The sequence below is a fragment of the Mytilus galloprovincialis genome, chromosome 8 (assembly GCF_965363235.1).
Source record: "Mytilus galloprovincialis chromosome 8, xbMytGall1.hap1.1, whole genome shotgun sequence".
Classification (NCBI taxonomy): Eukaryota; Metazoa; Mollusca; class Bivalvia; order Mytilida; family Mytilidae; genus Mytilus; species Mytilus galloprovincialis.
Window position 1 is genome coordinate 35285595 of NC_134845.1, and position 72089 is coordinate 35357683.

The window sequence follows — 72089 nt, forward strand, 5'->3', positions numbered from 1 at the left end:
ACTTGGGTGACCTAATATGCTCTAGTAGGTAAGTATATCCTGTCCCCAATTTATCATCCGTCTTTGCAGTGTATTGGTATTTTTAATATAAGCGCATTAAGCATTTGACATTCTGAAAACATTTTGACTGTATCTATTTTTTCACCTCATTATCAGGTTGGGGAATAATGGCTGCAACATATTTGTCTCTATAGTTCTTTTCAACATTTGCTTATGAAGTTTGAAATTTTACTATATAACTGAGTGTTTTTTAGATCAGGTGAACAGCGTTTTATCATAGAAAAACATGGATTAAACATATCTACAAAGAGGAACTATTAACATCTCGTTTGCGCAAATCCTCAACTATAGTGATCGAATTTTATTGAATCTTTATCTTTGAGTGCATTTCTTTCTAACACAAACGATTCAAACGGCTAAGCGGGCACATGTTTTGATCATTTCTTTCTAGCACAAACGATTCAAACTGCTAAGCGGGCACATGTTTTGATCATTTGTTTCTAACATACACTTGCAAAGTTTACATAAACTTTGACTTGTAAACTATATATATGCACTCGCTAAAAATGCGTCGTTCATCGTTTGTTAGTACAAACTCTACATTTGTTTCTAACTTCAACCTGATTAAACGATATAATTGTTTCACCGTTTGTAAAAAGTCTGTTTACCACCAACATGAACATGTATGCATTATTGAAAGTTCAAACAGGGTCAGTAAACACTGATTAAACGATGTATTTGTTTCTATTTTTGTAGCGTTTAGAAAACATCAACAAACGCCACACAACGTTTACAAAATTTTGTTTAGAAAGAAATGTACTCTTTATTTAGACCTTTTGAATCTTCTGTATTCGAGAGTTACTGTTGAGTCTTTTATTTTTCGTTGTAAATAAATCCCATTAAATATTATGTCTTTTACCGGTAATATAATCATAATGCTAACACTTAAATTATTCCTTCTTTAGGTAGCACCTACATAATAGTGCAATGTCCAGTAAATACTTATTGTATAAAGACTGTGATAATAAAACAACTATACTATTATCAGCCGTGTGTAAGTGTCGTTGTCCTCTGAAAAAGTTACCAAATACAATTATACATAATAATACTTTTATTCAGAAGCAATACAGCTTATAGAATATACAATTTTACAATATTTTGTATCAGTGAAATATAAATACAATAATTATACACAATACATGTATGGCGGAGAATGAAAATAAATTCATATGATAAATAATTAATACAACTATAAATTCCCACACTAAGATTATACCCTTTCCATCATTCTATGAAATTTTCTTATGAATAGTCTTTAATTAACATAAAGAAAATTCAATTTTCTTTCAGAACATAGGTAAATATAATTATTATAGTAAAAATGTCAATATATATTTTGAGTGACATCATAAGTGCTAATGACTAATTTTTCTAGTGTGTCATATTTAATTTTATTATCAATAAGTGATTAAATAATAAATAAGTTGTTCCTCCCAGTGGCACGGCATAATTAATCAATGTAGATACAGGTTTTTTAGACACTGTATGGATCTTAAACTGGTTGTAATTACAGTTTTTCTTGTTCGGTTTTATGTCATGTCAATCGTATATACCTGAACAGGTAATATTGATAAACATCTAGTATACGTCTTCTCCAGATTGTGTCTCATTTGTAACTTGAACAATCAAGACGTGGATTAAATACTTTCGTGGATGACTCTATCTTTTAATGCCCAAAAGAATGCAGTGTTTATGTAAAGGTTTACTATATACTAATCAGGATTTATAAGTTTATAAGCTTAATTGTTCGATCTAAGACAGACGTATTGACTAACAAATTGTGACCGTCTTCGATCAATACTCCGTCTAGCAGAATAATCTTCTTGTTGTGACATGTTGCTTTATTTTCATCCTAATCAAATGTAACTTTGATATCGCCGTTTGCTCAAAGTTATTGACACAAAAAGTGTCGTTAGATGTTCGTTAGAGCGTAGGAAATTCAAACCATTTAAATACCGTAGATTTTAGTGTATTTGTTCCGACCGTGACTCAGTTAACCACCGTAGTTTTTTCATTCATACGACGGTTGATCAGACATCTTTAAGTTTGTAGTACACCGTGTGACAAGGATATCTACACAAATATGTACGACTCTTACCTGTGACATAAACATTCTTTTAATATTACCTGTATGTGCAATAAAAGAATAAACGAGGGAGGAGAGAGTATGGCAATAATAAAGACTTTTTTGTGTTTTTCAAATACAAGAGTTGGAACATTAATCTGTGGATGTTATACTCTGGTACGTATATTTTTACTACAAAATCTGAGATTTTTTTATTACTTTCATCTTCTTTACACCAGAGTGTTTGTTGTCCAAAAGTTGTTAAACTGAAACTTTTCGTAAAATATTTTTAATTTAATGAAGGGAATTGCATGGCTTGTCCGAAAATATAAACAGACATGCAGATGAATATATATACCACATTTAGTTTCAGTGACAGGACCAGGGGTTAGGTTCCCCAATTACTATGACCAAAACCTTTTTATAAGCGTATTGTTTTTTACTTTTTTAGACTAATTTTCGGGGAGGGTTTACGCCACCCCTTTTTGACAAGCTATTTACCCCACACATATCATGACAACATCGGCTTTATTCCGTGTGTTCTACATTTTGAATGTATCTTATTAGTATTCATACAGACATAGATCTTTGCTTTGTTTTTAACTACGGTAACCTACATTTGTCTGTTATTTATCATTTGTACCACTGTGTAATTTCAATTGACCTATAATTATGATTGGACCTCGACAACTTCTTTTTTTTTCTGACTGAAAACCTTCATGATGGAAAACACAAACACTCAGAACACAGAGAAAAAAATGAATGTAAAAGTTTCATCATGTGAGAGTGTGCAAGGTGTAGAAGAATAATGACATAAATTGTGTAGATTTTCAAAATGAATTATTATAAACAACGAGCCTGTAATTCAGTGGTTGTCGTTTGTTGATATGTTACATATTTGTTTTTCGTTTATTTTCTGTTCATACATTATGGCTGTAAGTTTTCTCGTTTGAATTGTTTTACATTTGTCATTTTGGGGCCTTTTATAGCCAACTTTGTGATATGGGCTTTGCTCATTGTTGAAGGCCTTACGGTGGTCTATAGTTGTTAATTTCTGTGTCATCTGGTCTCTTGTGGAGAGTTATCTCATTGGCAATCATACCAAATCTTCCTCTTTATTTTTATATATATAAACAAAGAGTTCATTGGTTATTTTTCTGATGACAGGGAAATGTTCATTATATAAAACTGCATGAATCTATATAGTGCCTTTCACCATTCAAAAAGAAATACAAATATACCATATCTTTATAAAAAAAAGAGGATTGTGAGTTTATTAGCCATATTTAGACTTTTGGTAATAGTTATTATCGACTTCCTAAGTCCCTACAATAAACAACAGAGTAAACAACTTGTGTATCACTTCATTCAAAGCAAACATTTTCATGTATTTAATTTGATCAATGACACTTTTCAATTTGGTAACAATTAATTTTGACAAAAGAATGGTGTGGTCAAATAGTTTCAACCTTAAGGGTATCGGTGTGAAGCCGTCTTGTGACAATGGTCGAGTTATCTGGACATCATTCAACCTCTGGTCAAACAATAATGTCAGAATAGAGAAAATTGAATTTGATCCTATTAACATGAGAAAGATAAATAAAATCCATTTGGAAAGCAATCTTTATCTTTAGCTAAACATGAAAAGATGAAAATTCTTCCTTTCTTAAGATTCTTTTCGAGGCAGGGTTCGAATATAAGTTTGCTGTCGGGATATTTCAGAGACAGAGAACACACGGTGAAGTGAGAGTGGCGCAATTAATAGCTTTCCTAAACTGCAATTGGCACAAATTGATTCTGCCCGAAGAAACGTTAAAGAATTGGTGAAAGTGACTTAAGCCTAGATGCAAAATTCTCGAAATGCATCACTGTAGTTGAATATATTAATTTAAAAGAAAACAAACAAACTTCCAGATGACCTTTTATCTCCCATTTTATCTTGACCAAATAAAAAGGGTCTAAATATATAAAGAGTTGGTTACATTTTAGATAAACCTTGGAAATGTATTTTGTCAATATATTGTGTCCCAGGATAAACTGTTAATGTTTAACCTGATAATTTCATTTCCTTAATAATAAAAAAGGCCTAATCATCATAGAAATGTTGTTTCCCGGTAAATAATGAGAAATTAATTAATTCTACAAAAAGATATATCTTGTCAAGGTACATAGTAAAACATGATATATCTGTTATAAAAAAATGACAACCGTAATTTTCATATTTGGTAATTAATATTTTCCCGTGTAACTTAAATGCAAAAATCTGATGTTAACAACGTGTTACAAAACATTTTATTATCACAAATATCTTATTAACAAAACTATTTTATAACCTTTATCGGCAAATGATATATTGAATGATTTAATAGCAACATATTAAATTTCATAATAATTATACCTCTAATCAACAAATCATTAATATTTCTATTCAAATCAGGTCCGGACGTCAATCGTTAGTTGTAATTTACAAGATCTCAGGTGTTTTAATATCGATCCCCGCATACCTAACATTCCAGAGAAATTGACTTTGCATGCAATTTGTAAAATTAGTCATTCGGATTATCGATTTGTATTAATAACGGGTAAATACACAGATGTACTTCAAAGAAACCGTGGTTAGAACAATTTGAAAGTATGGTTGGATTTTAATTGCTTCGTCTTTGAAATGGTATATATAAAAACCAAACCTTAATTGCTCTCCAACAACACAACATACTCAAAGTAATGAAATTCACGAAATTTAATCAGAATAAAATCTGATTTTCTTAGTGCAGGAAACACAAACACCAAGGGGACTAACACATAATATACCAAAGGTGGCACTATTGCATTACATTTAAAGTCAAAACATAAGAAAAAGTTCACACTGTGTCAGTGATAACACAAAACCGAATTGAACTAAAAATATAGACTTGCAATAACAGAATGACATTTAAGGATTTTTGTATGTATATACAACAGAAGAACGCGTGACATGCGTGGTTTATAAATTTTATGTCTATATTTGTTTCAACTGCTACATATTTTACAATTACTCAAACAGCTCATATTACAAGTTTCGTTACTTCATACAACGAAATTACAAAGATGCTAATTCAAATGAGAAAATCTCATTAAAACTTTTGATCTGAGTACTAACCCAGACAGTCGTCAAATATATTCAATCCGAATATATACTGTAAGTCAAAGCAGAATCGATAAATGCATTGAAATCGTCTGGAATCTGATGAAAACATGCACTTTTGCTAAATTATCGGTCATGGACGGTTATCATTTTCGTGTTAAAAGTACAATGTTTGAGGCCTGTAATGTCATTGGTAAAACATTATTTAACGTGTTATTATTTCTGATGTCAAAACAAGGCTTACAAATAAAAACTGACTTAATGAAATCAAATTATATTTTCCGTTTATAGAGCTTAGCTTGTCAAAATATGTATAGCATGCAGACATATTGCATCCAGATGATCGATACCAGCAATGTAAGCTGTTGCGCAATGTAGTAGGGGATAGTATTTATAAAGATTACATTTAATCATTTTTTAAGCTGGTTAATTTCGGAGTAAAGTTGACTTTTAGACTGACGACCTTCATTTCAAAAGTTATTCAGGAGGTGTTTTTTTTTCGAGAAAACCTCACCCCAATTTGGCAAAACTCAAACAATTCAGAATTATAACATCCGATGAATTTTAAAAAAAGGACGTTATTTTTATACCAGAGTTAGCTTAGAGTTAGATCCGACATTAAGAAAGACTGATAAGTTAAAGGAATCTATTTCAAAGTGATTAGATAGCCCAAACATGTATCAACTTATTAGTCTCACACCTTCTGTTTCAGTGTTAATAAACCGTCTGGAGATAGTCCGTTTGATCTAGTGAAATCTCAACAAATAGATTAGGTTTTGTCACTCTGTGTACGTTGATAACATACTTTTATGACACAAGGCGACATTATCCCTTGGTACTGTTTGTTTTTTTAAATAGCCAGTAATTGACCATAAGAAGATTCACATATTTTATTAAAACACCACTAGGTTTGACCAGAACTGGAGGGCTATTACTCATTGAATCAATAAAGTTGTTATATTTCCTAAATTAATATTTATGTAATTACATGATTATAAAGCCAGTATCTACCCGAGGACATGTGTGCTTAATATGTGTCCATAGTTGATAGACTTGTTAAAAGGGCAATAAATACAATAACACTAGAATAAATGTCTCCTTTTCTCTTTGATTTTAAAATTGACAAATTTTGACAAGGTACTTGTTTGTTCTTATCACCTCTGGGGTGTTAATGATATTCTGAATGTAGATAATTGTATGTTTACAAGTTTTAAGTTTAAGTCAGCACACAATTTGTTCACCATGTGAAACACTTCATTCACCTCATTTAAAAAGTTCAATCACACACGAGATATCATACATACATTTGTAGATTCCATCACTAGTACCAAAACACTGATAGTCAGACATTCAGAAAAGCACTCAGTAATATTATATGGAAAATGTATTCATAAAAGGAGATGCAGGATGAACGTAAATAAAACAGACACTCATCAAATCATATTCAATATGCCATTTTGTAACATTAGTATTATTGCTACTATTAGGTCGACACCTCTGCTGGTGGGTTGTGGGTAATTCATTACCCGGCTTTGGCTCTCGCTTTGGCTAGCCTATACTTTTTGTTCTTTTTTTTTATATTAATTTATGAGCTCTTCATTGTTTATAAGTTTTGAAATTAAAATATTAAGAAGGCCTCGAGCATTACTAGTACTGAAGAGATCTTTATTGTTAAAATGTCCATCTGGTGTAGAAAAATGGTACCGTTCATGTTATTACTGGTCTTACATGTCTTTAAAGTATAGCCGATCTTGAAGTTGTCTGTCTGACAAAAGGGTTATCAATAAATTAAGGAGCTGTCTATAGCACCAACTTTCTTTACATATCATTAAGAAATGGGACGAGACAACCACTGACGTCTGAGACGGCACATATTTATGTGGAGTGGCTAATCTACTTACTTATAAACCAGTTGTAAACCTAAATCCGTCTACCTCAAACTTTTAAAATTTTGAATTGATAAAAAAGAAAAAACGAAGAAAGCGACCAGTATCATCATCACCCACCTGATATACGGTGCATGACAGTTCAAATATTTTGTATAATTTAGTTTGCATTACAATATAAGAAGTATATATGCTTTTAAAACAAATTCACACCAAAATTGACGATAACTTGAAATTGAAACGAAACAGTTAAAATTTGTATAATCGTTTTGTATGCCTTATTAGACTTGATATTCCCATGATATTTAAAGTAGAGTTTAATGAAAAGATGGCTAAAATGTTCCTTGTGAATTTTATTAGGTGCCTGTATAATGTGAGAATTTATTTTTTTATTTAAACCATATATTAATTCTCCAAAAGACCTATAGTCATTAAATTGTCCCATCCAAAATGAAGGTACTTAACTTTTAAGTATTAAAACTCAAAGGGTAAATGGTATTCATGTATTTTAGTTTTCAATGGTTTAAATGTATTGTCACTGAATATAAAGAAGGAATTTTATATCGCATGTCTTAATTTGAGTGCCATTGAAACTTTTTTGAAAAGGTTAGTTTCGATGTCCTTGTTTTTTTTTTTCCATTGAGAAGATATTTAGATTATGAATAGAGACATGTCAATTTAAGTTGCATTGCTGCACCCTTAAAATAATCTGTTTCAAATCATAAATAAATCTAAATGTTTTGAAAAGCCTAAAGATTTTTACTCACTGACATGACATTTCTTAGGAAATTTTAAAGTTAAAATACCTACTAAACTAAAATGAAAGAATCAATTTTTAAGTTAAATAATGCATTTATTGGCGTGGTTGGGGTATGTACACATCAGTTCTAATAAAAAGGGAGATGTCAGTATTTGTTTGATTTTGTTTTTGTTTTATTTGTTGTATATTTATTTTTTTTGCGGGTAGGGGAGTAGGAGGGGGTCATGGCCTAGTCTTGATCCCGATTGGGGTGAATATTTCAATCCATGTTACTGCAGTGTTAAACCCAACTTTATGACTTGATATGTATATAGGAAGAGACGCGATTTCATTTGTAAATGCTCGTATACATTCTTGTAAACGTTATTTAGAAATGAAGCTTATAGAAGAAAGTCATTTTATTTTTAGTGAAATACTATTTTAAATACAAAAATGACAGCAGTTTTCTTTTAAAAAACAAAAGATGAAACTTGTTTTTTATCACTTTGCGTGTTCTATAAGATTTTAAGAATCGTTGTGTTGCTCGTTGACTAAGTTAACCAAGCTTCTTTTTATTCACACTCATTTGCTTCTGAAAATATTATTGTACATCGAAATTTTCATATCTCTATCTTATATTTAGATATATATATAAATTCATTAAAACCAAAACTCAGTACGGGCAAAATCATCACACTTAATATGAACGAACATATGTTTAGCATTAAAATTGACAATATAGTTTCTTTTCGACAATAGAAAATAAAAATATTGAAATAAGGAATACAGTATAAATGTTTGTAAGTAAAAAAGAATATTTTCAACTGAATATAAACTTAAATAAAGTATCGAAAAGCCTCATTTTACACGAACACAAAAGATAAAATGATATGATCCTTGGTAACTGTAGGCTGATGCGATAATATTTATACTGATACGAGGACTGATATAAAAGTGCCTTATAGAAACGATCTACATAATCACTATCTTACCACAAAGTATGAAAAGAAACTTTTAAAGATCTTTTGTCTCTTTGTACTTTTAACATTTGACGTCTGCGAATTGTTAACTGGCAACCTTTACTGTACTTTTGGAGATCGTACTCTCTTCGTCCTTCTAACATTTGCCGTCTGTGAATTGTTAACTGGCAACCTTTACTGTACTTTTGGAGATCGTTGTCTCTTTATCCTTCTAACATTTGCCGCGTCTATGAATTATCAACACGCTAAATTTTATGTACTTTTGAAGATCGTTGTACATTTGCCGTCTGTGGGTTGTCAACTGGCAACCTCAACAGTAATTTCTAAGATCGTTGTCTCTGTACTTTTAACATTTGCCATTTTGGAATTATCAACTGGCAACATTTATAGTACTTTTAAAGGTCTTTGCATGTCGCATTGTAGTTATATAACATTTGCCGGCAGTGAATTGTCAACTGGCAACATTTACAGTCGGTTTTTCGTTCGTTGAGGGTTGTTTATTGGCATAACTTTCTTTGTTATAAAATTTAAAGGATTTAATATCATAATTTAAAATGTTTCACAATCCTATTTTACAGATTGTCTCCCTTGTGTGTCTTGTATTTTACCTTTTCCGGTACGTTGGCTACCAGTTAATACAGGATTCCCCAGGTAAGATACGATGTTATATTTTAAGTGCTGATGCATAAAAGTAAAAAGGAAAATGAATTATCATTCTACAAAACCCCAAAAATGAATATAAACAGGGTTCCAGTTCTTTTGACCGAGCACCTTTTTTTTTTTATATCATTAAATATGCAAATTGACCAATTAGTTAAATTATAATAAAATATGTAATGCAAGTTTAAAGGCACACATTTCAAAAGAACATAAAAAGCATTTCTCCACGGAACAAAACAGTCCCCCAAAACACAAATAAAATAAAAAAGATTTCAAAATGAAAGTGAACAGATCTACAATGTTCACCAAACGACCAATTGTAGAATTTATGAATTGAATCAAATTGACTTAAACTCCACACTTCTGTGATCTTATGTGGTAGTCGACTATATTTCTTGAACCTTATATGATTAAAAGGAGATGTGGGGTTCTCGTCAATGAGGCAGTATCGCAACGACACACACAAGAGACACCTATAGGCAAATATACAACCTTCAACAATAACAGAAAAACAGGTTGTGCCTATAGAAAATGTCAAGCTCTTCATTTAAATTTACAATTTATATTTCTACAATTTGTGTTAAATATGATACAATATACAAATTAAAATTACGAGAGCATTAGAAAATTGATTGTAGTATTTTAAATACGAGAATTATGAAAATAATTTTATGTTTACAGAATATAAAGGGATAGTATATGCTGGTTTTGTGTTGTATGGTTTAATGATAACCACTTCTCTAGTCCTTATACCCGGTGTTCAGTTGGTAAGTTAATTTTTAATAAAAAAAAATGGTTTATAATTGGAAGATTTTTTTTATTCAATGAACATATATACACATTTCTTCATATTCTATGGACTAGTTTTTGGAAAATCCTTTTTTTTAATGTACAAGACAATTCTCGGACACTTTGTTCACGATTTTATTTACTACTGTAGGGGTTTAACGACATTGACTATTAATGAGGGTCTCGCAGAGTCGGTGATACTACGTTTGTTTTTCAAGTTTTACAACAAAAAAGAGATGTTAACATAAGCTGCAAATATGTTTTAATAATTATCGATCGCAAAATATATATTCAATACATTTGAAGTCTATCTATAATATGTCATGTGTTTCTCTATTTTCAGGACAAACGATATTTATTGTTGCCATGGATATATATGTTGATTTTAAATGTTTTATATGAAACTGGTTCTGTAGCTTTACTGACTACAGTACACATGGAGAGAGAAAAGGTAAAATTTTATCCCATACAGTAAAATATTAGCTAGTTAGCATTCAATTTACTTATAACTGTAACAGTATATATACAAACCTCGTAATGTAAAACATTGATATTTCATGCTTCTCAAGTGGTTGGTAGTTCCTGGGATCATACTTGTCAATTATAAATACGCAAGATTTATGAGCGCTTAAAACGTATGTCTTGAAAATCCTCAGGTTCACTCAAGATAACGTAAAGAATATAACAACCAGGTATAAACACGAGACCAAAAATTATATAAAATGCAAACAAATATTTCTTTATCATGCAGCCGAATTATTGTAACTAAAAATGGTATTATGAGTGAACTAAAATATATCTTTGAATGGTAGTTCTTGTGCTTTATAATGCCGGTTAGTCATTTAATTTAATGTTACTTGTCTGCAAATCAAGATTCAAGAATCTGGAGTCTAACTTAAAGGGAACATTCAAAAACCGAGATGAACTGACAGCGCCACGACAGAAAAAAATAAAGAAGTTAACAAAACACTACATTGAAAACGAAAGACTGAGCTACACGAAACCCAAATGTAGGAAGTTACAATCTAGTTCTACACACCATGATATTAAAACTCAATTTTCTAATGAAATATATGTATCCAGATGTCATACGTGTACTTGTATTATTTCTTCATCGTGCAACAGATGTTTATGCAAAGCTCTCCTTAATAGGAATTAATATGATATAAGAATTAAGATAAAATTGTTATTTTGTTTGCTGATTTGCATTATTTATTTATAAGTACGTTTTTTCACTTTCAGACACTCCATGCGTGGGAAATTATATGGGTTTTCTTTTACTGTTTTAAACTCATAGCAAACGTAAGTGTACAACTTTAAGCACTCCTCTGGAATGAATTAGTGACAATGGTAGCAGATTGAAATACATTTAAAAAAAAAAGGTGACCTATTCAGTTGTGTCAAATCTTACGAAAAATATGAAATTATTAACGAATGAAACAGGTTAAGTTACCATCTTTATGAGTTAACTTTGCATAAGGTTGATACCAGAAACAAATTATAATGTCTTAGTTTACCCTCACTTTGTTAATTAAAAACGTATGCGATATTCTACAAATGGTATAAATATAAAGATACTCAAATATACAATAAATAACGTTTTCGAACGTTTACTTGCTCACATTAATAATCTATCAATTGTATCTTTAAAAATGATAGAACTACTGATATATATCTGACTATTTTCATTTAATTTTCAGTGTTATTGTTTTGCCTGTGTCGTCTCACAATACCAGGAGCTTTCAGAAGGAAGGGGAACATATGAATACCTATACAAACCAGTAAGTTTTACCAGTTTATTCCTTTTAAAGCTCATGGTAGTATATTAGGATAAACAAGACTCAGTGTACTGCATAAATGTTCTCTAATGAGAAATGCTATGTAATTGATGAGTAGGCAACACTATGTCAAACACATAAACAAAATAAATTAAAAAAACACATTTTCTACTAGATAAATTGAAACATAGATAGCGGAAGATTAGGCAACTCAAATCATACTTAGAATACCAGTAAGATACACTGATGTACACCCAGTAAGGTTTAGCAGTTTTATAAATGCGGTTAAGTTGTGTGGAAGCATACCGAACCAAAATATTGCTTTTGTATAAGATGGACCTATCAAAGACAAAATAAAACATATGTGTATTTTCTTCTCTGACGGTTGTTCTGATAATTCATTCTCAATATCTTCCGACCTGACATCTGATACTCTTCCGAACAGATTCATATCTTGTTTTGTAATATTTACCTGTATATCATTAAATTTATGAATTCTTTAAACAATTTGGTTCCATTAGTTTAAATTTGATTTTGATTTTGCAGAGAACACATCGGTCTCACAGATGTCGACAAGATTTTTCAGTTGAAACAGTTGAACTTCCATTCGGATATCATTTGCCTCCTTATACTGAAAGTGATCCGAATAAAGAATTGAATCCACCAAATTATGAACAAATATATCCTCAACCCAAAGAGGAACCTATATCAAATCATTCACATACATTTAATGTGCAATCAAGCAATAACAATTGTTATCAAGTAACGGTGGATATTGTGTGGATATGAATATATTGTATGGATATAATGTGGATATAACTTGAATCTAGTCCAAGTGGATCTTTGGATAAAATGAAGTTTGTGCTGTTCGGAAGAAGTTTGCAGTAATCATGGAAGATAGACGCAAATTAGAAGAAGAGTGCTACATGTACTACGTACATACAATGTAGCTGCATTGTGATAACGGGAGGTGTACCATCTGCAAATGGTACTCATTTTTAGCCTGGTGGTACATGTATACAGAACATGACTGCGGTCATTGGAAGGGGTATACTACCGAACTGTTACGAATGGTTGGCTTCTATTACACCAATGCCTCTTATTGCCTGTTCCGAAAAATATGATACAACCCAAGAGAAATAGAGTAAATGAGTTATATATAATTTATTAACAAGATGTGATCGGAGTGAGTGACAAAACCTGTTCATATATGACTGTTTCTAGTCAAAATTATTTGTTAAAAATGTTGTTTTTTTATAATTTAAGTGATGAATAATGCTGCATACTTGAACTGGCTAAACATTGTTCAGAAATATTTTCTGAAAGTGCTTTAATAAAGACTCAGGGAATAAGTTGTATACTCTAAAGATTGTTTTTCTAACACGGATTTGTAATGGTTGCAAACAATTTGTGTACCAAGAACATAAATAACTGTTTTCACAAACAGTAATGCATTACCAAAAGCATAATTGATGTGAAAGAAGATTTTGTTCCATTTTGTACAATTGAAGAAAACCTGACGAAACAATAATTGCCAGTTAAAGGATAATAATGGTGCCAAACTCAATAGTTCATTTTACAATGAATTTATACTTGATGAAATAATAAAAAGAATCAAATACTTTTTGTTTGTCAATTTTATAAACCAAAATGTATCCTAAAATGGTTGAGGTTGTCGACACAAATTAAGTATAATTTATATATTGATTATAAAAGTACGAAGGGCGAGAAATTATGATACTACGTTAAATAGAGGTAGTGATTAAGCCTGAAAACAAACCAAGACAACTCCACCTTCGCTAGCCAAGTGTTACGACCCACTTCCCTTCTCTAAAGAGTTGATCGTTACCCTGGGATAACGAAGATGCTTCAAACCTTACATAGAATTATTAAATTATGGAATCGTTTCAAAACTTGCAGAGTGTGTAGCAGCACTTTCCTTACATATGGTAAGATGAGAATAGGGTAAGGATAACAGTGAACAGATATGAAAACTTAGTAGAACACATACACGTAGATACAGTGAACGATGCAATCGTAAAACATCAAGAGCATGGTCAGGATGCAAACTCACCAAAGACACAAGACTTCAGATATAGAACGCCACACGTGCGTTCTATCTACATATGACAAGTCATCGGCGCACAAACCAAGAATGATAGAAGTCTAAATCAATCACGAAGCTGAATATAGCATTAAAAACTTACAGCACAAAAACAGTTGTACATAATCTGACTTAGGTTACCTTTCCCTTGGGGATACTGTTTCGAATATTTAACTTTTAAAGAACTGTAAATATGCAGAAAATGATCGCATCAATGATATTTTATGTTAGAATAGATTCTAATATAAAAAAGAAGATGTGGTATGATTGCCGATGAGACAAAAGCCCATACCGCATAGTCAGTTATAAAAGGCCCCGATATGACAATGTTAAACAATTCAAACGAGAAAACCAACAGCCTTATTTATATATATATATATAAAAAAATGAACGAAAAACAAATATGTTACACATAAACAAACGACAACCACTGAATTACAGGCTCCTGACTTGGGACAGGCACATACATAAATAATGTGGCAGAGTTAAACATTTTAGCGGGATCCCAATCCTCCCCTAACCTGGGACAGAGGTATAACAGTACAACATAAGAACAAACTATAAAAATCAGTTGAAAAAGGCTGAACTCATCAGATGGACAAATATACAAGTGGACGTGGACGGGTACTTGTACATCCCGACAACACAAAGACAATAGGAACAGATCTGAGCTGAGCAGGTACTAACATCGGAGGCGAAGCGTCTACCGGCAGTTGTATCGACCAAATGGAAGCCAAAACTCATCATTGATAATACTCTTCTGTCCTATAACATGAACTCATCATAAATAACAGGTTTCAAATTTTGTACGTCAGACGCGCGTTTCGTTCCCCCAAGACTCACCAAAGGGCAATGACGCTCGAGGCAAAAAGTTAGAAAAGGCCAAATACTGAAAAAGAGAAGGACGCTGAAGAGCATTAAGAACCCAACATTTCATAAGGTTTTACCAAATATTGATAAGGTTATTTACTCAAGGGGTATGAAGATTCTTAGATTTTTTTTTTTTTTTTTTTACAGTTTTGCAAGTGGTTAATTTATTATTACGACCATGTTAATGATACTTCATGTCAACGTATGCTGACTACTGTTCTGATGATAGACAGGACGCACGTTTTGTCTACAAAATACTAATTGTGACACTCGAATCAAATCAGTCGGAACGATATTAAAGACCATTAAAACCAACCGTTCCTAAACGTTGTGACAAATCTGACAAAAATTATCTTTGACTTCGCGTTTCAAATGATTTGATATTTTATTAACTGTGTGTTCTAATAGCGACACGCTTGAGCATCATATTGGTATTGATACATTAATTAAACACTCACGATGTACGTACCTTAAAAGAATTAGCAAATTAAGGTTACAGTAGTTTACCGATGTTCAGATATCGTAAATCGATAAGGAAAAGACAATTTAAGGTAACAAACAGAAACTAGGGAAAATGCATGAACTCCAAAAGGAGCAAGATCGGATACTTTGACAAGGTGAGCGCCTCCTGCTATGCATTTCCCGCCATACTCAGTGAGAATTTCATAGTCGTTCTGTCTAATGAATCTAGTATAGAATACTGTAAAGTATGAAATTGCTTCAGCGCAACATATTAACTGAGATACATTTTGTATGTTACAGCAACGCAGCGCGTATTTTATTTAGAGTTATACATTAACGTCAGCACTGATGTAGTAAAGATACTGTCCAGTATTTTGTACAATTTTTAGTGAACCTGATATCTAAAACAATGTCTGAGGGTTAAAATGTTATAATGGTGCTAAACTTAGTCATTCATGTTCCAATTAACTCACGATTCAAACCCAAGATTCATACGTGATAAAATAATAATAAAAAAGGAATCTAGTACAATATTTGTTTATTATAGCATTTTATAAACACCAATTCATATATATAGCGATTGCACCGGACATTTCATAGTAATCGAACGTCATGAAAGCATCAAATGTTTACTCTTGATTGATGAAGCAAAACATATGTATATCATATCGGCTTGTCCGGCTGTAGGTTCATGCTGAAATTTAAGAATGTCTGCTACAGATGGCAACTCTTATGTGACTTATTCTAGTCTTCATAATAGGTATGATTCGATTTACCTTCATCTTATAAAGTCTAGATAAGAAAGCGGATTGCATCTGGATAAATCCTACACCAAAAAAGACAAAATTTAATGTATCTATGGTATCTTGTATTGTGACTTATATATGCATTCAACATCGTCAGAAAACATGTAACTGCAATGTATAAAATGCAGTCATTTGCTGAAGAAAAAAAACCCAAAACACGTTTATTACTATTCAACAGATCAAAGTCACATAAATAAAGGAAGCAGTAGTATACCGCTGTTAATAAGTCATACATCGACTGAGAGAAAACAAATCCGGGTTACAAACTGAAACCAAGTGAAACACATCAACTATAAGAAGGAAACAACAGAAACACTAAAGTGCAACAAAAACAAACCGACAATGTAACACACACATAAACAAACAATAAGATAACAACTGCAATTTTCTGACTTCGTACAGAACATTTTAAGGAAAAATGGTGGATTGAACCTGATTTTTTGGCTAGCCAAACCTCGCCCTTTTATGGCAATGTTAAATATAACAAACACTTAAAGGACAACCTTACATGACAGGACTACAGTACAAATAAATGCAAGAACATTCAGGACAGAGAAATACACAAATCAAAATGTAATAATACATTTCGACATCAATAGTAATCAAAGGTACCAGGCTTATAATTTAATACGCCAGACGAGCGTTTCATTTACATAAGACTCATCCGTGTCGCTCAGATCAAAATAGTCAAAAAGCCAAACAAGCATAAAGAGCATTGATGACCCAAAATTCCAAACAGTTGTGTTCCAAATACGACTAAGGTTAGCTATGCATGGGATAAGAAAATCCTAAGTATTAAAAATAATTCATACTTATGCAAACAGTAAATTTATAACAAAAAATTGACATCTACCCCTTGAGACGCAAAATCTGACACCCCGAGCAACACAATATATTTTGATGAATAAATTGGGTATAAGAAGCTGGCATTTGGTTAAATTTCATGACAGGAATTCGTTGCTATATAAATCATAAATCATTTTAAGGAAATTTAATAAATTTCACAGCGAAAATAAAACGAGAATGCAAAGAGAGACAACTGTGTTGTATAAACATGTCAAATGAGAATGAATCTTTTTGCTCCCACTACAAACCAGTAAAAGTCTGAAATGGCCTATATCTGTACTCGACTGTACTGATTTTTACTCGACCAGTCTGAATTGGTCTGAAATTTACTTGAAAATACTCGACTGTAGTCTGAACCATACTTAATAATAGTCTGAACTTACTATATTTTACATTTTTAAACGCGTCTGAACCATGCTTGACCAAGTCTGACCGATACCCGCCCGACCTAGTCTGAACCAGACTTGACCTATTTTTTGTATCTATACGTTGTATTTTATCAATTTAAAAACTGGGAATTTGAATAACAATTTCAAATTATAAATGTTTTCATTATAATGCATTTAAACCAAAATTTCACAATAAACATAATATTACTTCAACACCATATTTATCAACATAAACTGATCAAATTATCTTAAAATGAATTGTGACTAACTTTTTCAATGTTATTCAAAATTTTTGAATCTTTCAGATATATTTTATGGTTACTGGACACTTTTAATCATTTCAACCTAAGCCTAGTATAGAGTAAGGATGTCAGTTGAGTAAAGTAAATAATGCAGTGATTTTTTGTTTTATTTATCAAAATACCTATACATGTAGAATAGTATATAAAGCAACTTAAACAATTTAAAAAATGACACCTTTGTTTAGTAAAACCATGAATTTATATAATCATTATAATTTAACTTCCATAGCAATCATTGATAACCTTTTAAAAAAGGAAGTGTGTTCCAAAGTTGCAGTAATGTAAAAACAATTTATTTATTTCATTCAAATTAAATATTTTTTTGTCAAAATTAAAGACAGGGCATACAAGAAGCACTAAATAAGATTTAATTGCATCAGTTAAGGGTGTATTTTACAGGTAAAAACAAAGCCCTATTTGCGTAAACTCATGTATTACTTATCTAGTGAATTTAAAAGGCGTTTTTCAGGTATTTCATAGGTTCGGACCGCTTTTGGAATTACCAAAAGCTTCTTGTATGTGAGATGGTCGTTACAATTTTTTAATAGACATGATTCTGCACGAGAAACAGAATATTGCCATAGAAGTGATGCATCATAACTATCAATATGCTTTTTAATCCCACCGTGTAAAGTCTTAGCTACTAGACCATACCCATTACCATTCCGAATTGTTTCCACTGTTTCAAAAGCAGGCCATTGCTCATTCTTTTTATCTTTATTTTCTAACCATGATGCTAAGCGTGTTGGAGGTATTCCTTCACAATCAATTTCAAGAACAAGATCACATTTTGTGTTTCCAAACGCACAGTTAGCTGGTCCAAATGATCCAGAGATAGCTAATGCAACTGAGCAACCATCACCAATCTCTATTTGATTTGCTGGATCAGTAATACCTGAATATCCCGACTTGTATTCGTCATTGACCAAGCGTGTCGCCTTATCGACTATTTTCTTGAACATGGTCGAAACCTTCCGTGGTTCTAAATAGCCTTCTTCATTTATACACTCTTTCCAAACAGCCTGAACCGACGAATCGACTTTTAGCTTAACAAATTCATGTAACCTGTCTATGTTTTCTACCTTTCCTTTAATGTCTATCAGTAGAAGGCGGTCCATCTCTTGAGCTCTAATCGCAGAAACATCCGATGCCGAGCTCCCTACAAGTACCAACTCTTTTGGTTTGAATTGGGGTGCTATTTCTCCCACTTTTTTCACAACTTCAGTAACGTAGTTGAATAACTTTGTGTAACTAACTGGATCACGCTGTGGTGTAGCATTTTTGCTGTAGAATTTGTCCAACGTTTGATTAAGTCCCAACATATCCGACATTTTAATTCACAAAAAGCCTCGCTTAAAAACACAATAAATTTAGCTAAAATGTCTTCACCTTTATGTAACAATTACCCTTTGTTATTATACACTTATAAACGGCAGAACTTGGTCGTTATCCAATCTCTATATTTGTTATTTTGCAATCTCTTAAATACTGGCTATATTTGTATAAAGACCCTCTTTTGAATTTTTCAAAATTAGCATATAAGTCAATCGAAGAAGTTGATTGTACCTTTCCATTTACCTTCAATAAACACATTTTTAAGTTTCTAAAATTAATTAATTTTGACCATGTTTGGAATAATAAAGGAACTATGTCAGAAGGAAAACTCATATCTGCAGTGAAAAAGATATTACAAGAAAGATATGGAAATTATTTTTTCTCATGTTTGTCAGGTGAAAAGCAAAACAAACTACGCACATATTACAAGTTAAAAGAGGAATATAAACCTGAGACTTATACAAAGTTAAATATCCCAAAAACAATATGTTAGACAATTATGTAAATTAAGAATTTCTAACCACAATTTACACATTGAAAAAGGCAGATATAATAAAACGCCTTTGGATCAAAGAATATGTACACATTGTATTGATAACAAAATTGAAGATGAATTAATGAACTGTTCGGAGACTGATGTTCTCACCAGATTTCTTATATATATAGACAAATGTATTTTGATTAGACATTCATCAGTGGGAATAATTGCATAATATTGAAATGTGAGTTTTGTCTCTTGCTTGTTATAAGTGTCAAAATTGTTGTCTGTTATGTTTATTTTTGTTTTGTATATGTTTTTTTATATGTGTTTTTGTGTTTCAGCGATGATCCTTTTGTACTGGATTTTATACTGAATAAAATTAGTTAGTTAGTTAGTTTACACAACGCATATATCCGGTTATCACGTTACATTTTTTTTTAGTATTCCAAGAATTTGTTAGGTTTTTTTTGTGGCTAGAATTCGATTGAGATAAAATTTATTTGATTTCAGTTTCATTTATCAAATATATAAATTTTATTGTAATAATAGTTGGTATGAACTTAAATGCACTTAAATGACATATAAATGACATAACGTTTAAATACCTGTGCAATTTCGTTACATGTACGAGTAAATGTTCAGACTAGGTTTTCAAATAAGCTGTAACAATTAATGTTTGTGTATACATGTTCCAGATCATATGAATTACAATACATGAGTGGCTGATTTTTTTCTTTAAAGGGGTACTAGCTTCCAAATTCATGTTCACCGATTTGAATCAAATTCTCATATTTTATTTATAACAATGTAAATCATTTTTCCAAACGATCAAAAGTATAAAATAAACAATTTACAGGACATGGTCTCAAAAAGATGTAGCTTTGTTTCTTGTGAATTTTATCCAAGACGTCATCTAATTAACAATCGATTTGACCTTCTATGACCATATAAGCGATGTAAACATAAACATAATATAATAAGATTAAGCAACACGTGCAATTGGATTTTTATAAGTCTGTTAAATTTTGTATTACAGACTCAAAATGTAAGTTTACCGTCGTTTTTACCTTTATAAAAATGACTTTTTGTGGATCGAATCAGTTGATCAGATTATTTACCTTTGTTTCACTTTCAATGTTGACATTCTTTTCCTTTAAATAACCGTACACGGACAATGCATGCATTATTCTATCTCTTTTACAGGGTTAAATTGGAGTTCACATGAATACGGGTTTAATAAGGTCGAATTATTCACTTGCAAGTGAATAACTCATTATCAATGTTTATTAGCTTAATTTGACAAAATTGAACCATTTTAGCTGATAAAAGCAAATTATCATTTCACTATTTCACTTTCATTAATGATTGAACAAAAAAAAAATCATACTTTTGATTTTTTATGTATCTCGTAGCTAGTGCCCCTTTAAAAAAAAAACATTTAGTTGATTATATATCACTGCTTTAAACTTTTTGGGTTTGGACGTTCCTGATGAAGGCAAAACTTACATATATTTAATGAATGCATTTTATACACTTTCTGTCCTAGAAGATCTTATGCTGACCTCATGGTCCCTGTTTTGTGTTGTTGTGTTGCAGTCTCATTGGCATAAACCACCCACCCCTCTTTTATTCATTAGTTGATCATGTAAACCCGCTTATATTTATGTCAACTTTCAAAATTTATGAGTCTATGTGGCACCCTGATTATATTACCTCTAGACAATTGGGAATACTAGTATGTCAAAGAGACAACAACCCGACCATATAGCAGACAACAACCGAAGGCCACAAATGCGCATTCAACACAGCGAGAAAATCACGCATCCGCAGGTGGTCCTCAGCTTGGCTCCTCTATAAAACTGTGTACTAGTTCAGTGAAATTGGACGTCACACTAAACTCCAAAACATATAAATGAACAAATTAAAATTAAAAATTATACAAGACTAACAATGGGCAGAGGCTCCTGACTTGGGACAGGCACAAAAATGCTGCAGGGTTAAACATAATTAGTGAGATCTCACCCCATCCCCCTAATACCTCTAGCCAATGTAGAACAAAGGAACACATAGCAATACGCACAGTAAAACTCAATTTGATAGAAGTTCGAGTCCGATATCTGAACAGATAACAAAAGAAACTAAGCAAAATGACAATCATTATGATACATACATGAACAAAGGACTACTAGCAATTGCTGACATGCCAGTTTCAGACCTCAATTTAACTGATTGAAAGATTATGCCTACATCATATGAAAATCAAGTACAATGCGAATTTAAAGACCATATAAATGAATTAATATTAATACCAAAAACATGTAATCCTTACTGACTTGACAACAGTATCGTAACTATATCCTTTCCGCATAAGTCTGTTTTAAAGTTTGGTAGATTTTGAGGTGAATGCCGACATTTTTGTGCTTTGTAAAGAATATTACAATAACATATATGTTCATTGTTAGTATTGGCTTTATCTAAAGTCAGTTCAGCAGGATAATCTCTAAAGTGTATATATTACATATATATAAACAAGTCTAAATTGAAAACTACGTTCAAACCTATGATTGCGTTGGATAAAAACAGCAATTTTTATACGTGTGCATGTAAAACAAATTTCGTTGTAGTCGTCATAATGGAGAGCCAATATATCATCTAAATATCTACAAGTGTTATTAAATTTTTGAATCAGATATTGTTTTGATGGGTCTTTACTGAATTTAGTCATCGATTTTAACTCATAACAATACGGAAATTTAACAGTCGGGACCATAAGCAAATTCCTTGGCCTATGAAACAAGAAAATGTGACGTTTCTCTGTCTGTATCTGTATAACATATGAGGTTGATGTTGGTTGTTGTCTGTCATATTTGTTTTTCGTGTATTGTTTTGTCACACATCAGTCCTTATTTTTATTGTTTGAATTGTTTCACATTTTGTCATGTCGGAGTCTTTGAATGGTCTGTTTATTGCTAAATGTGTATTAATGAGCCAATAATTGGAAAATTGTCTAACTGGCAGTCGTACCAGACCTTCTTATTTTAAAATCGAGAAAAAGAGGACGGAATTGCTGCTCAGACAATTGCTACATATCCGTTGTCATTATAGAAACAGATATTTCATAACGGTCAACCCATCATAATTTTTTAGTTATATCAGGCAGCGGCATAAGAAAATGTAAAGTACATAAAAAAATAATAATTTCAAAATGTCTACAGTATCTAAAAGTAACCAAAATTAATTGAAAGTATAAATCAGACACTTTTGAACAAATTTGATGCAAAATGTAATAGAAATTTCAGAAATGTATTTACTAAGCTATCTATTTTGATTAACACAAATTTCTATGTAGTCAGCGATAAAATGATGCATAAAGAAAAGTTATCTGGTGTGTCAAAGGAATTTAAATTGAAAAGATGATTACAAACTTAATCCTCAAATGAGTTAATTTAAACAGATCTTTATAATCAGGTCTAATATATGTGCATGTATGATTTCTTCGCTTTCAAGTAAACTATCCATGGTCACAAAGACATCATGTTTCATACTGCTTAAAAGTGTATTGGAAATATTATACAGATGAAAAGATTTGCATAAATTTGAATGAATAACATCTTTTTCTGGTGACTGCGTTCTTTGAAGGGCAGATGTTTTCTACACATTGTCATGCCAATCAAAACGTGTGGAATTTCATTAAGATATTTCGTATCTTTTACGCACTGTTTGAGATTATAGGATAAAAACTTAAAATTTATTCATTTTGTGAAGAAATTTCAGGAGCGAAAGTTTTGCAATCAGTGATATAAACAGTGGAACTTCGTTTATTTGAGTTCTAAAGTTACCATGACTACAACAAAACATCCGCACGTGCAATGAAAATGCAGGACTATATTGTTCCTGTTAAATTATTGCTTTGAAGTGCAACGAACAAAGAAATCAGGTATGTTTATTTTCACAACTTCTTTTATCTTAGCTACAAAATATATATAGTAGATAGTTTTAGGTATAAGATGTGAGGCATATTGATCATAAAGACATACATTTTTATTGAAACGAAATATTGTTGTTAAGATTTTTTTCTAATCAAATATAATTGCACTTCATTACACTTCGTTGTTCTGTGGTGTAAGTAATTAATGTTATTTACGTGTAATCCATCTGTTGTCCATTGGCGTATTAACATAAGGTAAGAGTGTTTTTTCACTTCATTACGTTTGTAGTCTCAGGTTTATATATTTTTTTTCAAATCATCAGACCGTGAAAATGTAAACACTTTATAATTAAGTAAACAATTAGAGAAAACAAATAATCTAGATTTCATTGTTTTTAATGTCAATTCATCTGTGCACACCATTGTTTTAATAGAAGAACCCGTATTATTCAGTTAACATGAGCCACTGGTATGAAAGCTTCATATCAAACCTTCCGCGGATTTTGTTAGCTTTAATGAATGTACATAAATCTGTTTTAATGAAAAAAAAAAGTAACAAACAAAAATACTGAAGTCTCGGGTCATTTTAAAAAGGAAGGAAATCATAAAAACTGACATGAATTTTATACTTAATTATTCAACAACGTAACGAATTGAACACAACTGTCATATTCTTGACGTGGTACCTGTACATGCATTTTTCAAAGAAATGTTTGGTTAAACCTGTTTTAAAGCTATTTGAACTTCCAATTGTATAACAGCTGTTTATAGTTCCGTTACTTGGGTGAGCCAACCGAAAACGAAATAATCACTTATATATTGTGACAATTTTTTGGAACCAGCAGTCATATTAACTGCAAACGTATTTCATAACTGATTAAAAAAAAAATCAAAATATACATACAAATAAATCTAACAAAGACGAAAACAAATAATATTTTAATAGTTAATAGTAAATTTGACAAAGACGAAAATGAAAAAAAGTTTTTGAGTTTGAAGTTGATACATACATAATTCAACTGATGTATAGAAATGTGGTCACCCGGACTTCACACGTATGTAGAAGTAGAACCAAGACTAAAGCAGAGATTTCTTTCTCTGTTCAGGATGTATAAATACACATCCACGTCCGATTGAAATGGCTAGGTTATATTTGAAACCACCTGTAAGGAAGGTGTGATGCTCTCATCGCATTAAAGAAAGCTTAACAACTCACTTAGTAGTATGTAGGATATGCATATTGCGAGGTTATTTAAACTGTACGCGCAAATGCGACAGACACGTCTTTTTCTGTGGTAGCCTTTTTTTCAAAATCTTAATTCTGGTCATGCCCCGGGGCATATCCCATTTATTGGTGATTTGTTTCCATCCTTAATATGATACAAATACTTGCCACTGGACGTAAAGCAAACAAATTTCAATTTATCAATCAAAATATCTTTCTTTTTTAATATACCCTTTCTTTACCAATTTGTCATCCAGCTATACACTTTCTTCACCAATTTGTCATCCAGCTATACCCTTTCTTTACCAATTTGTCATCCAGCTATACCCTTTCTTTACCAATTTGTCATTCAGCTATACCCTTTCTTAACCAATTTGTCATCCAGCTATACCCTTTCTTTACCAATTTGTCATCCAGCTATACCCTTTCTTTACCAATTTGTCATTCAGCTATACCCTTTCTTAACCAATTTGTCATCCAGCTATACCCTTTCTTTACCAATTTGTCATCCAGCTATACCCTTTATTAACCATTTTGTCATCCAGCTATACCCTTTCTTAACCAATTTGTCATCCAGCTATACCCTTTCTTTACCAATTTGTCATCCAGCTATACCCTTTCTTTACCAAAGCCATCCATAAAAGAATGTCTATGTATAATAGTCAACAAAAGAAACGATACCAGGCAATGTGTTTTCCATTTATAATGAAATTGGATACACTATTCCAAGAATAATAATAGCCCAAGTTGTCCAATTTTTACAGTGTTATTTTCTTATCAAAATAGAGAAAAGAAGATGTGGTACAAGTGTCAGTGAGACAGTTTTCTATCCCAGTCACAATTTGTAAAGGCAAACCATTACAGGTCAAAGTACGGTCTTGAACACGGAGCCTTTATTAAAGTTGGTTCACACCGAACAGCAAGCAAAAAAAAAATGATTTATTAAAAATACCCGATTTTTTTATTGGGTGGGTATTATAACTTAAAACATAAAACCTTAGCTAGTTAACTTGGTCTGCTTAAAAATTTGAATGCCTTAGCAGATATTTGAATCTCCGAAATAAAATGCCGACTTTTGTCATCATTTTCCGCAAAATAAATTTGACTATTTATTATATTGTATAATCAATTTCAGTTCAAACTAGTGTAACGTTTCTTTTGTTTACTAGTATATAAGTAAATGTACTTTTAAGTAGACTGAACTGTAATAACTTCGTAAATGTATATAAAACCGAAACTTATACAATGTCATTTATAGATAAAGACTTAACGAAAAGAGGCTGATAACTAACTTTAATATCAAAAGTTTCAACCTAATTTTATTTACGCTTGTGTTCAGGCAGATTTTCGATTTAAATCTTTTCTATTTCACATAATTATACATAAAACATTTTAATAATTATACATAAAACATTTTAATAATTATACATAAAACATTTTAATAATTTTTTAACGTTTCTTTAAATTAAGATTATAGCATATCTAAATGATTCACACTAGCATTTTTACTGAAATCAATATGATAGAACATTTTTCATATTTATGACTCATTCAAGTCAAAGATTTATCTAATTATACTTTTCCCTGTCAGAAACAAATGCTTTTTTGAATTACAATATCTCATATAATGTATTACTTTAGAGGATATGGTTTCACTTTGGGGAAAATACAAGCAAATTAATTAAATTGTAAGTAATTTTCTCTATTTAATTGGTAAGATACTTTTCGGTGTCATTTTAGCTATCAGTTCGATTAAATATTTAAAATCTAAGTAAACTATCAAAGCTTTGTTGGTTTGGATGTAAGTTGTGGAAAGTCGACCCATCATTGGTCATATGATATTCATAGATGTGTTAAAATAATATTAGGTGCAGGTGCTTGCTGAAGCTTTTATTGAACATATTCATTGAAACACCAACGTATCAAAAGAGATAAACTATCAAATCAAACACGAAAAAGCTGATAAAAGTGAAATTTTATACTACAGAGTGTTTTGTTAATGTCTTTCAAAATACATTGAGAATTTTGATATCATCTAACAGTAATAAGATGATTCTTTGTGATAATGTAATAACTCTGAAAGTATCAAAAATCCGCCATCTGCTAGCTGTACTTTTAATAGTACAATAATGGCTTTGTCGATTTTTTCAAATGTTATCATGACAAACATCGCATATCTTAAAAAAAAAAAAAAAAAAAAAAAGAACAGAAAAACAGGAAAAACACATGCACGTGTACGGAAACTATAAATCGTGCAATAGACTGTGTTTTGTTTTATTTTGTATGTTAATTAACATAATCACATCCATCCATTTTTTTATATCATTATCTTAATAAAAGCATCTTTTCTGGTAAATTCTCATAGCTCACTCGTATGGACAAACAGCAAATTGCAAAAGAGAGGACTAGGCCAAATTCATAATCCTTCCGCGGTAGTTTTTTTTGAAGGTTTGATTGCCAATGAGACTACTACAGAATGACCCACCAAAGTCAAAATGACATGGATGTAAATACAAAAAAAGAAGATGTGGTATGGCTGCCAATGAGAAAACTCTTTACAAGAGACCAAATGACACAGAAATTAATAACTATAATAGGTCTCCGTAAGGCCGTCAACAATAATTTAAGCCCATAATGCATAGTCAGCTATAAAAGGCACTAAAACTTAATATAAACATTTAATTTGCAAAAGTATCAAAAGGGATTGCATCGTGACAAGTTATATCATTCCATAGATGTGTCACAGTGAGCAGTTATAGATTGATCTTCTTTTGAAACGGCCAAGTTGTTATCTTAAAGGGAAACTCGTTAAGTATATTTATATTTTAATGCAAAACTGTTACTCTAACTTCCTTAATAATATATACTTATTTAAGAATCATTCAATGTGTTTTCATTGCGCTTCTATTTTCATAAATCTCAAATTATTTTTGCAGTGAAAAAGGGATTCTGATAAAGTCTCCCTATCGTCATAAGCTGTGCAAAATACTATCATCATAGTAAAATCTATGGTTTTGAAGTCTGACAAACCATTTAAAAATGTCAAGTCTGGCCTAAAAATATAAAAAGTAGCCACTACACATATAGATCCTTCACCCATAACATCTATATAACTTCCACATGTCACATGGGTAAAACAAATGAAAAACAGATTTAAAATTATTTCTAACATCAAATGCAATTGATTTGATTTTATTCGACTAAGCTGTGTCTTGCACAATGCAGCTAACATGGTCAAAAGCTTCGACTCAAAGACACACAGCTGTCATTACTAGTATCTGTGAGGATTAATCAACACGAGGCGCGCGCTCGAGACATTAACATGTTTAAGATGTTGCTTTTGATTGCTATTTAATGGCTTAATGGCATTCTCTAAATTCACTTTTATGAATGATGGCTATCAGATTTGCCATGAAAAGAGAAAATATGTTATTTGGAAATTGTATAAAAAATAAACAATATGATTTGTTTTGACGATTTTTATATTCTTTTTTGATCTGTTCCATGTTTGTTATAGCTAAACAGCGATCATCTGCTTGCAAGATGTGTAAATGCATGTAAACGTTTATAAAGTGTTGCACAATCACACATCATATTGCCAAAAAGGATTACAGATGGCATATCCATGAAATTTTATGTAAACATGAAAGATGATGAAAGTGATGTCGATCTGCCAAAATAAAATTTTGTTCTAAACTTAGGACGAGTTGCTATTTAATTTAAAAAATAAAATATGACTTTTTCCAAAATTGTACTAGGTACGTGCAACAACAAATTTCTATTCTCTCTATCTTTTATTTGGTAAAATAATTAGATGTTTGTCTATATATTTAACCAATCAAGATTAATACAACTGATCAAACATTTCTGATATTCGATTACTGCTAGAAGCGAACATTCTAATCTAAAAATATTTGTAGATAATATGATTCGTAGGATTGAACGTCCAATATTATATTTTGCGCTTTAGGGGAAATAGAACCGTCAATCTCTTTCTCAGTTATTGCTTTTTACAAAAATCGAATGATAGTTTCAAAACATTAAGTAAAACAGTTTAAATTACTTTGTCCTACATCTATATAATAATAAAAGAATACAAGGAATTATACATCTATCGATTAATGTTCTTTAAATCTAAAAGTTCTGTTGACACCTGAACTGTTATATACAAGAAAAAAGTAAAAAATAGTTTTTGAAGTAGCTTTGGCTCTCAAAATATCATTAAGCAGTATGTTTCTTCTATTATCACGTTCACTAGAACTAATTTATTCTCTCTAACGTCTTTTGCCTTCTATCTCTCAACAGTAGGCTTTTAATTACGTTACCATGCGATTTCACGCGCATTTTAAATTGCAACAATTACTTTTGCACGTGCTTTGCGGGAAACTGTAGATTTTCTTTCAAAATATTTATAATCGAAATCTCATTGTTCATTTTGCGAGATAATAAACAAAGTGACAGAAATAGCCTATTACCAATTGATAATGCACTTCAGAAGTCAGTTCTCCTGAAATTAAAGACCCGTTACTGTCTTGCAGTAGCAACATTAACTTTCCAAGGAATTAACTAACTTCAAAGTAGCTTGTGATATGTTAAGCAATTGTTCTAGACAAAGAATTAATTAATAGTAAACATACATCTTTTATCACTCTTTACCGATGTGTCTTTATCTCATATATGCCAATACTCATGAAGTACTTGCTACTGTGCAACATTTTAACAAACAATAATCGATAATTGATAATGCATTAATTTTGTAAATATTTTTCAACCATATTGCACCATTTCAAGTTTATTAATATTTGAATATAAATGAGTATACACCAAATACGTTGTATTTTTTTTCAATTATTATCTTTACGCACGGAGACAAACAATAATCGATAATTGATAATGCATTAATTTTGTAAATATTTTTCAACCATATTGCACCATTTCAAGTTTATTAATATTTGAATATAAATGAGTATACACCAAATACGTTGTATTTTTTTTCAATTATTATCTTTACGCACGGAGAGATTTGAACCGAGTATTATCTAGATCGATCTCAATGAATAAACTTGCCAAAAAAAATCAAAAAAAAAATCCTTGAATCATTAATTTGAATAGAATACTGTTTCTATAAAATACACGAGGTTTTCTTTTTCCTATTTTTCCTATTGAACTTGATCTAAGACTCGGAATTTATTTCACGGTGTTTTACCATTGAGGTTGTGGTTTAGCGAATACTGTGACAGTCTTGATTAACGAGAATTAAAACCTATTAGTGATGGAACTCGAGACACATGGTTATTACAGTGACAATCATTAGTACTTTAAGTTAATTCAATCATGCAAAATTATCATGGTTGGTCTGACATATAAATAAAAACAAGAGGGTTTCCCTAGTACACGGATGCCCTATCCGCACTATCATTTTCTATGTTCAGTGGATCGTGAAAATGGGGTAAAAATCTTATTTGGCATTAACATTAGAAAGAACATATCATTGGGAACATGTGTATAAGTTTCAAGTTGAGTGGAATTCAACTTCATCAAAACCTATACCTCGACAAAAAACTTCAACCTTAAGCAGGACAGACGGACGGACGAACGAACGAACAGACGAACAGACCAGAAAACATAATGTCCATAAATGTGGCATAACAATAGGGTTTTCAGAATTTCGAAAAGCAAGGAGACGAAATGTCTGAGATCCCATACAGTAAGCAAGCGGTTTCTTATTTTTCTATTCACATCAAACGACAAAGTAGCATACATGTACATACGTTTTTTATTTGATGGGGGGGGGGGGGGAGATATTTTTTTTTATAAAATACTCGTTGTGTCTCGAATTATTCATTAGAACTTAAATTAAGAGTATTGCATACAATTTTAAGAAAAGCAGTATATAAATGATATTTGATATAAGTAGCTGAATCTTCGAATGCAAGTGGATATGACGTTAAATTGTTCTTTCATATTTTTTTCTCGTTATTTATTTCTTGATATCGGGATTGACTGGAAGGACGGACATTGGGGGAGGGAGTATACGAAAAATGAATAACAAGTGAGAAGGAGTTGTATGACGGAGATAAGGGGAGTGAGTTTAAAGATAAATGAATTAGAGGTAGATTAGGCTGGTGGTACTGATACTAGTAGATAAAGTATAATGGAAATGAATTAGAAGTGAGACGGGCTTGCATAATGGATATTAATAGGATATGAAGTTTAAAATAAGTAAATTAGACGTGGGTTAAACTGGTGGGACTGATATTGAGAGAGGTAGTAAAAGAGAAGTGAATAAGAGATGGGTATACTAATTAGGAAAAGGACGGAGATTAGAAGAGGGAGTATAAAATAAAGAAAATTAGGGGTGGATTATATAAGCTAGTAGGACGGAGATTTGAATTAAGACTGAGGGAGACAGAATAAAATAAGTGAACCAGGGATGGGTTAAGCTAGTGGAACGGATATTTGGATAAGTGAATTTGAGGTGGACTGGCCTGGAAGAATGGAGATTTGGAGAGGAGCACAACATAAGAGAATTTGAGGTGGACTTAGCTGGGAGGACGAAGATTTGAAGCGAGAGTATGAGATAATTGAACATCGACCACAACTTAGTATACGAATTATGTTTCGGGTTCTAAATAGCAGATATGTGCCATAAACATGATAAAGTGACAAAAAATATTCCAAAAAATACACAATTTTAAAAAAGAAAATGTGTTGCAGTGAAAGAATCATTCAGATAAAACATTTTCGTAGGAATTCGATATCTATGTCTATCTCCGAAACATGCTGTATCGACTAACGTAAGTTGATTAGCTGTCTGTATGGCAGTTAAATAAGATTACTTTAACAAAACTCTATCTCCAAAATATTTATCTAATTTCCTTGTTGCACATCGTAGCTGCACACTTAATGCATTGTTTATATCCAACGAGACGAGCTTTTTACTTTGATGATTATTTACACAAGGGAACGTTGACAACCATAAAGACTACTTCATCAAAACAATACATGTTAATAGATGAAATGATTGCATTACAAGGGCGAAAAAAGAAAAAAAATGATTGATGAACGGAGATTATAAGTTGGATAATTTGAACATTTGTCATTTGTTTTAAAAAATAAGAATCAAGAAACGTGTTGTTATTTATATTTTATGTGAACTTCGAGCAAGGTAAGGCGTATTTTTCTGTTTATTAAAAGGATAAATTAAGATAATTTGGATAAGACATAATATGTAAATAAGATGACATACTGAGCATGGTTTATTTTTACCCCTTTATCACTACTCTTTATTTTCTTACCATCCAGAAAAAGTTGCCATCAATTTAAAAAAAGAAATAATAATTTTGTTTAAACCTAAATTTATAACTGATTTTGGCCAATTCTTAATAAGTTTTCAAGATGACTGAATTTAGATACACGTAAACATATTTATGTCAACGTATATTTGTTCCGCCTAACTGATTTCAAGTTCCCCTGGAAACTTTGTTATAAACATTTAAATAATATCTGTTTCTGTTGGAACACATATTATACTATGATTATACTATTTATTCCAAATAAAGAAATATTCGTTCCAGTGAAAAAGAGTATTTTAGAATAGTTCTTCTACTTAAAACTTATATTATGAAGGCGCTGTCATTATATAATGACTTTATTCAAAGTCTAATATGGTCGCCATAGACAATCGTAGTTTTGACATTCCTTTTACAACAGGTTTAAATATACTATTACATAACTATATATGAATCAATCTAAGTATTTTTACATTTTGTTTATTATTGGATTTTGTACGTTAGAAACAAAAAAGGACGTTCTTTTACCAAGAAAATATACAAAACATTGGTGTTACACTACATATATAGAGGCAAAACAAAAAATAATAATCATAACAATTATGTTGTACAAAAATAAAACACAGTTTAGATTCAACAGTGATGAATAAAAAGTTTAAAGAGTACAAAGCTCTATCACATGTATGAGTTATAAGTAACAGTTCTTTTTGTTGTTTTTTTGTTTTTTTTTTAATTATTTTGCTTGTTTCCTTTCCATGCAAACATTTTGGCTAAGTATACACGTACGATATCGCATACATATATTGTCCATAATTTCGTGATTGCATTTGGCAAATCCTTGTTTTTCAAATCTGTTTATATTTTTTTATGATAAACAGAAATGTTTACTTCCATTGTATTTTAGTCTACGAGAATAAAGATATAATTATATTTCTTTGACTGTACTTTGGAACACTGCTTTTATAGTGCATTAAATTATCGTTCTTCTCTTCTTTTTTTTACCAGATGATTTTCCGAGTCGAGAAAACATGCCGATAAAAATGTATTACTTTTCAGCACTACATACATAATGTAGCAGAAAAAAATGTATCTGGAAAAATGATATATACTGACTAATTTATCTTCATCATAGAAAACGATAAACCTTGTGTCATTAATCAAAATATGATTCCTTTAAGGATGTAAAAGTACATTGTATATTAACAAATGTTCTTCGTTTCTTTTTCAGGGAATTCGTTATATTTACAATGGATGTATTTGAAGTGCTTACTTTCTTCGTATTCTTCTGCGTGGTTTTGTCGGAATTTCAATGCCCAAAACAGTTGCAGACGACGGGTTGCATGTGCAAGCAATTAATATGGTGGAATAATGAAAACAAAACAATAGTCAATTGCAGCATGGCAAATTTACAAACAGTCCCTGATTTTAAAGTTTTAAATACGTATGAAATTTCGCATCTTATTCTAAGCCATAATAACATATCGGAAATTACATCTGGGGATTTTACTGACTTGATGATAAAGGAAATGGACATAAGTGCAAATCCTATCGTTTCTTTTGAAACAGTTTCTTCCATATTACCAAGACATCTAAATACACTAATAGCAAAGAAAAGTAAAATCTCTTTGGATGCAGATCTCGCGTTTTTCAGAGGATTAGAAAACCTAACTGAACTCATCCTCGACAGTAATGTTTTGGAGAATAATAACCAAACACTACCAGGAAATATCTTCAAGGATTTAAATCTAAAGTCATTAAGGAAACTAAGTCTTCAAAGCTGTGAAATTGGCGGAATACATTCAAAAGCTTTCACTGGATTAGGACAACTCGAAGAGCTAGACTTGAGTTATAATTACTTGGAGGAAGTTCCGGAAGCAATTCAAAGTCTTTATCATTTAAAGAAGTTAATTTTGTTGGGAAATAACGTTATGCATTTAAAAGATAATACATTTCATGGATTACAATACCTACACGATTTGAATCTTAATGTGAACGAAATCTCTAAAATTGACGTCCATGCTTTTTCTGGACTAGAACATTCCTTAAAAGATATAAGACTTCATTATAACAATTTGAATACTATTCCATATGAAGCATTGCGAAAATTGAAAAACTTGTCCTTCCTAGTTCTTTCTAGAAATAACATCACATTGATTCCAAAAGATGCCTTCGTTGGAGTGACAAATTTAAGAATATTGGAATTGGATAGTAATACACTTACATATTACGATGAAATGTTTAATGGATTGGAAAATTCTCTGGAAACTCTGACATTGCGCGAAACAGGACTTCGGGTTCTTCCGGTACGATCGTTATTGTTCTTAAAACGCTTGACCGACCTGGATGTGTCACATAACAGGATTATTAGCTTGTCATATGGGGATATTGGCAAACTGAAGTTGAAAACCGTTGATATTAGTCACAATCATTTGACTATAATCCAACCTGATACATTTATTGGTATAAGTAGAACAATCGGACTTGATTTAGATAATAATAAGCTCACAAATTTATCGTTCGTATTGCATGTCACTCCGTGTGCTTTTAGTTACATTGATGTCAGCGGAAATGACGTCATATGTGATTGTGACACAGAGAAAATAATAAATAGTGGAATTGTGTTAGGTGTTGGACCAACTGGTAATTGTAAAATAGAAGATGATCCTTCGAATCATAAATACAAATTAGGAACAACAGCGTTATCTAGAGAACTCGAAGATCGTTGTAATAGAACCGAGCGCGTATTTGATTGTCAAACCATGGAGCTCCAAGCAAGCACTGCATCTTTAATTACAAAATCTTTAAATTTTGTTTTTACATGTACACTATTGTGTTATTTCGTTTCCATGTACAGGTGAAGTTCTTACGAGCACAATTGTGAATTGATATCTTCCCTACCATCAGTCGACAGGACATTATTATGTTGATAAGGTGACTGAACAGGATCCAGACAGTCCTAACCGTAAACAAACATTCCTTACAGTCTACTTTACCTGGATTTGAACTCTAAGTCTTCCAGTGTGCATAAAACTATATGGGAATTGCAAAAAGTGCATACTTTCTTTTAAACATGAGGAAAACATGAAAGAAAAATGTTCTTTAAGAACACGATGTTCAGACTGAACTCTAAGCAGACTTTTACATTATAGAGTTGTTGAGATCTTAAATGTGTTTGGATCAGTCCTTATGACGTAACGATTCAGCACAGAACAGAAAGATTATTAAAATAGGCTTAAATACTCATTTTTTTCATCAAGATTAACGTAGCGTGATGATTTTTAATTGAAAAATAGTAAATGTTTGTAAGTTGTTGTCCAAAAATAAAAGTTGTAGTGTTTTTGATAAATCAGATTATACATACAACTTTAAGTATCTAAACTGAGGTATGGTGCTAAATTTTCATTGGTCTGACAGTTGCTTTTATGCACTTTTTTTCAAATGAAAGATGGAAATTTAAAACCAATTTACTGCCCCAATTACCGGATAAGGCAAAGGTATATCTTCTAAATTCGTTTTTTAAGGTTCCCTCCTCCTCATAAGTAGTGCATAGAAAATAATTGAACACAATGGATATTTCATAAAACAATACGGTTCTAGGTTATATCTAGTTATATCCAAAATAAATATGATATGAAATTCATTACTATAACAAAGCACGTGATTCCAGTATTCATTTGGTTATTTCATAAATGGATTCATATCTCTTGTATTGGATTAATGAATTTTGTACATCAGTAAACTTCTAATATACAGAATTCCTGGGGCTTTTCATCGCGATGACCGTGAGGTCATTCCGATGTATTGCTGCCGACGAGATTTCCATTTACGTAACTTTCGTGTTTGACTGGTAACCGATCTATAAACAGATTTATCACATAGTTGTTATGAATACCTTAGATTTTGCACATGCAATAACCTCAAAATTGCCCGGGGCAAAAAAGAGTATATTGATATTGTGCCCTCCAAATGACGTAACGTCATTGCGTCCTTAACGACAATGGCGAACAATGACGGTTCAAAATTCCCGCGTTTGTGTATTGCCATATTCCAAAATTCTCGCGTTTGTGTTTTCTAAAATAAGTGGAAATGTGACAATAAATTTCTATGAAGTAAATGATAAAAACTAAAATGAAAATGTGATAAAACCTTTGTGAATTTTTTTAAGACGTTTTGTTTCATTAAATTGTTATATTTGAACATTTTTTCCCTCTCTCCTGCAAAACTTAAATATGTGATAAATAGACTATAACATGTCTTTTCCATATTGGCCCTGGTATCATCCCTAAGCCGTTTGTTATAAATTCCTTGCTTCAATGTATACTGATAAAAATATTTGTGTTTGGATCATAAATTAATAATATGAAAATGTTATTGTCGTTAGAAATACATATATTATATATAGGTAAAAATCATTGATAATATCTATGCACACGTACCGAAACGTTGTGTTAACGCATGCGGAAGAATATCTTAGATTGCTGGACTCAAATCCAATTTATTAGAAAAAAACAATTTTTAACAGCGTTATCTAGAGAACTCGAAGATCGTTGTAATAGAACCGAGCGCGTATTTGATTGTCAAACCATGGAGCTCCAAGCAAGCACTGCATCTTTAATTACAAAATCTTTAAATTTTGTTTTTACATGTACACTATTGTGTTATTTCGTTTCCATGTACAGGTGAAGTTCTTACGAGCACAATTGTGAATTGATATCTTCCCTACCATCAGTCGACAGGAACTCGAAGATCGTTGTAATAGATCGTTGTTTGATTGTCAAACCATGGAGCTCCAAGCAAGCACTGCATCTTTAATTACAAAATCTTTAAATTTTGTTTTTACATGTACACTATTGTGTTATTTCGTTTCCATGTACAGGTGAAGTTCTTACGAGCACAATTGTGAATTGATATCTTCCCTACCATCAGTCGACAGGACATTATTATGTTGAATTCTGTATATTAGAAGTTTACTGATGTACAAAATTCATTAATCCAATACAAGAGATATGAATCCATTTATGAAATAACCAAATGAATACTGGAATCACGTGCTTTGTTATAGTAATGAATTTCATATCATCTCTAACGTTGTGTTAACGCATGCGGAAGAATATCTTAGATTGCTGGACTCAAATCCAATTTATTAGAAAAAAACAATTTTTACAGAAGAGTGCCCATCATTTGTTTGTTTAGTATTCTGTTATTAAACTATTATGTTAGACAGGAACATAAAAGTTGACACACTAGCTAGGCGGTTGGTGTTGGCAAAAGATCTTTAGAAGACACTAATATATGTATTCATTACTGTCCCGACTCAAACCAATTGACCAATTACTGAGACCGTTGGTTAATGCTTGGTACCTTGTGTTAATTTTTTTTATATGTCATTTGAGTTCTATCTCTTTGTATATTCAATACTGTGTTTTCTTTACTGACTGCAATCATTTTATCGGCTAGATATAAAGTGTATAATAAAATTGAGAATGAAAATAAGGGAATGTGTCAAAGAGACAACAACCCGACCATAGAACAGACAACAGCAGAAGGTCACCAACAGGTCTTCAATACAGCGAGAAATTTACGCACCCGGAGGCGTCCTTCAGCTGCCCCTGTGCACACATTCTGTTATATCGTATACACAGACATTACATTGTGGACGTAATGAAAACTTCTCACTTATAAAAGACATTTTGAAGAGAACTCCTCTCTAACCCTCGGTAGGGACCATCTTGAACTTGCAGTGAGCTCATACTTAGCAAAACGTCACCAGTGTCTGAGCAGAAAGTAAACGAACCAGGGGTATGTCGAAGAACGTATCGTCCTTTCTGTAAAAAAAATCTTTGAAAGGTACCAAGAACTTGTTGATAAATATTAACGTAACGTGTTATAGTATTGATTGATATCCATTTGTCGTGGCTCGCTACTGATACATCCATCATTGTGCAAGGTAAATTTTTGTATTCTTATGTTTAATTGTTACTTATGTGCTTGTCTATATGCCCTTTTATGTTTCTTTGTTATTCCTTAGTTTATATGTAAAGTGATTATGATTATAACACAAAGTTGACTGTTGTACACCTATTTTTGCATTTTTACCTTTTGAGTCTGTTTGTTTAGCGGTCACATTGTTGTCAATTTAATATATTTGTTGCGACTGTCATACAAATGAGAGATTTAACTAGCTATAAAATCAGGTTAAATCCATCATTTTCTACTAACTGCATGTGACATTTGTTATCAATTCGTTTGATGTGTTTGGGCTTTAGGTTGTGCTATTTGATAAGGGACTTGCCGTTTTGAATTTTCCGGAGTTCGGTATTTTTGTGATTTTAATTTCGAGATATTATGTCCTTATTATCTACTAAGTTTCATTAAATTCTGTTGTATTGTTTCAGAGGAGTTGCGTTGAAAAACGGCTGCAGAAATATATTTAGATCAAAATTTTATGTTCAAATAAGCATAACGCCTTGAAACAAAATTGATTCTTACATTTTGTCTATATGCACATCTAAATATTATGTCCTATTTAGTTACAAAGTGTCATGAAATTCTGTTGTGTGGTTTGAGAAGAGTGTGATGACAATAACAGGACTGACGGACGGACTGACTGACCGACGGACGCGTCAAAAATGATATCATACGGAAATTTGTTCCGTGTGGTATAACAATCCCAGAACTGATTTCTTTGTGATTTAATAAAGATATTGTTTGTAAACAAATCAATCTAGCTTGAAAGCAATCTAAGTAATATTTCTATTATTACTGCAAAAACTAACCAATAAAGATAACAGATTACAGCAATCATTCTACGTTCTAATTTTATTTGTTTATATACACACACATCCAGGTATTATAGTTTATCTTTCAATATCTTTTTTAATGTCTTAGATTATATTTTGAAAATGAAAGCACCACCCTTGTTATTCACATGACAAGTAACCAGCATGGTTCCTAATTCTTTGTTGATGTCAATGGCATACGGTTCCATCATTCCGTCCTCCTCACACAAAACTGTTCTACTTGTTTTACCATCGGACGACAGGACCACGATTCTATTTTTCCCACGAGAAGTTATATAAACAAACCCGTTCATATCTACTGCTATTCCCTCTGGTTGATATATATTTTCGTGAGTAAATGTCCATAGATGTTCACCAGTTATTCTGTAGCAGTCAACTCTGTCTTCATAATAATAAGTGCCATAAATTTTCCCATTAAACAGTGAAATACGATGGGCACGAATTTCTTCTAAAACTTTTTGGGTCAAATCTTTTAGGTTCAATATTATAATTTTACTATCCCCTTTATGGCTGATTACGACAACTTCACCATCACTAGAAACTCCGTAACAGTTATAAGCAAGTTTAATGGTTTTTAAAAGTTGAATCTCCTCTACATCAACCAGCAGCAATTTTGTAGTTCGATAAAAAGTGACAGCTACTGTATTATCCTTAACAAAGCATACATCATATGGTTGTTCTTCGAATGTCATCAGCTCTTCCATAAAGGTGCCATCACTATCGTACTGTACCATGCTTTTCTTTCTGTCATGAAAAAGTAATAATGTACCATCCGGTAATATTCGACTGGTTATTATTTGAAGGATTTCACCTTTAGGAACTCTTAAACTGTTCAAAAGAGTAGGCTGTATTTGCTCTATGCCATGAACCGTTGGAACTAAATGTTGGGCTTGATCTTTTCTCCCAGTCTTGGTTTGGAATATTTTCCTTGATGATTTGACAGATATATTTCCAAAGGATTTGACATCTTGTAAAATGGACTTTACAGTAGTAGAAACGGATATCTCCACATCATTGAACTGGCTGCTACTCTCTAACTCATCCAAGTATTTTGCTGCTTGTGATGTAGTTTTTTCGATTTCACGTAGGCCGATATATGTTTGCACTTCAGTTGCATGCTTAGTCATAGTAGAAAAGTCTTCCTGTAGTTTATCAATCAGTTCAGCGCGGTTTTCCGTTTGTTGAACCAGTGCCTCCATGTCTGTTGCCAATTTTGAATGTTGTGATTCTAAGTCGGTAAGGATTTCCTTCTCTAATTTGTCGAAGTAATCATTTAGTAATTTGCGCGTTGTCCTTACTTCTTGAATGCCATTTGTTTTTTGATTATGGATTGTTTTGATTTGGTCTTTTAAGTGTTTCAATACTATTTCGAAACTTTCTCTCAAATCTTGTAAATCTTTTTTAAGTAACGGAACAGCAGCAGATAATTTGAAATCTTTCAAAATATCATCTAGGGGTTTCAGGTCTTGACACTTTTGGTGTTTATTGGCGATACAATGAATGCAGCAAGGACATGAATGGAAAGCACAATAAAGTTCGTACTTTTTGTCATGGTCTTGGCACCGGTTGCTTGTTTCCAGCATAAATTGCGGTAATTTGTGATAATCAACAGTACACATCGTACTATGTTCTTTAGATGCCTTCGATTTTTTGTGATGTTTTTCGCAGTCTGTACAAAGAAAGACTTCACATTCTGTACACCAAGTGATTGCAGTACTGGACATACCATCCTCCTTGCAGAGTGTGCAGATATCTGCACCCGATGATGCCATTTTCTTTTTATATCTGAAATGTATTTGTGAAAGTAGTATTGTAGGTGCAGTTTCGATATGCTAATTTGTCACAATTAGAATTGTAATATGTACTAATATGTTAATTCAGAATGAAAATCTAAGCTGAGTGTAGAATTTAGTTACTTTTGATAACTAACTAATGAAAAGGAGAGTAACAGTCACGATTACTTATTTTATGTATCGTGTAAACAAAACTCGGCCCGTTTATCAATCACTTAATTCGAATTTGATAATTTTGATAATAACAATTTACGGATATTGCCAATTTATTGTCCCTATATACACGCGTCGAATTACTTTGGTTTTTCGTCGTTTTGAAGATGGAAATAAGGTAATATTTAATTTGTTTATTTGTAAAATCATATAACACATTATACTTAGAAATGGTATTATATACGGTTATTTATATTTTAGCATTGCACATGATCGAACATGGTCATGCATACCTCAAACTGTGTGTGGCGTTTTTACACTAAATCCATTGCATGTATACTGATTAATACTTTAATCAGTGAGAAAACGATTATTTTTTTTTCGTTGGCTGTGAGTTTGCCTTCAAGAACTTTTTTATCGGTGCTTATTGGTTTTTGTTTGTGCGAGTCATTTACGCGAAGAACGCAGCAGTAGTATTATCATCTAACATTGTCTTAATCTGAGTTAAATTGATATGTTTGATTATAGTGATCCTGCAAAGGTGTTACACTTGTTCTGCTTGAATATATTTTTTTTATAGCTTGACGTATCTTATACAATTAAGCAGAACTCTCTTCTTTCGTTTTATTCATTGTTTTTACCGCCGCTGTTTAGACGTTGAAATGTTCAAACACAAAAAAGTTAAACTAGAAATTATTTCGGGATCAATCTTATCGTTGTAAATTCTAGCACAGAGTTAATTTGCAAATTTTGTGATTTCTTTTATTATAGTTTTTACAGCAAATTCGACACCGTAAATCCATTTAGAATAACATTTTACACTTAAATGTTCGCAATCAAACCTTAGAACAGAAGATATTGTCTCAAAGGCTAGGCAAAAGATACAAAAGGAGCATAAGTCAAAAACAAAACGACAACGTCATTGCCAAAAAAAACAAAAAAAAAAAAACACCAGCTAAACCCCGGGTTAATATCAAGTGGTCCGGTAGTGTAAGCAGATCATGTTTCATATGCGACCTGTTGTTATAAAAATAATTTTGGATTTGTCATCGAAATTTGGAATTCCTAAATGACCTAAATGAAACACGTTGTTGAAATCCTACCACACCCATAAACAGACTTCTGTTAATTTTTTGAAAAATAAATTTTAACCACATCATACGCAACGCTTTATAATTACTTCTACACTAAAATGTGATGCCTAATCATATACAGTATAATGTAAACTGAATTAGAGACGATCTTTAAAAATCTCATTTCTTTTATTCTGTTGTGACTCATCGAAAGAGGTTTATCACAAAAATTGTACCTACTTGAGCAGCACATACATGGTTGTCAAATTTGGAGCAAGATATGAGTGTTCTTTCCGGATAATCTGAGACAAAAGTTTTTTTCATGTTGCTCAGTTTTAAGTTTTCTCTGAATTTTGGGGACAGCTGTGTGTCATTTCGATTTCATTTAGCCATGACGTAGTCAGATTCTCTTCGACTTATGATTTTGAAGTACCATTGGTATAATCCGCTACCTTTATTCTGACCATGTAATATTTTTTAACGTATTTTGCACAGTTGATAGTTAACTAAAAAGAGAGTGAAATATCAAAAATTTTCTTACCATGCTTTGAACAGGGAAGTCAACGCTCCAAACAATGGTAAATTTATTCATTATGTATCGTTTCATACATATAATTTAAAAAGTATAGGTTTGCATAATTTACAATTGAACGTTATGAACAAACATATCTAATATATAATATCTTGTTACCAAATCATGCATAGTCTGCTTCTTTGATAAGTTTTATACAACAGGCAGTTTTTTTTATTTGTTGTGCATCAAGTAAAATTTTAAAATGGACCTGGTCGCAAGGTTTAAATACACAAGCAATCAAAGTAAACTAAGATGTATACACAAAAAGTATTAGTATGTTGTATACTGTTGAAAGCATCACTACAAACCAGTAAAAGTCTTAAATAGCCTATATCTGTACTTGACTGTACTTATTTTCACTCGACCAGTCTGAATTGGTCTTAAATTCATTTGATGATACTCAACTGTAGTCTGAACCATACTTAACAATATGAACTTGTACTCGACCAATACTTAGATTTTTTATACGTGTCTGAACAATGCTCGACCTAGTCTGAACCATTGCTAGACCGAATCTGGACCATACCCGGCCGAGTCTGAACCATACTCGACCAAGTCTTAACCAACCTAGGCCTATTTTTGTATCTACATGTATCTATTGCAGTTCATCAATTTAGAACCTGTTTCCACTGGCTAGAAATTTAAACAACAATTTGAAATTAAAAATGTATTCAAGATAGCATTGAAACCAAAATTTCACAATAAACATAATATAACTTTAATAACATTTTCATCAACACTGACAATTGTTTAAATAAACTTAAAAATTAAAATAAAACAAACTAATTTAATAATCTCAAAACCGAATTGTGACTAATATTTTCAATATTATTCAATTTTTATTTGAAAGTTTCAGATATATTTTATGGTTACTGGGCAATTTTCACCATTTCGACCTTAGTATAGATTTATGGTGTCAGTTGAGTTATATTTTAGTTATTGTGCAGTGAAATTGTTCTTTATTGAAAGATATAAAATAGTATATAAAGCAACTTAAAAAATAAAAAATTGACACTTTTTAATTGTTAAATCAAGAATCTAATATAATCATGATAATAGAACTTCCATAGCAATCCTTGATAACCTTTTTAAAAAGGAAATGTGTTCCAAAGTTAAAGTAAAAGTTTATTTCAATTAAATGTAACCACTTTTTCTCAACAATAAGGTTTAATTATCTCAGTACATGTGTGTTTTACAGCTAACTAACTATAAGTCATATCATAGATGTACATCTATGGTCATATCTTTCTTAAACTCGTGTATTACTTATCTAGTGAATTCAAAAGGCCCTGCGATTTAAATTAAACAGGATTTTGCAATTTATAATGAATACTATTTAGAATTTAATTCTCTCTAACCAGGTGTGATCTGTTTAATGAGTTTGTCCCAAGGAGCAGGTATTAATTTATACACTAATCAGAAGAACTATTTTATTAATTTCTTTAATTTCTTATTCTTTTTTTCAATTTGATTTATATCACATATAATATATCCTAAATTATAATAAAAGATATATTTCTAATATAAGGTTAAACAATATCAGTGATTTTGTTGGCTGTTGCATTTGTTATCTCATTAAAAAGATAATTATATAAGAATGTAGGACAGAAAGTCACAGGAAGATAAGTCACAATTTAGTTTGTAGATTATTTTTCATTGAACAAGAAAATACTTATTTTAAAAAATAATTTTTGTTTTTTTCTTGAACTATTATATATAAAGCAACTTTGTAATTGAGATGTATTCAATAAATATCAATAATAATCAAATTATTGTTATGGAAACAAAATGTCAAAGTTGCTTGGTATTAAATGACTTCATGGTGCTATAATTTTTAATTTATCAAGGCTTATGAACTATTTCCTACACATAAAAATGAATATAAAAAGAAAATATTGCAAGATCTTTCTATTGTTTTTTTCCAACAATTGTCAACATATTATTTGTGACTTTTTGTACTATCAAATTTGTGACTTTATGTCCTGTGACTTTTTCAAAGATTACCTTATACATGTTTAACTATTGTATGTAACCATGATATTTTTTTTATATTTTTTTTATTTAGGAATCAGGGATTTGTATTTGTCTTACTATACAAATCTTTGGGGAAAATTAAGTATTAAAAACACATGCCAAACAAGGAACACCTTAAAAATATTGAATTACCCTCAGTAAATGGTGAGGTATGGTTCAGACTGGTCGAGTATTGCTCAGACCTGTGGTCGAGTATGGTTTAGACTGGAAACATAGGCAGAGTACAGGTCGAGAATGGGTTAAGACTGTTTCAGACTGTTCGAGTAATAGATCAGACTTTTTTGCAATGGCAAAGATAAGGGTCAAGGTACAAATCAGTACAGTCTAGTATGGTTAAGACTGGGGTCGAGTAATGTCTGGTTAAATTCAGACCAATTCAGACTGGTTGAGTAAAAACCAGTACAGTCAAGTACAGATAAAGGTCATTTCATACTTTTACTGGTTTGAGGTGCATATGAACAAACATTTCAAATATATAAATACTTTGTAACCAAATTACAATCTGTATCTTTGTTAAGTTTTATATTGTAGGCAGTTTTTTTTATTTAGTATTCAGTTTGTCAAACGTACGTTAAAAACCTTGTCTATGCGTGTAGCAGGGACTAACCACACACACACACACACACACACACACACACACACATATACACACACACACACACACATACACACACACACACACACACACATAAAAACATTCAATGTAAACTAGCACGCATACACAAAAAATATTTTTTCTATATTTTATCCTTAACTACTAGTACACAAACCTTTGGCCTTATGATATTGAATTATGGGAAATAATTCAATGTAAAGTTAAAACATTCATTAAAATGTAAAGCTTTATGCATCATGATTTTTCTTAAATCTACATATTATAAATATATTTATCTAAGGTATTGGTCACATGACGTAGAAACGGTCAAGTGATTGTTTACTATAAACACGTGTGTGTTTTTACATCAAGCACATGGTGTGTGTTTATGTTCTATTTGCTTGGATGGTATATACCCGTTATGCCGGTATATGCGCTCATAAGAGTCGTGAAAAGCATGATTAAGTATTACTAAAGGGGTTCGTCTAAGAAATTAAAGTTATTCGAAATTTGCCTCAAGTTAACGTAGCAGCAGTTAGTCGTTATTATGTTGGTGTCTTCCCGATTGTCTCACTTTTTGAAATTACAGGTAAAAAAGTAAAGAAATTTTGTGGGACAATCGGGAATATGTTTGTGGGACAATTTGGATGTTTAAATGTGGGACAATTGGGAGGGGAATTGTTTTGGTAGTGATTAATTTGTTTTATAGTATGTTGAAGTTAATTAAAGATATCAAGTATGATGGAAAAAATGAACAAATGATATTTACATATTCTATTTTAATTTTAATTTTCCTATAGTCAACTTTCCATTTCTGTGTAGCAACATCCCAGCGGCACCAGCATCTGGAGTATATGTGTCTCAATTGATACGTTTCAAAGTACGTTGATTTTGTTGAACGAGGAATACTGCTTTCTCAAAAGTTGCTAACACAGGGCTATAAACCAATCAAATTAAGGTCATCACTCAAGATATTTTACGGTCGCCATCATAAGCTGATTGGCCATTACGACAAAAGTGTGTCAGAAATCATATCTGATATTCTTCCTCAGTCATAAGAACCTTCCATCAGTACCGAACTGAACAAAGAAATAACACGACGGGTGCCGTATACGGTGCAGGAAATGCTTACCCTTCTGGAGCACCTGATTTCACTCCCGGTTTTTAGTGGAGTTCGTGTTGTTTCTTAATTATTATTTATAACTGTTGATGTAAATGTCCTTTGGTTTTGTGAGACTGTGTTTACTCCTTGGTTTTGATTGTTATTGTCTTGCACATAGTAAATTAAGAAATAATTGTAAAAATGTACTCGGACTTCCCTAATTGCAATGAAACATCGATCTCTCCATCAACCAGTTCATGTAGAGTGTAGAATGCAAATGCATTTATACTTTCTTTTTTTAAATTGCATACATTCTTTCTAGATTTATTTAAAAACTTTACAAAAAAAGTAATTAAAATTTCGGTTTTTTGTGCTATTTTCATTTGTTTTATAAATAACATTAATTGTAGATATATTTCATAAATCAGAAATATTATACTTTTATATATATTCTTTTATAAAATTAATATTAAATGTGCCATAATTAGTTCTTGTTTATTTAGCAAAACAAACAACAGCTACCTTGTTTATCTCAGAACATTTTACTTCATAAAATAATTTGGGACAATCAGAACTTTTCATGTGGGACAATCAGAACTTTAAAATATTAAAAAAGTAGGACAATCGGGAATAAACCGTTATGTTTACCCAGCCACCCACCTCTTTTATGAGTTGGTTGTGTCAATATGGGTATATTCAAATATGACTTTGTATTAAAATGAATTTTTCCGCTTTTGTAGATAGATTTTGATTGTATTATTGTATATTCTATTATATGGTTGGATTGGTAGTGTGCTTGCCAGAAATTATAGTGAAGGACTTAAGATTGAAGAATTGTGAATGTAATTGATATAAAAGGCAGTTACACCTGTAGTCACACGGTGTCTTTCTCCTATTCCAACTTTTAAAAAATACTATTCCTTCTATTCCCACTTGCAAATAACAATAGATGTTTTGATAAATAAATAGTTTTTATAACAATCAAGGTTAATTAGAATTAGAAGATTTACCTGTATTTTTTTTTTAAAGCAAAACATATTTGGTACACTGTTTAGGTATAATACCTTGTTTATTTGTAATATGTTCCTTTTTTCATCAAAGAAATACTTAAAAATAAAGAAAAATAATGATAAATTTATTGTTGTTAGATTTATTTTTAACTCTTTGTTTTTTTTAACTTAAAAATAAAGAAAAATATGATAAATAGATTGGAGTTAAATTTAGTTTTATTTTTTTGTTTTTTGTACTTAAAACTAAAGAAAAAATACGATAAATAGATTGGAGTTAGATTTATTTTTGATTTTTTGAATGTGTACTTAAAAACAAATGGTATTATAACCAAGTATAATCTTACGATGTGGAATAAAAGTATACTCTAAAATATGATTACTTGGACCAATAATCAAAGATATAAAATAAAGGGTTAAAACTGTTACTTCAAAGTATGAGCAATCAGATTTGTTAATTTTATTTGACTGAGTTTTCCAAGCTGAAAAAAAATGAGAATCATTTTTGCAAGCTAAGAACTTAGCTGACACCAATTTTAACCATTGAAGAACTCAGAACCGACGACTGGAACGACGACTGGAACGACGACACAGAAGAACTAGTAGAGAACATTCCAACTTTTCCATCTGGCAAGAACACAAGGTACAAGAAACGCAAGAAAAACCTTCCAGTTTTACCAAAAACTGTTAATCAAATCAACATAGATGGTATTTGGACACGTACAATCAAAGGTGACCCATTCCTGCTGGCAGACGACAACACAGTACAGCGTATGCTAATCTTCAGTACACAAGAGAATCTCACACAATTATCAGCTGCAGATGTCATATATGGTGATAGTACATTTTACACCTGTCCGAGCCTATTCTTCCAACTGTACACTTTTCACGCAATGGTTGACGGAACAATGTATCCACTCGTACACAGTTTACTTCCAGCCAAGAGTGAACTAGTATAAACAAGGTTCCTGACTTTACTTAAAGATATCTGCCACCAACACCAACTACAACTTCAGCCTTTCAATATCTTCCTGGACTATGAAGTCGCCATCCGAAATGCAGCATACTCTGAATTTCCTGGCATCAACGCAAAAGGCTGTTTCTTCCACTACACGCAATGCATCTGGAGAAAAGAACAAGAAACAGGTCTTCAGGTTCCATACAAGGATGACGACAATATTCATCTACTAGTACGCCGTGCCGCTGTACTTCCACTTATACCCTTTGCTGAGGTTGAATATTAGTGGTTTAGGTTGCACTTTGTAAATACAGCTGTTTCTCAAACCACGCCTCTTTTGGGGAGATCTTGAATATGCATAGAAAATTAATTTTATTAACATACTGGTTCCCAGTTATGCTCTCTGTGTTTAATCTCACAGAGACATAACTTAGGAATGTAACCAGTAAATATACATGTGCATATTGTTTATATTGAAACCTATGGTAACCCTTTATTCGAGGTAGGGGTAGTTAAGAAAATTAGTGTTAGTTTAAACTCTGAGAAGTTCGGAGAAAATATGCCGCACAGCCCTATATTTTGGCCTTTGAAAAAAATTGTAGCGCATATGAACTTTCAATTCTAGGATAAGATTTTTTTCAAAACTTCATAGTAAAAGTGGTACAGTTTTAGCCGTAAAAGGAGTTCCAATGGGAAATTGCATTGTCAATATTAACAGAAATGCAACCTTTAATGCCCTACCAGACATAGATCAGATAGATACCAAAATCAACTACACATCCTTTACAGACTATGTAACAACATACTGGGTTTAACAGAACAGTCACCTTTGGAACCACTATTTAACGCAGGGACCAATGACAACAAATCATCTAGAGAGATGGCACAGCAAGCTGATGAAACATATCACGCATCCACATCCAAACATCTTTCAACTAATTGAACTTCTGAAACATGAGGAAGCCTTCAACGCCCTGACCATGATCCAGTATGCAGCCGTAGGGAAGAGAGTGGCCCCCAAAAAGAAGTACACTACCAACAATTTGACTAGCGTTTACATGTACATTAAATGCCGCTATATAAACAGTACTTATAGGAAAAATCACTAAACAGTACATTAAATGCCACTATATAAACAGTACTTTCGGAAAATATCACTAATCAGTACATTAAATGCCGCTATATAAACAGTACTTTTAGGAAACATTACTAATCAGTACATTAAATGCGGCTATATAAACAGTACTTTTAGGAAACAACACTATTCAGTACATTAATTTTTATATCATTTTAAGTAATGTTGAGAAAAAGTTGTTTTCAGTACTGAAAATTTCAGTCATTTTTCAGTACTGAAAATTTCAGTCATTTTTCAGTACTGAAAATTTCAGCCATTTTTCAGTACTGAAAATTTCAGTCATTTTTCAGTACTGAAAATTTCAGTCATTTTTCAGTACTGAAAATTTTGATAATTTTCAGTACTTAAACTTTTTGTCATCTTTAAGTACTTCTACACATACAATATAAGGTAATTGTCAGGAAAATATAAAATGTTTTTTATACTGCAACAAGTTGTGTTTATTTCATATAAAATATTGTAACAAAGCTATATTGTGCACGATGTCAATTTCATCATGGCACACTTTCTCCACAACCAGGGGTCCATTAAGGGATAAAAATAAGTCTGTCGTTTGTGTTACGATTTGAATAGCTATCAATTTATTAATTTATGTTGCAGTATAAAAACAATATTAGGTCAATGTCAAAAAAATTTAAACTTTTTGTACTCGGCGCAAAACTGGGGAAGGACTCGGTAGAACCTCGTTGTTCCCCAGTTTCTTAGCCCCTAACAAAAATATGTATGAGATTGCGAAACTGGGGAAGGGCGATATTTTACTGCGCCCTTCCTTTCCCCAGTTTTATTCAGATTACTAAAAACTTTTTATCCTGCAATTGGGTGTCCTACTATACAGATACAGCCCTACAGATATCGCTATGCTGTATCTGTATACTATACAGATATCGCTTCTAAGCTCCGCCCACTGCCGTACTGAGTATTGTTTGAACCTGTGTGACCTAAATGTGTATTCCATTTGCATTCCAATGACGATGACAATTGTCGATTTCAAAACTTGAATGTGTATGATTGTGTTACAAAATCAACCATGTCATTTTCAGCATGCATGTTTATTGAATGTTAAGTCTGAAGCGTAGGACAACTCGTACACTTCTGTTTCAAATTTAACAATGTTTTGTTATTTGTTTTTACTGTTGGAATTAGTTGCTATGTTAAAATAAATAATTATTCACCTTGAGCGATGTATTATTGTTGACCATTCGAGATTCTTTTTTTGCGAACCCGTCTTCAACGTAATGTGTGATTTTGATATTACTACGCGGGCCTCAATGGATTTCAAATCGAAAATAATGCTAAATACGTTAGCTTTTGTGTCTTTCAAAACACAAACAATATACAGAATTAATTGCAGGATAAAGACAATAACTGTTTAGTGTCTTTAAATATCAGCTGTATTTGTACTCGGCTCGAAACAGGTGTAATAGCTCGCTAAAAGCTCGCATACACCGTTTCCTAGCCTCGTACAAATACAGCTGATATTTAAAGACACTAAACAGTTATTGTCTATATATCTTTATGACATTGACCTATTATTGTTTTTTTACTGTAACCTAAATTAAAATTGATTTTCAAATCGTAACTGTTATATATCATTAGCATAAATATCAAACTTTTTGTATCCCTTAATGAACCTCTGATTGTGGAAAAAGTATTCCATGATGAAATTGACATTGCATAAAATATAGAAATCAACGACAACGGAAGCCCGCAATGAACGGTGTTTTAATCTTTTGCTGACGACAACTTCCAAATCTACTCAGGACCAGGATTCTTTAAGGTAAAAAGTTACGAAATATTTCAAAGTAGTTCACATTTCAGTTGGATAGTACTGTACATGGTGATCACGAAATCAAATAAGGTGTTCAAACTTGGGGCATTTTAGTTGGTTGCAGAACATGTCCGTCCTGGGACAACTCGGACCGTCTTAAAAAGACAGCTCGGACCATCTATAATGACAACTCAGACAAAGTTAAAGTAAAAAAATAGACTTTGAAATAAATAAATAAATGATTTAAGGAAAAATAACGAGTCTGATGAGAAATATCTAAATTGATACTTCTTTATTATTCCAATTTTGAGTATATATAAAATTATAACGTAAGCATTAAATTTGCCTCAATGTAGTTAATGCCCTGTAATAAAAGCGAGGTATGTGTTTCTGACACAATATAGCTCAAGTTAAATGAAACCCTTTTTCAGACATTTCAAGTATATTTAAATAATATTTATAATTTTATTATATGAAGTTTTCGGAAATGTTTCACAACTTGTTTTTTTGGAAAAATGAATTTTATGAAGAAACTGTTGCCATCTTATACTTTCGAATAGACCTGCAGAGTTATTTATTTTCAATACATTTTAAGTCAGGTTATGTATTTTGACAATACCACAGAACAAACCATTTATTTTTTGTGATAATCAAGGCTGAGTTTTATTTTCAAAATCCTCCTCCGCAGAAATTAAAATAGTTGCCCCCTTTAGTATGACACTATATGGACAACTAGCTGGATAAATAATAAAACACAGGGACAATGACAGTTAGGGTACGACCTTTTGTTATTCTAAGGATGGGAATGGGGCAGGACGATTTTTTGCGGAATTTTTTATTATTTTTAAAGTTTTAACTTGTCGCTAAGCATGCCTATTGTTTCCAGCTCTTGCCAGGCCACCATACTTATATGCAAAGACCTCCTGCCACCTCCCCCTTTTAACCCCAAAAATCAAATGATTTTCTACTTATTGAACAAGAGTTAAAATTGATTGATTGTTAGTTATTTGCTTTTAACGTCAAGCGACTAATATTTCATATACATTGTATGTTTAGACAGGACGCGAAATTTAAAGTCATATACGAAAAATGTATACAATATCATAACAAGTAAGGAGATGTGGTATGACTGCCATTTTGGCAACTATCATCTGGAGTTCAATGAAGTAGTATTATCAATTATATTCAACCGTGCGGCCTTCAAAAATGACAAATACCCATACTGTATATCAGTTATAAAAGGCCACGACAAAAAAAATGTGAAACAATTAAGACGAAATAAATTAATGGCCTAAGGGACGACATAAAAAGTTTTAATGAAGGATAACTAGAGGCTTTAAAGAGCCTGTGTTGCTCACCTTGGTTTATGAGCATATTTAACAAAGGAAACAGATGGATTCATGACGTAATTGTGTTTTGGTGATGGTGATCTGTTTGTAGATCATACTTTACTGATCATTCTTGCTACTTACAATTTTCTCTATTTGTAATGAACTTGGCCCTTTAGTTACAGAGGAACGCATTTTGTAAAAACTTACCAAAATTTACCAAATTAATGAAAATTGTTAAAAAAAAATGACTATAAAGGGCAATAATTCCTAACGTGCTCTAAATATTGGTGTTGACATTGATGATTTGAATGTTTCAATTTTGCTATATGCTGATGATATTGCACTTATTGCGCCAGACGAAGAGAGTCTTCAAAATATGTTAAACTGTATTCATTCTTGGTGTATGAAATGGAGAATGACTTTAAATGAGACCAAGACCAAAATTATACATTTTCGTAACAAAAAGGCTCCGAGATCAGCCTTCAATTTTAAATGCGGTGATATGCCTATTAGCTTTGACAATGTGTACAGATATTTAGGATTACATATAAACGAATTTATGGAACACAAATAAACGATCCGAGAGATAACAAAATCAGCAAGCCGGGCGCTTTCTGCAGTATACACTAAATTTTTATCATGTGGAGGGATGTCATTTGATGTTTATACAAAACTTTATAAAACTCTTATTGAACCTGTGCTATTACATGGAGCCGGATTATGGGGACACAGCAACTGGAGAGAAGTTCAAACAATTCAGAACAAGGCATGTAGACTTTTTATGGGAAGTTCATCAAATGCGTCGAATATAGCGGTTTTAGGTGATATGGGTTTTAAAACAACAAAATCAGCCGAACTGTTAGAAACGTACCGTCTATTTTTGAGAGTTCGATATACTTATGACTATAGAATTACACACAAGGTCCATATGTGGGGTATGAATATTTCTCGATCTTGGGACAAAAAATGTTGTGAAATAGCTCATAAACTTGGTATATATGATATCATTGATAGCCAATATTCCAACAGACATAAAATCTATGATATTAAAACAAAATTGTATGAAATTGAAAAACAAGAATGGGTTGAAAAATTGTATCAAGATCGAAATGAACCAAATGGTAACAAGTTACGTACTTATAGACTTTATAAAAATGTATTAGAAACAAGTTCATATCTCAAAAATGTAAATGATAGACAACATAGACGTATTTTATCTAATTTTAGAAATGGATCTCTACCTTTAGCTATAGAGACAGGTCGTTACACCAAGCCAAAAACTCTTCTTAATGACAGAAAATGTAAATATTGTACAGTTGATTGTGTAGAAGACGAAAAACATTTTTTAATGCATTGTGAATTTTATTCAGATCTGCGATATGATCTTTTTATGAAAGCAAGTGCAATTAACCCAAATTTTTACGATTTTAGTCATGATGACAAATTTATCTTTCTGATGTCACATGACTGTATACAACCCTTTTTAGCAAAATCTTTATATTTTATGTTTAACCGCAGAAAATATTGTGTATAACGGAATGTTTTTTCTTTAAATGTGATGTAAAAGTTTTATTTATTCATTTGTAAATGAATGTTAGAATAAGTTTTAAAGCAAAAGTGTCAGTCATGGCTGGATACCGATATTTTAACTTCGATTTAAATTCTTATTTGTATTTTTATACTTATATTATTATGTATGATATTGTTCAGTATTGGTATGTGACACTATAATAAAATATTCTGTCTGTCTGTCTGTCTGTCCTAAAGAAGTTAATTGACCATTTTGGTCATGTTGACTTATTTGTAGATCTTAATTTGCTGAACATTAATGCTGTTTACAGTTTATCTCTATCTATAATAATATTCAAGATAATAGCCTAAAACTGCAAAATTTCCTTAAAAAAATTCCAGTTTATCTCTATCTATGATAGTATTCAAGACCACCAAAAATGGCTAAATTTCTTTAAAAATTACAAATTGGGGCAGCAACCCACCAACCAGTTGTCCAATACATCTGAAAAATTTAGAGCAGATATACATTTACTAGATAAACAAGTTAACCCTTGTAAGATTTGCTTTAAAAGCTTTGGTTTCAGAGTTATAAGCCAAAATCTACATTTTACTCCTATGTTCTATTTTAAGCCATGGCGGCCATCTTGGTTGGTTGACCGGGTCACTGCACACATTTATTTTTAAATATACCCTAATAATGATTTTGGCTCAGTTTGGTTAAATTTGGTCCAGTAGTTTCAGAGGAGAAGATTTTTGTAAAAGATAACAAAAATTTACGAAAAAATGGTAAAAAAAATACTTTTAAGTGCAATAACTCCTTTAGGGATCAACTTACCATTTTCATCATCTTGACTTATTTGTAGATCTTACTTTGGTGAACATTTAGTTGTTTACAGTTTATCTCTATCTATAATAATGTTCAAGATAATAACCAAAAACGGACAAAATTTCCTTAAAATTACTAATTCAGGGACAGCAACCCAACAACCCATTGTCCGATTCATTTGACAGGGCAGATAGATCTTGACCTAATTAACAGTTTTACCCCTTGTCAGATTTGCCCTAAATGCTTTCGTTTCAGGGTTATAAGCCAAAATATACATTTTACCCCCTATGTTCTATTTTTAGCCAAGGCGGCCATCTTGGTTAGTTCGGCGGGTCACCGGGCACAATTTTTAAACTAGATACCCCAATGATGACTGTGGCCAAGTTTGGTTAAATTTGGCCCAGTAATTTCAGAGAAAATTTGTTTAAAAGTTAACGACTACGGACGCCGACGGACGACGGACGCCAAGTGATGAAAAACGCTGTGGGCCAGGTGATCTAAAAACTTAATTCATATAGTTTTTTCACTGTAGTCCCTAACGATATACAACAAACCCATTCTAAAAACATCAAATATGAGTCGACAGATATGAACAAAATTAATAATAACCACTCAACTACCTGCGCATGATAATGTGGCAGGATTCAACATGTGTGTGAGCGTTCAACCCCTAAACTTAGACAGTCAGTGTTGTAATAGTATAACATAAAAACAATGTTTAAAAGTCCGTTGCAATTTGATTAACCCAAAAGATCGCAAAAAAAACAAACAACACACAAACAACTAACATTTACTTAAGATTATAAACGTGAGGCACCAAAATAAGAGTATTTGTAGTAACTGAAAACTACTAGTAGTAAAGGGACCATTAAAACCAGCATATAAATCATGCTCTTTCAGACTAAAGAATCAACCACTGTCGGCTCAAGAAATGTTCATAAGGGGGTTTTAGCAAGAGGATACTCGCTCTAATCATGCTTCAGTATATTATCAACCCCGCCCCCTAAATCTCCTTCTGTCAATCATTACACAAAATACGGATTTAGTCATAAACAGTCTGAAAAACGCTTGTTTATCTTAAAAAAGTTAGGAAAGCATACAAACAAAATACCACGTACACAACAATTTCTTCCAACCATTAGTTTGTCTTACAGTAGATCCCATATTGACAGTTTGCTGACAATTTGCATTTAGGCTATTTTTGACGTGATTAAATCAAATACGTAATAAAAAATATACCTTCATGTGCTATGTTTTAGTAAAATATATAAAGGTCGAAATTTTATATATTTGCTCAAAATTCGGATTTGTGGACGTATTTTTCGTGTCGACATGAATACATAATTTTCTTGTATTGAAAGATAAACAGATAAACATAATCTGTTTTATGTTAAATTATTTGTAAATTCTGTTTTATATATAAATGTAGTTTAAATGTGTGCAATTTTTTTTCTTCAAGTAATCCATATTTTTTTAACGAAAGTTTACTGTTGAACACTATTTTTTTTTTCTAAACCCAAGTTATAGATTATCGATCTTATATATATAAAATTTCTGAAAAAAAAATGATTCTATTTATTATCAGGCTCTCCGACCAAACATAATCTTTTTCAAGAATCTACATGTATGATATCTTAAAAAAATAAACCTACCCCCCCCCCCCCTTTTTCTAACCTTCCAACCATAATATTACATTATATATTACATTTGTTGAACCTTATGAAATAAACAGAATAGACTGTAAGTGAAGCAAAGCAGTCATATTCCAATTTGAAAATAAACACCCTCTATTTATGTATTTTTTTACATAAGTTTCTATTTATGCAATTTCAGAGTGGATGTTGCTATGGATGATATGTGTTTCCGTGGTAACAATTGAAGTCAACAACACTTGACGATTGTAATTTTAAGTTTGCGTTAGCTTTTATGTATTTTCATTATCGGTTATGAAAAATTCAGGACATTTAAGCTCTTAAACTGCAATATTCTGCAAATGAAAACTCCGTTTCCACGGAAATAATCGGTTGCTATGGTGATAAAACTAAAAAAAATCCCACACATTTTTCTATTAAATTTGGTAAAGTAGTATCCAAAATTCATAACTACAGTGCTAACTATTCTGTAGACATTTGCACTTTTCTGAAAAAACACCAGAGAAAATGTGGTAATTCAGCAAAAATCCCATTTTCAGAAAAGTTGAAAATATGCATTTTTTCACAAAATTTTACAAAAAAATTACAAATTTGGTTGACATGCAATCTTCACTAAAATGAAGCTTAAACCAAGTTCTATCAATGTTACATATGAAAATTAATGAAAAATGCACGATTCGATTCATAATCAGGCTCTGAACTGTGGTGTTTTTGAAAAGTTTTGAAAGATTTTACCATGCTTAACAACCAAAAAAAAGAGTGTCCGTTACCATGGCAACCACTCATATTTTCCCACTCAAATTTTTTTTTTTAGCATTTTTCATTTATTGCTTCTACTAGACCAATTATCGAAAAAATCTGAAACCTTCATGTATCGCACTCTGCCTGGTTCTTACAAAGAGCTGTACTTAAATGTCTGAATATCTATATGATTTCTTTTTATTAGACATAATTTGGCTAATTTGTAAATCTGCACTTTCCCTTTATTTTGCCAAATTGAGTCCTGTTACCAAGGAAACGGTAAACATATGGGGCTAAGGGTAGTAATATTTTTTGTTTAGCTCATGTGGCTCTATTGAACTAATAACGTTTAATTCCGCAGTCACACTAGGCCACGATCGCACTACGATCTGTGAAAAAAATGCAAATGTTGACGATCGTAGTGCGATCTTGTAGATCACAGTAAGGTCGTATCACGGTCGTGGTGAGGTCTTCAAGTTCGTGATGAGCGTATACAACTTTGAACATGTTCAAAACAATCGTGGTGGAATCAGGTAGTAGTGAGTTCGCACTAAGGTCGTGGTAAGATCGCAAAGGTCGCTGTATCATTATAGCGAGAGCGTAGCGAAAGCGTGATTCTATTCGGAGAGACCACAACCATAGTGTGGAAACGGAATGGTACGGTTTTCTAATAATTTGTTAATTCGGGAGACTGTCAAAAGGGGCCCCGACATTTGCAAAATAACAAGTTGCTTAATGGAAACTTTGATGAACTCTTATGTTACTATGTAACGTTTCTGCTTCAAGTTTTGGTAGCTAAAATATTCTTAATGTAAATAAGAACCAATAAAATAATAAGAAAGCTATGTGCATCCAAACGTTTTCCTTAGAATGATGGAGCTCCGTGTAAAACGATCAAAATTGTCACACAACAGCGATCAAAAATGTCTAAAAAACATCGAAAAATCAATGTTTGCTACCTGAATTTCCACATGCACCTTTTCTGATATATAGTCGTACCTGTCTGAAAGTTTCAAAGTCATTGTTCCAGTAGAAATCCAAATATATTCATTTTCTCCATGTTGGATATTTTTTTTTTGACTGTACAATCGCTTGCACGTTTACTGTACAATCACTCTGAACCTTCCTGTACAATCCTTGGAGCTTTTCTTTTCATCGTTTGGCCAACTAGACTACTCCGAAAGGAGGGTAGGCTACTTTACCTTGGTATGACTTCACGGTCCAGCTAGCAATTAAGCTAGCTAGTCAAAGGTATTACCTTTACCTACACACTCATTGCATTTTGCTGTAATAGCTTCTAGTGGCATATTACTAATTATAACTCTTAACTAGATAATGCTTACTACTAAAATTGAGAATGGAAATTGGGAATGTGTCAAAGAGACTACAACCCGACCATAGACAAAACAACAGCAGAAGGTCACCAACAGGTCTTCAATGTAGTAGCAAGAAATTCCCGCACCCGGAAACGTCCTTCAGCTGGCCCCTAAACAAATATATACTATCATTATCACTGAACTAGTATATATTTGTTTAGGGGCCAGCTGAAGGACGCCTCCGGGTGCGGCAATTTCTCGCTAAATTGAAGACTTGTTGGTGACCTTTTGCTGTTGTTTTTTTCTATGGTCGGGTTGTCTCTTTGACACATTCCCCATTTCCATTCTCAATTTTATATACTAGTCCAGTGATAATGAACGCCATACTAATTTCCTAATTGTACACACGAAACTAAAATTAGAATAATACAAGACCAACAAAGGCCAGAGGCTCCTGACTTGGGACAGGCGCAAAAATGCGGCGGGGTTAAACATGTTTATGAGATCTCAATCCTCCCCCTATACCTCTAGCCAATGTGGAAAAGTAAACGCACAACAATACGCACATTAAAATTCAGTTCAAGAGAAGTTCGAGTCCGATGTCAAACGATGTAACCAAAGTAACAAACAAAATGACAATAATACATAAATAACAACAGACTACTAGCAGTTAACTGACATGCCAGCTCCAGACTTCTATTAAACTGATAGAAAAATTATGATTTCATCATATGAATATCAGGCACAATCCTTCCCGTTAGGGATTTAGTATCATACTATCATAATATATGTATGTATGAGAAGAACATAAACCGTGTACTACCTCTTCTGCCTCATTCATGATCAGTTTAAGTTTTCCATGATACTTCTGTCATATAAATATTTATTAAAACTACTGTAATCCATTGCAACATATGTCTGGAATGATTTTTCTTTCCTTTTTCTGTTACAATTTAATATCAGTTAGTTATTTTGTATTGTTATCAATTTTTTTTAAACCTAAATTACCCACTCAAAAGTGGAGTCTACATTAGCGGATCCGGCATGAGGGGAGAGGGAGTTTTGGTGATTGAAACCCCATTCAAGTTTTTCGAATTTTTTTTTATTTTCTGGAGTTTCAGGGTGTTCCGTGGTTTGGATCCCGCACCTGATCTGATATCGTTATTGATAGTATTAAATGATGATCCGATCATTGCAACTGATTTTTTTTATAGTTTGGTCTTGTGTTGTGATAGTTTTGGGGAGAAATGAGCACACACAGATATTTTTAACCTGCCAAATTCTTTATGTACCTGTTTTAAGTCAAGAGCCCGTAGTTCAGTGTTTGTCGTTGGTTCGTGTACTAGTATGTCATATATGTTTTTCGTACATTGTTTTATTATGAATTAGGCCGTCAGTTTGTGTATTCATTCTTATTTTTCATGTCGGAACCTGTTATAGCCGACTATAATTGCTTAAATCTATTTATTTTTTTAACTTTGAAAATCATATCACATCTCTTTATTTTTATATTAAAGATATAAATGTGGTTTGATAAATTGTTGTTCTCACTAAAAAAAACTCTTTCGTTAGTTTGTCGGATTCTATAGTTGGGAATATTGAAAAGTGCCTGATATAAAAAAAAAATCATGTTGTTTTCTCTGTCTTTCAGATAACAAGTCCTCTCCAATCCTTTAAGTTAAGCTTGATAAAATTTAATTTTACTGGAGCTTTTTCTTCCAGTAGCTATAGCTTGTAGTAAACAGAAATCTCATTGGAAATCATACCACATCTTCTAATTTTAATATCGTGTTTATTGACATATATAATACGTGTCTTTTCTTGGATCCGTGGTTAGCTACCACCATTTCACATTCGAATTCCTTTATCAAGTTACAATATCCCGATCCTATGATGAAAATTTGTTGTTTTATTGTTCAAATATGTATTTATTATTTTTTTAAATTGCTGGTAAATAACATATTAAGTAAAATTCGAAATATGCAAATTACCCTTGCAGAGCATCTAGTCACCTTTTCTATATATAAATATTTATTTTGTACGAGGATTATTTTGATTTTGATTTTAGATTAGATTCTTAACATATTTTGTACTGTCCTTTTCTTTTTGTCTTGTATACTTATTCAGTGGTTGTTTGTTTATGTGTTCAGTTTGTTTTTCGTTCATTTTTTGTACATAAATAAGCCGTTAGTTTTCTTGTTTTACATTGTTATTTCGGGGCCTTTTAAGTTTTATAGCTGACTATTCGGTATGGGCTTTACTCATTGTTGATGGCCGTGCGGTGACATATATTTGGTAGTTTCTGTCATTTTGGTCTCTTGTGAAGAGTTGTGAGTGTCTCTTTTGCAATCATACCACATCTTCCTTTTTTATATCCGTTGTACACATTTTGTTTTTGTCTCTGATATAGTCACCTCAAAAGGGTTCCTTGATAGAATTTGATTTGTTAAAATGACTGGTTTTGTGCTTATTTTCATTTCAAATACCATAGATGAATATAATAGGACAGACAAGGAATATGGAACGCCATAGCTGTCTTCCGTTGTTCATATTTAGAATATGCTGTGATCATTTAATTATTTTCAGCGTTTGTTTTCTCGATTATGTGTGCCCTTTTCATTATGTTCAGTAGTATAACAATTATGTTGAGCAATAACATCATAATGATCAGTAAAATAATCATTATATTGTGCAGATCTGGTATTATATTCAGCACTTTAATCAATATACTTTTGTCTTTATATTCAGTACTTTTGAAAATATCTTCTGTCAACATATTTTTATATTATGTAGATTTCTCATTATGTTGATTACAGAAACCGAAATATTCAGTTGTCAAACACACTTTATTATCAGTACTGTTATCATTATGTTGAGTGAAATAAATATTATGTTCTGTAGACTGATCATTATGTTCAGTAAAATAAATATTATGTTCAGTACAGACAACTTTATGATCAGTGGTTAAAATGTTTTATGTTTGGTTCAAAAAATATTATATTAGGTGGTTAATCAATTATATTCAGTGCTTTTTTTTTCATTATGTGGTGGTGGTAGACTTCCGAAAATAACCGAAAACATACGAAGCCGGATATTTTATTTCGGGTTTATTTTCATACTATCAACATGGCGTCTGCTATACAACGTGCTCTTGCAGAACTTAATCTGCAAAATCTTTAAAATTGAAAAGTTTAAAGATGAGAGGATAGAGGATGACACTTTTCAGCACCTTACTGGTCAAGACTTGATCAGACTAGGTGTTGAAACTATTTACGGGTGTCATTCGGTTTATCGAGAGAAATGATCGTGATAGAATATCTAATGGTGGTCAAGTATTGAGAGACGATCGTGAAAGTTCTGGTAACGGATCGTGAAAGACATTTAATCGAGAAGACATATGAAAGGTCAATGCATATTCTAATTTATAATTCATTACACAGACAAATTTACGACAAAATAAAACTGTCTGTCAAAATGGTTCAACATTATGATCAGTATGTGAGAATATCCAGTTTTAAAAGTACACTAGAACACACCCGCGAAATCGCGGGCATATACAGCTTGTAGACTGTTGTAGGATGATTTTTTGTAAAAGATATTATGTATGGAGAATTTCATAAAAGGTATCAAAAGCCCTCTCCCTTTTTCCAAAGTCCGATATTTGTTTCCTTTCTGTTAAATTCAATTATTTTCGTGTGTCTGGCCTCAGACCACAATTATTCTCCTTTGCTACAATGCTTCTTTTGGTAAAAGTCAAATCAAATTAACAATTTGCACCGTTTCAAACATGAAATAAATGTAACTGCTTATATATAGACCATTATTAGCCTAATAAAATATACTTCTAGGACAATCCATCAGTGTTTTCTTTTTCTTTTGAGAGCCTTATTAACATGCCAATGGTAGGATATGAATCATGTATAAATGACTAAGGCTAATTTGAGGGGTGGTCGGACGGGTCCTGATCCCGAAATCACGGGCTTAAAACCGTGAAATCCCGAGATGCAGAATTTAAAGAAATGCATATCCCGAAATCCCGAAATCGAAAAATATATTCCCGGATCCCGTAAGGATCAATCCCCAAATCCCGAGCTTAAAAACACCCGATCCCGACGCCCCGAAAAAGGTCCTGCCTACTTCTAATCTCTACCTTACTTTCATTTTTGCCAAATCACTATTTTCCCTTTCAACAATAAATTGTTATGCCCCATTTATGGGCATTATGTTTTCTAGTCTGTACATCCATTCGTTCATTCGTCCGTCCGTGTCTGTCCCGCTTCAGGTTAAAGTTTTTGGTCGAGGTAGTTTTAGATGAAGTTGAGCATGTTTTACTTATTTTAATATATATGCAAGTGGTATGACCCCTTAAATAGTAAAAATTTCAATGAAAACAGTAGACAGAATCAGGGCCGACTTTCTATACTAACATACTAACATACTAACATACTAACATAGAAAGTCCCTGACAGAATACAGACAGTCTATATATTAAAGTAGTATAATCGTAGTTTACATGTAGATATATAAACGCGAAAAATAATTGTCTTCTCTAAGGAGGTATAATAGTTGTGGTTCTTGCGATCTAAATACCATGATATGGAACGCGAAAAATAATTGTCCTCTCTAAGGAGATATAATAGTTGCGATTCTTGCGATCTAAACACCATGATATTGAGAACGCTCTGAATGGCTTATTTTTTTTCCATTTTTGTTATCCATCATACGATTTGTTGTCAAGTGACATGTGTCAAATGTTTTACTTATTTTAATATATATACAACTGGTATGACCCCTTAAATAGTAAACATTTCAAAGAAAACAGTAGACAGAATACAGAGAGTCTCTATATATTAAAGTAGTATAATCGTAGTTTACATGTAGATAAACGCGAAAAATAATTGTCCTCTATAAGGAGGTATAATAGCTGTGGTTCTTGCGATCTAAACACCATGATATGGAGAACGCTCTGATTGGCTTATTTATTTTTCATTTTTGTTATCTATCATACGATTGGTTGTATTTGTGCATCTTTAAAACCGGAAGTCTTATCTATGACTAAAAGTCAGTCCGATGACGGAATCATATCCGGACTCCTGTTTTGTCGTTTTTCTCCCAAAATAACTCAATCTGATTAATCATAAGAATGGATGACAAATGCGACTATGCATGTTACCTATAGGACACAGAGGCATGATGATTGATTTATTGTGGAAGGAAGAGAAGCGACACCCAAAATGAGGTCTACTCGTTTAATAGTATAGATAGTTATTACAAAACTACAAAAGGCAGATTGCTACTCGACATTTCAATGACATAAAAAATGTAAACAAACATGATTTTTTTTTCACAAATTCGACTAGAAAACCTACTTTAATACGAATAAAGGCATTCTATTTAAATTAATCAAATGGTTCTCATAGTTATTTTGTATAACATAATCTGAAACTTGGTAAATAAAGAACTATTTACACAAAAAATGATTTTTCGGATCGTGAAAGATCACGTACCGCATTTTTGAAGATAGTGAAAAGGATCGTGAAAGATCTGATGCCACGAAGACGTTCAAATTATTCTTCAATTATATCATCATTAATATTTTTTATTGGTATTGAGAAAAGCTACATAGGTCAACATTCTCAATAGGTTTAAGCTTTTCAAAGTATTAATATTTTCAGAAAATGAAATGTAAAATAGTTGGTTGATTATAGAATGAAGCTTTTTATTGTCATGTGGAGTACTCACTCATCATGAGTTATATGATACCCACATTTTGTATATTGGATCCTATAAACTACATGTCCGTCATACAGGATTAACATGACCCCGAATTTGCCTTATTTCATGGATGAAGATTCATATTTGTGGACAAGTCCGTATCGCAGATTCGTTAAGCTTTAGGATAACTGTCTGTTGTTATGATTGTTAGTTGTACTTTTCGACTTCTGCAAGGTTTCAAGTAACATCGAACTCATTATCATGCATCATTCGGCAATGTTTGTTTAAGGTTGTTTAGCCTTTTGGATATATACCTGTATGCTATAGTGCCATGGTATTTCGTGTATGGTGTACATGTCTGTCTGCATGTTTCATATATGACCATGATGACGTCAATTGTATTTGATATACTGAATGATAGTAAGATGTCTATGTCTGGCTGTCGGTCGGGGTTCATATACTTTTGACCTTATGTTTCGAATTAATTGGCGAAGCATAACTATTACATTTGTCAGTTTCTAATGCATTGTAAAGATCGGAACAGATTTATTTGGTATAAGGGATATTTGTAGAGATCTGTATGTCATGGTTCATCTGACCTTGCACTCTTTGTATGAACCATTGACAATCCTAATTTAAAAAAAAGAAGATGTGGTATGATTGCAAAAGAGACAACTATCTACAAGAGACCAAAATGACTCAGACATTAACAACTATAGGTCACCGTACGGCCTTCAAAAAGGAGCAAAGCTCATACCGCATAGAGCTATATGCCAATGTAAAACAATTCAAACGATAAAAATAACGGCCTTATATGTAAAAAAAAAATTTAACGAAAAACAAATATGTAACACATAAAAAAAACAACAACCACTGAATTACAGGCTCCTGACTTTGGACAGGCACATCTATTAATAATGTGGCGGGGTTAAACATTTTAGCGGGATCCCAACCCTCCCCTAACCTGAGACAGTGATATAACAGTTCAACATAAGAACGAACTATAACATTCAATTGAAAAGGCTAAGCTCATCAGATGGACAAAAATACATTAAGCACATTAAGCGCATTTGACACCAATAGAAAACCCTTGATATTATAGACGTTCCAAAAATTAACAATTATAAGTAAAGCAGACGAGACATTACAGCATTTGCGCTCTGGTATTCTATAGTCTGTAGTATAATAGTTTAATCACTCCACATCTGCGTTGTATATACAGAACTTAAGAAAGTACTGTTGCACAAAATGTTTGTTATCGTTCAATCTCAAATTACTGATGAAAGATGCTGTTTTGCTGTATTTTTTTGTTTGGTGGATATTATTTTGGTTTAAACGTTGCATATTCATATTATTGGCTAAATAATTTCGATCTGCCTGAATTGCACTTGACCGATTCTCAGAGCTGAATCTTTCAAACTTATTTAGAGACGTTTTTTAATTGTTGTTTTTTTAAATTTCGAGGTAAAGTGTTGAATAAAGAAAAATAGCTTTAATGTTCTTCCTTATTAAAATACAAAATGAAGTAACAGTCTTCAACCAGTTGCAGGTTTATCAAATGGTAAAAGAAATACTGATTTCTGATTACTAGTAATAAGTCTGGTCACGCATTATCTTTCACGATCAAAATAATGCGTTGCCTGATCTTTCACGATCAAGTTTTATGGATATTCAACGAATTCAAGGTTTTCATATACAAGTTAATGCTTTTAAGAGAAGAACATACCTTAATTTTACTGTACTATCAGATACACCAAAGATGAAATTTCACATATATCACGATAAACTGAAATATGACCATTATAGGTACAAAAAGCGTGTTATTTGTAATTAATTTCATAGACAAGCATTGCGCCTTTTGTGTTTTTTCATAAAGTACTGCATATTTTCTCTATCTAATTTTACAGTTATGTTGAGCGAGTTAAACCATTTTGACAGACAAATTTTTTTGTTTTGATTCGTTCCGCGTTTTGAAAATTAAGCGATTTTTTCAAAGATTTTGAACAAAAATGTACATTAAATGTCTTTCACGATCCGTTACCAGAACTTTCACGATCGTCTCTCAATACTTGACCGCCGTTAGATAATCTTTCTACCGATAAACTGAATGAAACCCGTGCTATTGGTGATAGAATAAGATTGAGGGAAGCGATGCGGATGACTCTGTGACTATATGACACACAAATTAACAACTATAGGTCATCATTATGCCCCCAATAATTAGAAAAAGCCCCCGCATAGTCATCTATAAAAGGGAGAGGAAAGATACCAGAGGGAGAGTCCCCGAAATGCTGTGCCGTAGACAGTGTTATTAATTAATTAGCTCCCTTGGTAAAACTCCAAATTTCATAATTAATGTATTTCATTGTAAAATAATTTACATGAAGCTTAATAAGTATATATTTGATAATTGCATAGCTTTTAAACCCTCTTTGTATACATTCAGTGAGAAACTTATATACTTTATAGATCTTAAAGATAACGTCGGTGTTACCGGCCGTTGAAGTGCTGATCAACCAGAGATTAAAGTAAATAAATATAAAGCTGTAATACTATCCAGCAATTTTAAATTTGGGAAGCTTTTTGATTTTGAAATAGGTATTTTAAATGGAAAGAAAAGTTACAAATTACATATCATATTAGTTTTAAAGAGTAAACACTAGGGACTATATTCGAGAACAACGAAGCGAAGACGAACAGACATAGTGGTCTCGGTCGTATATTGATATGACGTTGGCGTCGTCGTCGATGTCGTCATCCGACGACATTTGGTGTTTTCGCACTTTAAATTTAGTATAAGTTAACAAGGTTTATGGCCATTAAAGGAAGGTTGGGATTGATTTTGGAAGTTCTGGTCCATACAGTTTAAGAATTAGGGGCCAAAAAAAGGTGTCTAACAAGCATTTTTCTTGGTTTTTGCACATTAACTTTAGTATAAGTGAATAGAAATCTATGAAATTTTAACACAAGGTTTAAGACGACAACAGGAAGGTTGGGATTGATTTTGGGAGTTTTTGTCCCCACAGTTTAGGAATTAGAGGCCAAAAGGGTCCAAAATTAAACTTTGTTTGATTTCATAAAAAAATGAATTATTGGGGTTCTTTGATATGCCAAATCTAACGGTGTACTTAGATTTCGGATATAAATGTCCAAATTAAAATCTTAAAGTTTTTAAGTTTAAGTTCTTAGACCACATTCATTCTGTGTCAGAAAACTATGTTGTGTCAACTACTGTGTAACAAATGTATTCAATAACACTCCAAATTCAGAGCTGTATCAAGCTTGAATGTTGTGTCCATACTTGCCCCAACTGCTCATGGTTTGACCTCTGCGGTCATATAAAGATGCGCCCTGTGGAGCATCTGGTTCTTTTAGTGGTCAAAAAGTGTGGAATTCATTATCCAGTGAAATAAAAAAATAAAAAAGTATATTTGCTTTCAAATACTCTTACAAGTCATTATATTTTTTAACGTGTCAAATGTATGAGTTAAGCCACAATGTATACTATAGGTGTTTTTTATACGACCGCAAACAATTGTTTTGGATCGTATAATGTTATGATGTCGTTGTCGTCGTCGGCGTCGTCCGAAGACACATTGGTTTCCGGACAGTTTCTTTAGTTTAAAAAAGTAGTTCTTTATGATTTTTTTTCAGAAGGGTCAATACCACAAAAGGAAGGTTGGGATCGATTTTGGGGATGGTTATCCCAACCGTTTATGAATTAGAAGCCCAAAACAAGGATTTTTCTAGTTTAAGGATAATAAGATGTGTATACGTACTTCATTTGCTCTGAAATTGTACCAAAATGTTTAAAACCACAAGTAGAAGGTTTGGATTCGTTTATTGGGTTATGGGTCCAAAGTTTAGAAATAAAGGGCCAAAAAGGGACCAAAAGCAAGCATTTTTATATTTTCAAGACAATAACTTGTGTGTAATTGTATGGACCTCTCTAAAATGGCACCACGATGTTTCATATAACAAAGGGGAGGCTAGGATTAATTTTTGGAATAATTGCCCAAAATATGTAGAAATTAAGGGCCAAAAAAAAGGTAAAAAGATTCAAGAAGAAGCCTGTAATTTAGTGGTTGTCGTTTGTTTATGTGTTACATATTTGTTTTTCGTTCATTTTTTTTTACACAAATAAGGCCGTATGTTTTCTCGTTTGAATTGTTTTACATTGTCTTATCGGGGCCTTTTATAGCTGACTATGCGGTATGGTCTTTGCTCATTGTTGAAGGCCGTACGGTGACCCATAGTTGTTAATGTTTGTGTCATTTTGGTCTTTTTGTTGGTAGTTGTCTCATTAGCAATCATACCACATCTTCTTTTTTATATATTCAATTGCACAGTCTTGTACAGTAGATTTGTTAGATCTCTAGCCACATTTATTTTGTGACCAAAACCTTTATCATGTCAAAAATTCGATCACAATCCAAATTCAGACAGTATCAATCTTGAATATTGTGACCAAATTTGCCCCAACCGTTCAGGGTTGGACCACTGCGGTCGTTTAAAGATGTGCCCTGCAGAGCACCTTGTTGTTGTTGTAATTATAGTTTGTGTATTTAGATCTATTGTTTACATTTGTATATTAGTAGATTAATAATTATTATGTTTCATTTATGTAGTTGATATTGTATGTAGAGAGCCTTATTGAAAATTGGTTTAATCCTAATGAGTTATTACATGTATTATTATTATTATAACTCGCAACTCAACTCTTGAAACTCGCAACTCGACTTTTGTAACTCACAACTCGACTTTCGTTACTCACAACTCCATACTCGCAACCCGACTTTCTTAACTCGCAGCTCGATACTCGATAACAAGTGAATTTCTTACGAATTGCCGAAATGATGTCAGAGGCGGATTTAGAGGGGTGCAGCCCCCCTTTTTGGGAAAAAAAATTGCTTGCATATAGGGAATCACTGAAGCTTGACTAGAGCGGGGCCCCTCTAAGGCAGTCAGCGCGCCCCTTCTTATGAAAATTTCTGGAGCCGCCACTGGATGTTGCCATTAAAACTGTGTCACTTAATAATTTGTCTCCGGGTCAATTGTAATGCAATCTGTAACTTTTCTACAATGGTTCTTTTATGGTTGCCATGGTCAGGGTTGTTTTGTTTTAAGGGGACAATCATTTAATGGTGTTTTTTTTTGGGGGGGGGGGGGGTTGACGAATAGATCTAATCATTTTGATCTGTTGCTACGCAAGTTTATATTTTACTGCAGCAAAGCTTCATTTTTACTTTTTTTTTTTAATTTGTACACAATTTAGTTCCTGCATTTTAAGTTGCAGAGAGTTAATTTTCCTCATGCTCTGGGAATGTTGGGCAAAATAATTTCTTTCAAGTCTTATCAGCCTTCAGAAAATTTTAAAAAAAATCATTTAAAAGAATTGGTTGTAATAATTGTTTTAGCCCACTTTGCTATATTTTTTTATCCGTTATCATTGTCCGTTAACTTATCCAAAATTGTAAAACTGTTTTCCTCTGCATACTAATGAGCTTAATTATTTTACCAAACTAGGGAACAAGAAATCTTCATAGGGATATATAGATTGAACATTTTCTAAATCGATCCACAGAACTCTGTGTCTCACCTTAGTGCAGTTGCTGCTGTTAGTGTAAAAGTGTGATGTTGACTTTAAAAGTTAGTATATTTATCAGTAAAACACAGAATTTAAAAAAAAATATATGTGTATAATACTCCTTTATAAACTATGGATAATTAAAACAATGTTATAGCAATAACTAAAAAATATTCATAGATCTAATTTTAAGGGTTAACTTATTATTATAGCTCTTCATCTTTTATATACGCTTTGGATTTAAAATATTTTGGCCACGAGCATCACTGAAGAGACATATGTTGTCGAAATGCGCATATGGTGCAGAAACATTGGTACCGTTAATGTTATCATTAGAAATTGTATCTTGTTCTAGTTTATCATGGAGATTTCAATGATAAATTATAAATCACAAAAAAAACCTTAAAAAATCTCACCATTGCACATGTCAGAAATGCTAAATATGTGGACTCATCTTTAAATTCCTTAATCATAACCCTGATTGGTAAGGTTACCGTAGTATTTGATGATTATTTTACGAAAATTGTACCCTGAATTTTATTTTTTGATTTCAGCAACAGAATGAAGAATTCCAAGAGTCTAATACGGTTTATTTAACAGGATTTTATCATTGAATCAACATCCTACAAGAATATAACATACAAATAAATGGATAGATCCATGGGTACTGATAGTAATTATGTGCAAGGGATAACATTTAAACAATACTGTAAGAGACATGCAGTGGTGTATTTTTAAAGAGACCGAAAGAACCTTTAATAACTTGCCATGAGTGTATATTTTCCAAACCAGAAGCTCGTTCATAATAATATACAATTTAAATTAAAATTATTGTATGAACATTACAAATAAAGTCTCAAAAGAGAAAATTTAGTTTTAAATGAAATATTAAAGTGCAAAACATTGAAATAGTCCTTTCCATGTTGTGGGACATGTAGAAAGTTTATGCTTTCACCATTCATGTAGCTCCATATAGAGGACTGGGTCCCTGCCCAACCCCCAAAAAAACGCATTCGAATCCGACAGCAATCAATCGAGAAAAAACACCAAACAAAAATCAAAATGGAAACATACCATTCGTACACTTGGTACATGTAGCATGCTCTGCATTGTGAATGAAAACTAAATCAACAAAGATTTTTTGTATGTTTTTTTTTTTACATTAGACAAGTAATGAGAAGGTTCCTACCTTGGTACAGGCGTTTGGATAAATTATTTTTAGAATATTAAGTTGATAAATGGATTAGAAAAAAATCTTTCGTTCTGTCTTTTCCCTGAGTAATTTGTTTCAAAGTTGATCAACAAATACAACTAAAATCAAGGATGCGAGTCATCGATGTACATGACATTGCTTGTCTTCTTGCTTTATTGTCGCGTCTGTGACATGCGAAAGATACAAATAACAATCCTACGGCGTTAGCTATTTGTATTAAGCTTGATTTTTTTTAATGGAAATTGACTTGAACTGGAGGCTTCATACCTTGTGGCTTATACATGTATAACGAAAGTCTGTATTATGTATGTTGGTCTTGACCTCATTTCATTGTCAAGCAACTGCTTGAAAACAAATTTCTATTTTTATTATGTTAATTTCTCACTTACCTATTAGTGAACTACCGAATTGGACTATTTACCGGGTTTGTAATAACATGAGCAACAGGATGGGTGCTACATTTATATGTGGAGCAAGATCAGCATACCCTTCAGGAGCACCCGAAATCAAACCCATGGTGGGGTTCATGTTGCTTAGTCATTAGTTTCATATGTGTCTTGTGTACTATTATTTGTCTAATTTGCACAGGTCGTTGGTCAATGTTAAATTTAGTTTTTTGTCTATTTCTTTTAGCAATACTAGTAGATAAAACTAGATCTAGTGTATGAAATGATTTTATGATTAAAATGTCTTGTCTAGCAGGGTTCATCTGACGAGTCACCTTGACTTTATAAGGGCCCCGCCTTTAAGCGGGTCGCCCTATGGTGATCAGTCTGTCCGTCCGTCCGTCCGTCCGTCCGTCCGTTACACTTTAACTTTGTGTCCGCTCCATATCTAGAGAACCATTATGATTTCATACTTTATACTTTACATGTTTATTAACCACCACCAGAGGGCGTGTCATGATGTATGTACAACTTCCTAGGTCAAAGGTCAAGGTAAAAAAACTTTGGTTTCAGTTGACAACCCTGTGTCCTGTGGTGAAGATCGTGTCCGCTCTATATCTTGAGAACCGTTATGATTTCAAAGTATATACTTGACATCCATTTTAACCAACACCAGAGGATGTGTCATGATGTATGT

At 32.1% G+C, this 72089-nt stretch overlaps 2 protein-coding genes across 2 annotated transcripts; both read left to right on the plus strand.

Moving 5' to 3' along the window:
- The first annotated feature begins 1582 nt into the window (after positions 1-1582).
- LOC143085664 (uncharacterized) lies at positions 1583-13705 on the plus strand. The gene is made up of 7 exons (XM_076262152.1): positions 1583-2302; positions 9433-9505; positions 10196-10281; positions 10647-10754; positions 11546-11605; positions 12004-12084; positions 12628-13705. The coding sequence occupies exons 1-7, from the start codon at positions 2192-2194 to the stop codon at positions 12868-12870; spliced, it is 762 nt and encodes a 253-aa protein (XP_076118267.1). The 5' UTR covers positions 1583-2191; the 3' UTR covers positions 12871-13705.
- A 9456-nt stretch (positions 13706-23161) lies between these two features.
- LOC143085665 (podocan-like protein 1) lies at positions 23162-35499 on the plus strand. The gene is made up of 2 exons (XM_076262153.1): positions 23162-23613; positions 33350-35499. The coding sequence occupies exon 2, from the start codon at positions 33369-33371 to the stop codon at positions 34977-34979; it is 1611 nt and encodes a 536-aa protein (XP_076118268.1). The 5' UTR covers positions 23162-23613; positions 33350-33368; the 3' UTR covers positions 34980-35499.
- Positions 35500-72089: the final 36590 nt, after the last annotated feature.

Coding starts and splice junctions, on each gene's coding strand:
- LOC143085664 (XM_076262152.1), top strand. CDS start 2,192: ATGTGCAATAAAAGAATAAACGAGGGAGGAGAGAGTATGGCAATAATA. Junction 10,282..10,646: donor TTATACCCGGTGTTCAGTTG/GTAAGTTAATTT, acceptor CTCTATTTTCAG/GACAAACGATATTTATTGTT. Junction 11,606..12,003: donor GTTTTAAACTCATAGCAAAC/GTAAGTGTACAA, acceptor TTTAATTTTCAG/TGTTATTGTTTTGCCTGTGT.
- LOC143085665 (XM_076262153.1), top strand. CDS start 33,369: ATGGATGTATTTGAAGTGCTTACTTTCTTCGTATTCTTCTGCGTGGTT.